Below are 64,899 nucleotides of genomic sequence, written 5' to 3'. Positions count from 1 at the left end.
CCACAACATGGGGACATCGGTGGGGACATCGATGGGGACATAGCCACAGCATGGGGACATCAATGGGGACATACAGTGCTGGCCAAAAGTATTGGCACCTCTGCAATTCTGTCAGATAATGCTCAGTTTCTTCCTGAAAATGATTGCAATCACAAATTCTTTGGTATTATTCTCTTCATTTAATTGGCTTGCAAGGAAAAAACACAAAAGAGAATAAAGCAAAAATCAAATCATTGATCATTTCACACAAAACTCCAAAAAAGGACCGGACAAAAGTATTGGCACCCTCAGCCTAATACTTGGTTGCACTACCTTTAGCCAAAATAACTGCGAACAACCGCTTCCGGTAACCATCAATGAGTTTCTTACAATGCTCTGCTGGAATTGTAGACCATTCTTCTTTGGCAAACTGCTCCAGGTCCCTGATATTTGAAGGGTGCCTTCTCCAAACTGCCATTTTGAGATCTCTCCACAGGTGTTCTATGGGATTTAGGTCTGGACTCATTGCTGGCCACCTTAGAAGTCTCCAGTGCTTTCTCTAAAACCATTTTATAGTGCTTTTGGAAGTGTGTTTTGGGTCATTGTCCTGCTAGAAGACCCATGACCTCTGAGGGAGACCCAGCTTACTAACACTGGGCCCTACATTATGCTGCAAAATTTGTTGGTAGTCTTCAGACTTCATAATGCCATGCACACGGTCAAGCAGTCCAGTGCCAGAGGCTGCAAAGCAACTCCAAAACATCAGGGAACCTCCGCCATGTTTGACTGTAGGGACCGTGTTCTTTTCTTTGAATGCCTCTTTTTTTCCTGTACACTCTATGTTGATGCTTTTTCCCAAAAAGCTCTACTTTTGTCTCATCTGACCAGAGAACATTCTTCCAAAACGTTTTAGGCTTTCTCAGGTAAGTTTTGACAAACTCCAGCCTGGCTTTTTTATGTCTCGGGGTAAGAAGTGGGGTCTTCATGGGTATCCTATCATACAGTCCCTTTTCATTCAGATGTCGACGGATAGTATGGGTTGACACTGTTGTACCCTCGGACTGCAGGGCAGCTTGAACTTGTTTGGATGTTAGTCAAGGTTCTTTATCCACCATCCGCACAATCTTGCATTGAAATCTCTCGTCAATTTTTCTTTTCCGTCCACATCTAGGGAGGTTAGCCACAGTGCCATGGGCTTTAAACTTCTTGATGACACTGCGCACGGAAGACACAGGAACATTCAGATCTTTGGAGATGGACTTGTAGCCTTGAGATTGCTCATGCTTCCTCACAATTTGGTTTCTCAAGTCCTCAGACAGTTCTTTAGTCTTCTTTCTTTTCTCCATGCTCAATGTGGTACACACAAGGACACAGGACAGAGGTTGAGTCAACTTTAATCCATGTTAACTGGCTGCAAGTGTGATTTAGTTATTGCCAACACCTGTTAGGTGCCACAGGTAAGTTACAGGTGCTGTTAATTACACGAATTAGAGAAGCATCACATGATTTTTCAAAGGGTGCCAATACTTTTGTCCACCCCCTTTTTTAGGTTTAGTGTGGAATTATATACAATTTGGCTTTAGGACAATTCTTTTTGTGTTTTTTTCATTGAAGACAAATTAAATGAAGAGAATAATACCAAAGAATTTGTGATTGCAATCATTTTCAGGAAGAAACTGAGTATTATCTGACAGAATTGCAGGGGTGCCAATACTTTTGGCCAGCACTGTAGCCACAGCATAGGGACATCGATGGGTACATCCATGGAGACATAGCCACAGCATGGCAACATCCATGGGGACATAGCCACAGCATGGGCACATCGATGGGGACATCCATGGGGACATAGCCACAGCATGGCGACATCGATGGGAACATAGCTACAGCATGGCGACATTGATGGGGACATAGCCACAGTATGGCGACATTGATGGGGACATAGCCACAATATGGGGAGATTGATGGGGACATAGGCACAATATGGGGACCTGGATGGTGGCATAGCCACAATATGGGGACGTGGATGGGGTCATAGCCACAATATGGGGACCTGGATGGGGACATATCTACAGTATGGGGACATATGTCACCATCTAGGTCCCCATATTGTAGGTATGTCACCATCCAGATCCCCATATTGTAGGTATGTACCCATCCAGATCCCCATATTGTAGGTATGTCCCCATCCAGGTCCCCATATTGTAGATATTGTAGATGGGGACAATTGATGGGGGACATAGCCACAGCATGAGGACATCACTGGGGACACAGCCACAGTATGGGGACCTAGATGGGGGACACAGCCACAGTATGGGGACAAGGATGGGGGACACAGCCACAGTATGGGGACCTGGATAGGGGACACAGCCACAGTATGGGGACCTGGATGGGGGACACAACCTAAGTTTGGGGACCTGGATGGGGGACACAACCTAAGTTTGGGGACCTGGATGGGGGACACAGCCTAAGTATGGGGACCTGGATGGGGGATACATTACTGCAAGATGTTTGCCAGAATTACTATATGGTGCAAATTGTAAGACGATATTAATGTATGCGACCAATTGGGGGAAACAAAATTGTAAAAGTTAAAAAAATAAATAAAAATAAAGCATGAAAAATATTTTGGCACTAAAAATGCTGTTTTATATATATAAACTAAACACAAAAAAGTGCACGTTTATTATCGCCACATGCATTATGACTAGTGATGAGTGAGCACTAAATTGCTCGGGTACTCGTTGCTCGGGTGAAACAAATTGGAATACTCGGGTGCTCGACCCGAGCAACGAGCGCAATGTAAGTCTATGGGAAACTCGAGCATTTTTCAGGCAGCTCCCCCCGACGGTCTGCAGAGGTCCTAAAAATTGCCCAAATTGATGGGAACAGTGCTCAAATGACATGGGAACAGCATGGGGAAGACCCCTAAAAGCATTTCTGAATCCCAGGTCACTGCTGCAACAAAGTTGTCAGAGTATTACGCCACTTTTACGGACTCACAATAAAACATACAAAAACAAAACCAAAATGGATTTTCCTGGGAAATATATTAAGGAACATCCTTTCCAGGGTAATGACTTGTATATAAGGCAAAATAAATAACCAAAAACAAAAATACTCTTCCACACCTTGGGCTATGTTCACACGTAGCGTTTTTGATGCGTTTTTGCACTTTTGCATTGCTTTCAACAAAGACAAATACATTCACTGTGAAACGTCATTTTAACATTTTACAACCTTATCTCGCCATGTGGTGTGTGACACATCATCAGACACATGCATACAGTGCTGAAAAGACATGGGAACAGCATGGGGAAGACCTCTGGAAGCATTTCTGACTCCCAGGTCACTGCCTAAAAGTGTGCCCATCATAAGTGATCCTTGGCGCATGCGAAGATGCCTCCCGCCAGGCACCTGTCATGGCAGACTTGCAACAATTACCGTCCACGTCCTTGTCCCACTACAGCGTTCAGTTGTCCCTACCCCATTCCTTAGAATGCAAGTGCAAGTATGCAGCCAGCTACCCACCCACAGGCTGCAATACTATACTGCCAATTTTTTGACAGCTGCTTGCACTTAAAATGTGGCCTTTTAGGCTCATGGAGGCGGAAGCTTTTCACAAGCTCATGCTGGCGGCAGCCGGGTGTCCATACTGGGTCCCCAGCCGCCACTATTTCTCCCGGTGTCATCTCCGCCTTCCACAAGCACGGGTCCCACAAAATTACCCGTGCCCTCCCCACTGCACTTACTGGGAAGGACCACCTAACCACAAACATGTGGACAGGTGAATTTTGACAGGGACGGTACGGAGCCAGTCCACAGCTTTTTTTGCTGAGTTGTATTTCACCACAGCCATATTCTTTAGCTCGCTGAAAGGACTGGCATAGAGGGAAACGGTATCTACTCTGGGTGTCATTTCTCAGTCACCAGGTACCACCCATTGTCACACACGACCATGCCTGGCTGTATGTTCAGCGGTGAGAGCCACAGATCAGGCTGCTGTGTTACAGCTTTCAACAACTCTGCAGCGCTGGGCAGTTTGTCAATTAAGCATTAAGCATGTTATCTTTAGCACAGCCTGTTGCCGCTTGGTCAAGGCAGTGCTGCAGTGCTGTCAGATTGTGACTGATGTGTTCATTTCGGAGATGGAGGAGGAGGTGCAGGAGCTGAACAATGTGATTACATTGAGGTTAAAATGGTGACGCTGTTTTTTATACTAAAGAAAGATCCTATTGTTTTGTTTTTTTTACGTTATTTTTAAAGACAAATGCATTCACAGGGAAATGTCATTTTAACATTTTACAACCTTATCTGGCAATGTGGTGTGTGACACACAAAATTTGAACTCAACCCAATACCCCTTTGAAGAGACATAGAGGAGAGTCTCAGTAAAAAAAAAATGTTCCCATTATAAAGGAGCGGGTCTCCTATAGTGGTAATGCCCATACTGTGACTGCAAGGGCTGTCAAAATTTGGGAAAAGCCCCACTAAGAATTTAAAGACACATAGAGCAGAGCCACAGTAACGACAAATTCACATTAGAAAGGAGAGAGTCTGCTATACAGTTATAGGGTATGCAGTGAGTCCAACGGCTGACCAATTTTAGGAAAAACCCCACTAAGCTTTTAAAGACACATAGTGCAGGGCCACAGTAACGACAAATTGCCATTAGAAAGGAGAGTTTCTGCTATACAGTTATAGGGTATGCAGTGAGTCCAACTGCTGACCAATTTTAGGAAAAACCTCACTAATAATTTAAAGACACATAGAGCAGGGCCACAGTAACAAGTACGACATGTTCCCATTAGAAAGGAGAGGGTCTGCTATACAGTTATAGGGGAAGCAGTGAGTCCAACGGCTGAACAATTTTAGGAAAAGCCCCACTAAGAATTTAAAGACACATAGAGCAGGGCCACAGTAACAAGTACGACATGTTCCCATTAGAAAGGATAGGGTCTGCTATACAGTTATAGGGTATGCAGTGAGTCCAACGGCTGACCAATTTTAGGAAAAACCCCACTAATAATTTAAAGACACATAGAGCAGGGCCACAGTAACGACAAATTCCCATTAGAAAGGAGAGAGTCTGCTATACAGTTATAGGGTATGCAGTGAGTCCAACGGCTGACCAATTTTAGGAAAAACCCCACTAACAATTTAAAGACACATAGAGCAGGGCCACAGCAACGACAAATTCCCATTAGAAAGGAGAGAGTCTCCCATAGTGTTGGCCTATGTAGTGAATGCAAGGGCTGCCAAAAATTTGGAGGCACTCCATTGCCCCTTGGAAGAGACGTGGAGGAGGGCCTCATAAAAAAATGTTCCCATTAGAAAGCAGCGGGCATCCTATACTTGTAATGCTCATGCACAAGTGTATAGGCTGACAAACATTTATCCCTGGGGGGTATACTTGAACATACTGTATAAGAAATTTTTTTTAAAGGCATCATAAACACCCTTTAAAAAAATTATGTGGGTGTTGCATCACGGACCACGGTCACCCTGCTGATCTGCAGGTGGAGCATGAGGAGAAGGAGGAGGACAAGAGCAAATAGCCAAAATCAGGAAGCGTATACCCATGTGTGGGTGTGAAAAGATGCATGGGAATATACCTCCCACTGGATTTGAGTTTATGTAACGCTGCTATCATTCAGTGGTGTTGAGAAGTCTGGCCCAATCCAGCCCTTGTTCATTTTTATAAGAGTCAGCAATTCAGCATTTTCAGTTGACTGGCGGATGCGCTTGTCAGTTATAATTCCACAAGTGGCACTAAAAACCCGCTCTTATAAAACGCTGGCGGCAGGGCAGGCCAGGATCTCCAAGGCATAGAGAGCCAGTTCATTCCATGTATCCAGCTTGGATACCCAATAATTATAAGGCACAGAGGAATCATGGAGGACGTTGGTACGGTCGGCAAGGTACTCCCTCAGCATCTTCCAAAACTTTGCACTCCTTGTGAGAGTACCCCGAGCCTCAAGGCCTGTGCGATAGGAAGGTCTGAGAAAACTCTCCCAGAACTTTGACAGTGTTCCCCTGCCTCTGCTGGATTGAAGTTGTGTCTCTCTCGCCTGTACTCCTTGTTTGTCATACAAAGTGTGCCCTCTGCCTCCAGCGTTTTCAGATGGGAATTTTTTTAATAGTTCCGCAACAAGGGCCTTTTGGTACAGCCCCACATTTGTAGACCTGTCGGCCTCAGGAATAAGAGATGTAAAGTTCTCCTTGTAGAGTGGGTCTAGAAGTGTCACCAACCAGTAATGACTGTCACCCAAAATTTTGAGAACGTGACGGTCATGGGAAAGGCAGCGTAACATAAACTCAGCCATGCGTGCCAGACAACTAACAGCCAGACAATGTGAACTGAGGTCTAAGATGGCAGACATACAAGAAACAGAGGCATGTTCACACTAGCAAAAAAGAAGCAAGACAAAAATATATCTCATACCCTACCATAATTATATATAAATGTAAAGCAAAATTGCATAATAAATATAGGGTACTTAGTGAACTATTTTTGATCAAAAAAAGTATACAAGCTGTCCCACCAGCGGCAAGGTGACCCTAAATTGGGACGGTACCTATACTGCCTATATTAAAAACCTTACTGTATATCAAAGTTGAAGTAATGCATATAAAAGGGTAGACAAATAGGACCGGGTCCCAACTCCAGACCACCTAGGCCCGTGGTAAGCTACATATATACCAATCAGCTCAACAAAGGGCATGCCACACCCTTAAATTGCACAGAATGCAAACAAGTCAAAAAAACAGACAATGTGAACTGAGGTCTAAGATGGCAGACATACAAGAAACAGAGGCATGTTCACACTAGCAAAAAAGAAGCAAGACAAAAATATATCTCATACCCTACCATACTTATATATAAATGTAAAGCAAAATTGCATAATAAATATAGGGTACTTAGTGAACTATTTTTGATCAAAAAAAGTATACAAGCCGTCCCACCAGCGGCAAGGTGACCCTAAATTGGGACGGTACCTATACTGCCTATATTAAAAACCTTACTGTATATCAAAGTTGAAGTAATGCATATAAAAGGGTAGACAAATAGGACCGGGTCCCAACTCCAGACCACCTAGGCCCGTGGTAAGCTACATATATACCAATCAGCTCAACAAAGGGCATGCCACACCCTTAAATTGCACAGAATGCAAACAAGTCAAAAAACCAGACAATGTGAACTGAGGTCTAAGATGGCAGACATACAAGAAACAGAGGCATGTTCACACTAGCAAAAAAGAAGCAAGACAAAAATATATCTCATACCCTACCATAATTATATATAAATGTAAAGCAAAATTGCATTTTGTCTTGCTTCTTTTTTGCTAGTGTGAACATGCCTCTGTTTCTTGTATGTCTGCCATCTTAGACCTCAGTTCACATTGTCTGGTTTTTTTGACTTGTTTGCATTCTGTGCAATTTAAGGGTGTGGCATGCCCTTTGTTGAGCTGATTGGTATATATGTAGCTTACCACGGGCCTAGGTGGTCTGGAGTTGGGACCCGGTCCTATTTGTCTACCCTTTTATATGCATTACTTCAACTTTGATATACAGTAAGGTTTTTAATATAGGCAGTATAGGTACCGTCCCAATTTAGGGTCACCTTGCCGCTGGTGGGACGGCTTGTATACTTTTTTTGATCAAAAATAGTTCACTAAGTACCCTATATTTATTATGCAATTTTGCTTTACATTTATATATAATTATGGTAGGGTATGAGATATATTTTTGTCTTGCTTCTTTTTTGCTAGTGTGAACATGCCTCTGTTTCTTGTATGTCTGCCATCTTAGACCTCAGTTCACATTGTCTGGTTTTTTGACTTGTTTGCATTCTGTGCAATTTAAGGGTGTGGCATGCCCTTTGTTGAGCTGATTGGTATATATGTAGCTTACCACGGGCCTAGGTGGTCTGGAGTTGGGACCCGGTCCTATTTGTCTACCCTTTTATATGCATTACTTCAACTTTGATATACAGTAAGGTTTTTAATATAGGCAGTATAGGTACCGTCCCAATTTAGGGTCACCTTGCCGCTGGTGGGACGGCTTGTATACTTTTTTTGATCAAAAATAGTTCACTAAGTACCCTATATTTATTATGCAAGTTTGCTTTACATTTATATATAATTATGGTAGGGTATGAGATATATTTTTGTCTTGCTTCTTTTTTGCTAGTGTGAACATGCCTCTGTTTCTTGTATGTCTGCCATCTTAGACCTCAGTTCACATTGTCTGGTTTTTTGACTTGTTTGCATTCTGTGCAATTTAAGGGTGTGGCATGCCCTTTGTTGAGCTGATTGGTATATATGTAGCTTACCACGGGCCTAGGTGGTCTGGAGTTGGGACCCGGTCCTATTTGTCTACCCTTTTATATGCATTACTTCAACTTTGATATACAGTAAGGTTTTTAATATAGGCAGTATAGGTACCGTCCCAATTTAGGGTCACCTTGCCGCTGGTGGGACGGCTTGTATACTTTTTTTGATCAAAAATAGTTCACTAAGTACCCTATATTTATTATGCAATTTTGCTTTACATTTATATATAATTATGGTAGGGTATGAGATATATTTTTGTCTTGCTTCTTTTTTGCTAGTGTGAACATGCCTCTGTTTCTTGTATGTCTGCCATCTTAGACCTCAGTTCACATTGTCTGGTTTTTTGACTTGTTTGCATTCTGTGCAATTTAAGGGTGTGGCATGCCCTTTGTTGAGCTGATTGGTATATATGTAGCTTACCACGGGCCTAGGTGGTCTGGAGTTGGGACCCGGTCCTATTTGTCTACCCTTTTATATGCATTACTTCAACTTTGATATACAGTAAGGTTTTTAATATAGGCAGTATAGGTACCGTCCCAATTTAGGGTCACCTTGCCGCTGGTGGGACGGCTTGTATACTTTTTTTGATCAAAAATAGTTCACTAAGTACCCTATATTTATTATGCAATTTTGCTTTACATTTATATATAATTATGGTAGGGTATGAGATATATTTTTGTCTTGCTTCTTTTTTGCTAGTGTGAACATGCCTCTGTTTCTTGTATGTCTGCCATCTTAGACCTCAGTTCACATTGTCTGGTTTTTTGACTTGTTTGCATTCTGTGCAATTTAAGGGTGTGGCATGCCCTTTGTTGAGCTGATTGGTATATATGTAGCTTACCACGGGCCTAGGTGGTCTGGAGTTGGGACCCGGTCCTATTTGTCTACCCTTTTATATGCATTACTTCAACTTTGATATACAGTAAGGTTTTTAATATAGGCAGTATAGGTACCGTCCCAATTTAGGGTCACCTTGCCGCTGGTGGGACGGCTTGTATACTTTTTTTGATCAAAAATAGTTCACTAAGTACCCTATATTTATTATGCAATTTTGCTTTACATTTATATATAATTATGGTAGGGTATGAGATATATTTTTGTCTTGCTTCTTTTTTGCTAGTGTGAACATGCCTCTGTTTCTTGTATGTCTGCCATCTTAGACCTCAGTTCACATTGTCTGGTTTTTTGACTTGTTTGCATTCTGTGCAATTTAAGGGTGTGGCATGCCCTTTGTTGAGCTGATTGGTATATATGTAGTTTACCACGGGCCTAGGTGGTCTGGAGTTGGGACCCGGTCCTATTTGTCTACCCTTTTATATGCATTACTTCAACTTTGATATACAGTAAGGTTTTTAATATAGGCAGTATAGGTACCGTCCCAATTTAGGGTCACCTTGCCGCTGGTGGGACGGCTTGTATACTTTTTTTGATCAAAAATAGTTCACTAAGTACCCTATATTTATTATGCAATTTTGCTTTACATTTATATATAATTATGGTAGGGTATGAGATATATTTTTGTCTTGCTTCTTTTTTGCTAGTGTGAACATGCCTCTGTTTCTTGTATGTCTGCCATCTTAGACCTCAGTTCACATTGTCTGGTTTTTTGACTTGTTTGCATTCTGTGCAATTTAAGGGTGTGGCATGCCCTTTGTTGAGCTGATTGGTATATATGTAGTTTACCACGGGCCTAGGTGGTCTGGAGTTGGGACCCGGTCCTATTTGTCTACCCTTTTATATGCATTACTTCAACTTTGATATACAGTAAGGTTTTTAATATAGGCAGTATAGGTACCGTCCCAATTTAGGGTCACCTTGCCGCTGGTGGGACGGCTTGTATACTTTTTTTGATCAAAAATAGTTCACTAAGTACCCTATATTTATTATGCAATTTTGCTTTACATTTATATATAATTATGGTAGGGTATGAGATATATTTTTGTCTTGCTTCTTTTTTGCTAGTGTGAACATGCCTCTGTTTCTTGTATGTCTGCCATCTTAGACCTCAGTTCACATTGTCTGGTTTTTTGACTTGTTTGCATTCTGTGCAATTTAAGGGTGTGGCATGCCCTTTGTTGAGCTGATTGGTATATATGTAGCTTACCACGGGCCTAGGTGGTCTGGAGTTGGGACCCGGTCCTATTTGTCTACCCTTTTATATGCATTACTTCAACTTTGATATACAGTAAGGTTTTTAATATAGGCAGTATAGGTACCGTCCCAATTTAGGGTCACCTTGCCGCTGGTGGGACGGCTTGTATACTTTTTTTGATCAAAAATAGTTCACTAAGTACCCTATATTTATTATGCAATTTTGCTTTACATTTATATATAATTATGGTAGGGTATGAGATATATTTTTGTCTTGCTTCTTTTTTGCTAGTGTGAACATGCCTCTGTTTCTTGTATGTCTGCCATCTTAGACCTCAGTTCACATTGTCTGGTTTTTTGACTTGTTTGCATTCTGTGCAATTTAAGGGTGTGGCATGCCCTTTGTTGAGCTGATTGGTATATATGTAGCTTACCACGGGCCTAGGTGGTCTGGAGTTGGGACCTGGTCCTATTTGTCTACCCTTTTATATGCATTACTTCAACTTTGATATACAGTAAGGTTTTTAATATAGGCAGTATAGGTACCGTCCCAATTTAGGGTCACCTTGCCGCTGGTGGGACGGCTTGTATACTTTTTTTGATCAAAAATAGTTCACTAAGTACCCTATATTTATTATGCAATTTTGCTTTACATTTATATATAATTATGGTAGGGTATGAGATATATTTTTGTCTTGCTTCTTTTTTGCTAGTGTGAACATGCCTCTGTTTCTTGTATGTCTGCCATCTTAGACCTCAGTTCACATTGTCTGGTTTTTTGACTTGTTTGCATTCTGTGCAATTTAAGGGTGTGGCATGCCCTTTGTTGAGCTGATTGGTATATATGTAGCTTACCACGGGCCTAGGTGGTCTGGAGTTGGGACCCGGTCCTATTTGTCTACCCTTTTATATGCATTACTTCAACTTTGATATACAGTAAGGTTTTTAATATAGGCAGTATAGGTACCGTCCCAATTTAGGGTCACCATGCCGCTGGTGGGACGGCTTGTATACTTTTTTTGATCAAAAATAGTTCACTAAGTACCCTATATTTATTATGCAATTTTGCTTTACATTTATATATAATTATGGTAGGGTATGAGATATATTTTTGTCTTGCTTCTTTTTTGCTAGTGTGAACATGCCTCTGTTTCTTGTATGTCTGCCATCTTAGACCTCAGTTCACATTGTCTGGTTTTTTGACTTGTTTGCATTCTGTGCAATTTAAGGGTGTGGCATGCCTTTTGTTGAGCTGATTGGTATATATGTAGCTTACCACGGGCCTAGGTGGTCTGGAGTTGGGACCCGATCCTATTTGTCTACCCTTTTATATGCATTACTTCAACTTTGATATACAGTAAGGTTTTTAATATAGACAGTGTAGGTACCGTCCCAATTTAGGGTCACCTTGCCGCTGGTGGGACGGCTTGTATACTTTTTTTGATCAAAAATAGTTCACTAAGTACCCTATATTTATTATGCAATTTTGCTTTACATTTATATATAATTATGGTAGGGTATGAGATATATTTTTGTCTTGCTTCTTTTTTGCCAGACAACTAACAGGCAAGACTTCTGTGTCCTCACCAAGAGGATGACTGACCATGCTCTCCTCCTCCTCCTCCTCTCTGTCCTCTGGCCATCCACGCTGAACAGACGGTATGACAGCTGTGCAGGTAGTACCGTCTATAGTGCATGAAACTAGCTCCTGTCCTTCCTCCTCCTCCTCCTGTTCCTCATTGTCACCCAATCCACGTTGGGATGAGATGAGGCTTGGCTGTATGTAATCACCCTGTATGGTTCCTTGCTCCATCTCATCGTGCTCCGCCTGCAATGCATCCTCTTTGATTGTGAGCAGAGAGCGTTTCAAAAGACAGAGAAGTGGGATGGTGACGCTAATTATGGTGTCATCGCCACTCACCATCTTGGTGGAGTCCTCAAAGTTTTGGAGGATGGTATATATGTCTAACATCCATGTCCACTCCTGAGGTCTTATGTGTGGAGTCTGAACTGAATACCGACGGCCTTGTTGATGCGGGTACTCAACAACTGCCCTCTTCTGCTCACAAATCCTTCCCAACATCTGCAGTGTAAAATTCCAACGCTTGGGGACATCACACACCAGTCTGTGAGCTGGAAGCTGCAAACGCTGCTGAAACACGGAAAGGGAGGCGGATGCTGTAGCTGACTTTCTAATATGGGCACACAGGCGGCGTACTTTAACAAGCAGATCTGGCAGCTCCGGGTAGGATTTGAGAAACCACTGAACCAAGAGGTTAAGCACATGGGCCAGGCATGGTACGTGTCTGAGTTTGCCTCGCCTCAGAGCTGCCACCAGGTTTCGGGCATTGTCACACACGACCATTACTGGCTGTAGGTTCAGCAGTGTGAGCCACAGATCTGCCTGCTCTTTCAGAGCTGTCCACAACTCTTCAGCATTGTGCGGTTTGTCACCTAAGCATATTAGCTTTAGCACAGCCTGTTGCAACTTGCCCAAGGCAGTGCTGCAGTGCTTCCAGCTTGTGACTGATGTGGTCATTTCGGAGATGGAGGCTGAAGAGGAGGAGGTTGAGGAGGATGAGGTGCAGGGGCTGTAGACCGCGGGGGCAACCCTGATTGACTTAGGGCCCGCAATCCTTGGGGTCGGGAGGACGTGTTCCGTCCCAAGGTCCGACTGGGTCCCAGCTTCCACTATGTTAACCCAGTGTGCCGTCAGCGACATGTACCATCCCTGCCCACAAGCACTTGTCCACGTGTCCGTGGTTAGGTGGACTTTCCCTGTAACTGCGTTGTTGAGGGCACAGCTAATGTTTTGGGACACGTGCTTGTGTAATGCGGGGACGGCACACCGGGAGAAATAGTGGCGGCTGGGAACCGAGTACCGAGGGATGGCCGCCGCCATCAGGTTGCGGAATGCTTCCGTCTCCACGAGCCTAAAAGGCAACATTTCGAACGAAAGCAATCGTGAAATGTGAGAATTCAGTAGTGTGGCCTGTGGGGCGTTGGCTGCATATTTGCGCTTGCATTCCAAAGACTGGGGTATGGACAACTGAACGCTGCGCTGGGACAAGGACATGGACGTGCTTCCTGACGCTGCTACTTGAGAGTGTGCAACGACAAGTGTAGGGCAGGAGGCAACTTCGCATGCACCATGGACAGGGGATTGGCTTCCATGCACAACAGCGTAAGAAACAATGGTGCCACCTGCAGACACTGTTCCTTGACCCTGGGGTTCGGCCCATAAAGTCGGTTGCTTTGCTGCCATGTGCCTGATCATGCTGGTGGTGGTCAGGCTGGTCGTTTTGCCACCCCTGCTGATGCTGGCCTGGCAGGTGGTGCAAATGGCCTTTTTGAGATTACCGGCAGAGTCTTTAAAAAACAACCAGACTCGGGAAGACCTAACAGTTGTACTGGCAACTTCCTTCATGTTGGTGTTACGGGGAACGGTTGCCTGCCTTCTGTCTGCGGCCACCACACTGCTTCTTCCTGCCTGCTGGGGTGCTCTGCCTCCCTCCCCCTGTGTGCTGCTGTCCTCGCTCTGCATGTCCTCCTGCCAGGTTGGGTCAGTTACTATATCATCCACCACCTCGTCTTCCACTTAAGCACCCTGGTCCTCCTCCTGACTTTCTGGCAATTGTGTCTCATCATCGTCCACCTCTTGTGACACTTTCCCACCATCGCCTTCGTGTGACCGTGGCTGCTTAAATATTTGGGCATCGCTACACGCGATCTCTTCTCGCCCCGCTTCACGTGGACGGGGCGAGAGTCCCGAATCTATAAATGGAAAAGTGAACAGTTTTTCAGAGTGTCCAAGTGTGGGATCAGTTGTCTCTGGGTACTCAGCATGGTGGGAGGAAGGAGGATCAGGATGAGGAATATGCGGTCCAGACTCACGGCTACTGACACTTTACTGTGTGGAAGACAGGGTGGTGGTGGTGGTGGTGGCTAAGTGACTGGAAGCATTATCCGCTATCCAACCAACAACCTTTTGACACTGCTCTGGGTTCAATAGTGGTGTGCTGCGGTCCCCTAGAAATTGGAACAGGAAGGTCAGGTGAGAAGATGTGGGTGTTTGTTGTGGCACAATTTCAGCTTGCCACGGCCTTGTCCTCGGCCTCTGCATGCACCATTACCATCACGTCCAGTTCCCTGTCCCTTGCCACGTGCCTTGCCCATTTTAAATGGAGGACAGTATCTTCCACACTTACTACAAATGACTGAGTTTGGAGCGAACTTATATGTGATCCGTGTGACGGAGAAAACAGAGTTTCAAATAGCTGGCCTGTAGGTAAGTAGTTTGAACAGCAAACCGGTGTGAATTGCTTCACTGACACACTAAAGGATATTTTTAATGGAGGCCAGAAATGGCAGTATTTTCTGACAACGTAAATGTGATCCGTGTGATGGAGAAAACTGAGTTTTAAATACCTGGCCTGCAGGTAAGTAGTTTGAACAGTAAACTGCTGTGAATTGCTTCACTGACACACTGAAAGAAATTTTTAATGGAGACCAGAAATGGCAGTATTTTCTGACAACGTATATGTGATCTGTTTGACAGAGAAAGCACAGTTTTAAATATCTGGATTCTAGCGCTGTAATATGGAAAGGACCTGGCTGTATTCTGCAGTGCCAACAAGCAAATGGCGCAGAAAAAATTGTGTTCTCTGGATTGCTTTTTAACCAAATAATGAGGATTAAGATCCAAAGAAAAGTATTCCTGGCCCCTGAGACCTGGGCCTTTGTATAGAAATATCTAACAGCAGCAGAAGGCAGAATTGGAATGGAGCCTCTTGTGCTAAATGCACTGCAGTCTGCTATATACCCTGCCTGCCTATGTACACTGCCTGCCTGATATCTCTGCAGATGGATTAGTTAGTCCTCAAAAGGACTGTTTGTTAAGATGGATATGTGTAATGTACGGTTTTTCTCCCTACACTACCTAAAACACAAGAAAATCTCTCCCTGACGCAGCAGCACCTCTACCTACACTGTCTGACTGTGAAGAGCATGGCGGCGCCAGGTCTGATATAGACCCGATGACGCTATGCGGCCAGCCAATCACTGTAATGTCACAAACAACATGTCTACGGCATACAGTGAGTGGCAGGCAATCCCTGCATGTTCATTGGCTCTGTAAAGCACGCCAAACATGCAGGGAGGAGACCCGAGCTCCCGCCGAGCAATCCCGGAAATACTCGGCGAGCGCCGAGCATCTCGAGCAGTGAGATGCTCGGGCGAGTACCGAGCAGTGGCGAGCACACTCGCTCACCACTAATTACGACCCAAGCTATAAAAAATAAAATAAACATGGCAAAAATGTTCAAAAGGTGTATACAAAAAAAAGGTATCACTAAAAATGTCACTTTGACCTGCAAACAATGCGGCCCCCCAAATTCTAATTTTTTCCATGTGCGGCCCATATACCCAGCCGAGTTTGAGACCCCTGACGTAAAAAAATAATAAAACCAATTCTTCACCTGCTGCTGATTTGTTCATCCTGCCTCCTAAAGATCGCAGTAAGGCTCAGCGCACTTATCTCCTGCGCTCTGCTATGAGAGCTTACACAGGGGTTTCAATCTAAATCTCTGAAATACGTGATTCAGATGGAAACCCCAGGTGGAAAATTCCCTATAGTAAAGCAGATGGAGACACTGTGGACGCATCTGGCATATTATCCGGCGGTGTCCGTCTTTTTAAATGTGCATAAAAGCGCGGTCGGACACAGTTTTGTGCACCTCTGAAAAAAGGATACCGCTTAACAGTGGCTAGACGGAGTCCAGAGTAACTCTGCTGCCTCATTATAGTGAATGGAACCCTCTGGAGTTTTATTTGAATCACGTCATTCGAAGATTTAGAAGGAAACCCCGTTGTAAGTGCTCAGCGTAGAACACAGGATAAATGTTATGTGTAGCATCGGCGTCTCTGCCGGAGGTCCTCCCATATATAAGGCACCTTCTCCAAAATGGAGGTGCCCGAGTAACAGTTGATGCACAGTGTTCTAACCTCTGCTTCAGCCCTCAGGTCCCGCTGCTAGCCTGACTACTAGTCCTGCCGTCAGCCTGACTATCAGTCCTGTCCGCCAGCCTGACTACTCTCCAGCCCAACAGTCTGTCTTCCATTCAGTCCGCCAGTCTGTCTATGGGCTTCACCCGCCTGCTTACCTGGAAGCACCTGCCTGTTACCTGTCAGTCTACCTGGAGGCTCCTGCCTGTCACTTGCCGTGACCACCTGTATGCCTACCCGGAGGCTCCTGCCCGTCACTTGCCGTGACCACCTGACAGCCTATCCAGAGGCTTCCGCCTGTCACTTGCCGTGACCACCTGTTTGCCTACCTGGAGGCTCCTGCCCGTCACTTGCCGTGACCACCTGTCTGCCTACCCGGAGGCTCCTGTCCGTCACTTGCCGTGACCACCTGTCTGCCTACCTAGAGGCTTCCATCTGTCACTTGCCGTGACCACCTGTCTGCCTACCCGGAGGCTCCTGCCCGTCACTTGCCGTGACCACCTGACAGCCTACCTAGAGACTTCTGCCTGTCGCCTGCTGTCTCTGCCAGTTAGTCTACCTGGACCTCTCATCAGCTTGCCTGCTGTGCCCATCTGCAGTATCGGTCAGTCTCAGCCTTCTGACCTGTGGGAGTCACCTGCTCCCTTACAAGGTCGTCCCCAGAGTAGCACCTGGTCCCTCTGCTCGGTCCCTCCCTCGTCACGGAGTTGTTAGCCTCCGTACGACCAGGGTCGGTCCGAATTTGTACTTAGTTACGCCCCTCTGGGCCCCTCCTTGCACCGCAGCACAGAGGTTCCACCACCCGGATCTGTAACAGTTTGCTCGGGCCATGGAACCCAGTGGCCCCCAAGCCCCTTCGCTCTCTGACCTGTACCAGGAGGTTTCTCGTCAGAGATCCCAACAGGAAACCATCCTGAACTTCCTGCGGAGTGTCAACTCCCGCCTGGACACACTGACTGTTCCACCTGTGTCCGCCTCGAGTCGTGCGACTCCCGCTCCGGCAGCGCCGCTGCCCACCAATACCACGGCATCCAACCCAGGTCCCCGGATTTCTGCACCACCTCGCTTTGGAGGCGACCCCGCTCTAGCTCGGGGTTTCATAAACCAATGCACCCTGCACTTTGAACTTTTAGCACATCAGTTTCCCTCCGACCGGGCCAAGGTGGTGTTCATCATGTCTCTCCTCATTGGAGAAGCACTGGCATGGCTAAATCCCCTGTGGGAGAGAGGGGATCCCCTGGTGTCTGATCTATCGTCTTTCCTCGCTGCTTTCCGGAATGTCTTCGATGAACCAAGACAGAAATCCTCCACTGCCTCCTCTCTGCTTCGTATCTGCCAAGGGAGTCTCATCGTGGGCCAATATGCCATACGGTTCCGTACCCTCGCTTCTGAGCTTGCCTGGGACAACGAGGCCCTGGTGTCCATCTTCTGGGAGGGCCTTTCCGGTTGGATTAAGGACGAGTTAGCCGGCCGGGATAGTCCTACCACCCTCGATGACCTGTTGTTGCTAGCTACCCGAATCGACATCCGTTTCCTGGAACGAGCTAAAGCGACTACCCGGGAGCGAAGATTTCCTCGTCTTGCTCCTACTTTCCAGAGACCTGTCTCTCAATTAGCAACTCCCCGGGGACGCTCGTCCGAACCTATGCAGGTCGACCAGACCAAGATGGTCAAATCTCGCCAAGAGTCACGCCGAGCCGAGGGGAGCTGTTTCTACTGTGGCAGTAAGGAGCACTTCATCCGTTCCTGCCCGGTGAAGCCGGGAAACGCCAGTACCTAGGCCCGCTCGGAGAGATCGTCCTAGGCAAAAGTAAACCCTCTCCTTCCCTGACTTTGTTTGTCTCCATCTCCTGGGGGGAGAACCGCTACTTTGAAATTGCACTCCTAGATTCCGGAGCTGCTGAAAACCTTATTTTCCAGTCACTGGTAGAGAAATATCACATTCCCACCAAACCTCTGGCTGAACCATTGGCAGTCGCCTCCGTGGATGGAAGACTCCTTCCGGTGACCATCCTGCTCGTCACAGAACCTATAACCCTGCAGGTGGGAATGCTGCACTCTGAGAGGATCTCCTTACATGTGCTTTCCGGTCTCTCTCACTCCTTATTGCTAGGTCTACCCTGGCTTCAGACACATGAACCCATGCTGAACTGGCAATCCTGTGAAGTTCTTTGTTGGGGGCAGGATTGCCATAAGACCTGCCTGGTCCCGATTCGCCCGGTTCGTCCGCCTCTTACCCCGGCTAATCTACCCGGTTTACTGGCACCTTAGTGGTCCTATGCAGATGTATTTGACAAAAAGGAAGCAGAGACTCTGCCACCTCATAGGCCATATGATTGCCCGATCGACCTGGTACCCGGCGCCACTCCACCCCATGGGCGTATTTACCCGTTGTCGTCGGCCGAAACCCGGGCCATGTCGGAATACATTAAGGAGAATCTGGCTAGGGGATTCATCCGGAAATCTACCTCCCCGGCTGGAGCTAGACTCTTCTTCGTCAAGAAGAAGGATGGTTCACTACGACCCTGTATAGACTATCGAGGACTTAACCAAATCAGGGTCAAAAACAAATACCCCCTGACACTCATCTCCGAGTTGTTCGACCGCCTGAAGGGCGCTAGGATCTTTTCCAAGCTGGATCTACGTGGGGCGTATAACCTGGTCCGGATCCGTCAAGTAGACGAGTGGAAAACGGCATTCAATACCCGGGACAGTCACTATGAATACCGTGTAATGCCCTTCGGTCTCTGCAATGCTCCCGCAGTCTTCCAAGAATTAGTCAATGAAATCTTCCGTGATCTTCTATATTCCTGCGTGGTGGTGTACCTGGACGACATCTTGGTCTTTTCTCCGGACCTTCCCACACACCAGAGGGATGTTCGTCAGGTCCTGCTTAGGCTCAGGCAGAATCACCTCTATGCCAAATTTGAGAAGTGCCTCTTCGAGCAGACCTCCCTTCCGTTTCTGGGTTATATTATCTCCCAGACAGGTCTACGAATGGACCCCGAGAAGCTCTCTGCTGTCTTAAAATGGCCACGCCCGGAGGGGTTGAAGGCGATTCAGCGATTCCTGGGCTTCGCCAACTACTACTGTCTCTTCATCCCGCACTTCTCTTCCCGGACTGCTCCCATCTCTGCGCTCACCCGTAAGGGAGCAAATCCCAAGGTATGGCCGCCGAAGCTGAGGAGGCCTTCCTTTCCTTAAAGCAAGCCTTCTCCTCTGCCCCAGTGCTGCACCGTCCAGACTGCAACAAACAGTTCTTCCTGGAGCTTGATGCTTCCTCCTCCGGAGCCGGAGCGGTGCTCACCCAAAAATCTTCATCCGGGAGAATGGTAACCTGCGGCTTCTTCTCCAAACTCTTCTCCTCGTCTGAGCGCAACTACTCCATAGGAGACCGAGAACTGCTAACCATCAAATTGGCGCTGGAGGAGTGGAGTTACCTGCTTGAAGGGGCTCTATACCCAGTGATCATCTATACTGATCACAAAAACCTTGCATATCTCCAGAATGCCCAAAGACTCAATCCGCGTCAGGCCCGGTGGTCTTTGTTCTTCGCTCGCTTCGACTTTATCCTACATTTCCGCCCGGTGGACAAGAATGTTAAAGCTGACGCCTTGTCCCGATCCTTCTTGTCCTCCGATCCTGAGGAGGAGCCTGCGCACATCATCGACCCCTCCAAAGTGATGAGTATGGCCCCCTTAGATCTGACTCGTCTCCCACCTGGTAAGACGTTTGTAGCAGTTCCAGACCGGGAGAAGATTCTTCACTGGGGTCATTCATCTAAACTAGCTGGCCATGCCAGTCAGAAGAAAACTTTCCTGCTCATTACCCGGCATTACTGGTGGCCCACCCTGTGCAAGGATATGGTAGACTTCGTCTCAGCCTGTTCGTCTTGTGCCCGCAACAAAGTTCCCAGACATCTTCCAGCTGGTCATCTCCTGCCTCTTCCCGTACCTGCTGCCCCTTGGCAACACATTGCTATGGACTTTATTACAGATCTCCCTGCTTCTGCCGGCTGTACAGTCATTTGGGTGGTCGCCGACCGCTTTTCTAAAATGGCCCACTTCATCACTCTGCCTGGTCTCCCATCTGCATCAGAGCTGGCTAAAGAGTTTTTCCTTCACATTTTCCGTCTCCATGGCCTACCCCTCCACATTGTGTCGGATCGAGGGGTTCAATTCACCTCACGCTTCTGGAGAGCTACCTGTAAGCTGCTGGATATCACCCTGGATTTCTCCTCCGCTTACCATCCACAGTCCAATGGCCAAGTGGAGCGTATCAACCAGATCCTTACCAGCTACCTCCGGCACTTTGTTAATGCTCACCATACCGATTGGGTGGACCTCCTACCATGGGCCAAATTCTCCTACAACAACCATGAGAGCGAATCGACTTCCAAGTTCCCGTTTTTTGTAGTCTATGGTCAACATCCCAGGATTCCGTTTCCCGTCTCCGCTTCTGTGGACAACCCTGCCGCGGAGTCTCTGGTCAGCGAATTTTCCACCATTTGGGAGAATACTCGGTCCGCTCTTCTTCAGTCCTCCGAGCGGATGAAGAGATATGCTGACAAGAGACGTCTGGATCTGCCTCAATTACGTCCGGTAGACAAGGTTTGGCTCTCCTCCAAACATGTTCGGCTCAAAATACCCTCCTACAAATTGGGTCCTTGGTTCATCGGTCCATTTAAAGTCCTCAAACAAATCAACCCAGTGGCCTACAAGTTAAAACTCCCGGCCACCTTAGGGATTCCCAACTCCTTCCACGTATCTCTCCTCAAACCAGTTGTGTTTAATTCTTTTTCCAACAATCCAGGTACTCCCCCTGCTCTGGTTTCCGCTGAGGACGTTTTTGAGGTAGAGAACATTCTGGCCACCAAGAGGGTAAGAGGAAAAACCTTTTTTCTGGTGGATTGGAAGGGGTTTGGCCCAGAGGAGAGAACTTGGGAACCCAGGGAGAACATTCATGCCCGGCTTCTTCTTGAAAAATTTCTTTCTAGCCTAAAAAAGAGGGGGCGTAAAGGGAGGGTACTGTAGCATCGGCGTCTCTGCCCCCTGCCAGGCAGAGACGCCGTCCCTCTCACCGCCGCGCTCCCTGCCCAGCGTCCTCCAGCGCTCCTCTTCCTGCTTCTGCTGCCGGCGCGCGCCGGCGGGCACTGTGCTTAGGGCGCGTGCGCTCCCTCCCTCTTAAAGGGGCTGCGCGAGCGGCCCAAAGGAGTCCCCGGCCAATTGCCGGAGGTCCTCCCATATATAAGGCACCTCCTCCAAAATGGAGGTGCCCGAGCAACAGTTGATGCACAGTGTTCTAACCTCTGCTTCAGCCCTCAGGTCCCGCTGCTAGCCTGACTACTAGTCCTGCCCGCCAGCCTGACTATCAGTCCTGTCCGCCAGCCTGACTACTCTCCAGCCCAACAGTCTGTCTTCCATTCAGTCCACCAGTCTGTCTATGAGCTTCACCCGCCTGCTTACCTGGAAGCACCTGCCTGTTGCCTGTCAGCCTACCTGGAGGCTCCTGCCTGTCACTTGCCGTGACCACCTGTCGGCCTACCCGGAGGCTCCTGCTCGTCACTTGCCGTGACCACCTGACAGCCTACCTAGAGACTTCTGCCTGTCACTTGCCGTGACCACCTGTCTGCCTACCCGGAGGCTCCTGCCCATCACTTGCCATGACCACCTGACAGCCTACCTAGAGACTTCTGCCTGTCGCCTGCTGTCTCTGCCAGTTCATCTACCCGGACCTCTCGTCAGCTAGCCTGCTGAACCCATCTGCAGTATCGGTCAGTCTCAAGCCTTCTGACCCGTGGGAGTCACCTGCTCCCTTACAAGGTCATCCCCAGAGTAGCACCTGGTCCGTCTGCTCGGTCCCTCCCTGGTCACGGAGTCGTTAGCCGCCGTACGACCAGGGTCTGTCCGAGTTGATATTTAGTTACGCCCCTCTGGGCCCCTCCTTGCACCGCAGCACAGAGGTTCCACCACCCGGATCCGTAACATTATGTAAAGTGTTCCCAATAAAAGCTTCCAGCCAATTCACAAAAAAAGCAAGTCTCTCAGATCTGTCATCTGTCAATGGAAATATAGGGGGCTTCCACAATACTAGTAGCACAAAGGCTCTGGAAAAGCACTATTGCTCCTCGACCCAAAAAATAAATCTAGCGAATTCTGCACTCCCAAATCCAAATGCCCCCCTCCCTTCTGAGCCTCACAGTGTACCTAAACCCCACTTAGCATCCATACATTTCTGTAGCGATGAGAGCCCGCTTAATTTATGGGTGCATGTCTCCAGAACTATGAGCTGGGCATAATGCTTGTGCACTACAATGCACTGGGCACTACAATGTATTGGGCACTACAGTGGCAGATTTGCAATTTTCACTCAGCAACATCCACTGCTGCTTGTTTCTGGAATACTTCCTTTTCGAGCCCTGCCGTGAGCCCAAACAGTAACTTTCCATGACATATGGGGTATAGGTGTACTCAGGAGAAATTGCACAACCATTTGAAAGGTCTATTTTCTCCTGTTCCACTTGTGAAAATGAAAAATTTAGGACTGAAGCAACATTTTGAGTGAAAAATTTATTTTTTAATTTTCATGGCTCGATATTAAAAAATTTTGTGAAACACTTAGGGCTTCAAGGTGCTCGCCGCACCTCTAGATGAGTTCCTAGAGGGGTGTAGTTTCCAAAATGGGGTCACTTCTGGGGGGTTTCTACTGTTTAGCCGCATCAGGGGTTCTGCAAATGCGACATGGCGACAGCTATTTATTCCAGTCAATTTTGCGGTCCTAAAGTCAAATGGTGCTCCTTCTCTTCTGAGCCCTGCCGTGTGCCTAAACAGTAGTTTTCCATCACATATAGGGTATCGGTGTACTCTGAAGAAATTGCACAACAAATTGTATGTTCCATTTTCTCCTGTTACCCTTGTGCAAATGAAAAATTTGGGGCTAAAGTAACATTTTCGTGGGAAAAATTAAAAATTTCATTTTGAAAAGTTTGATATTTTTTTGTAAAATGTTCACATTTTCAAAAATAAACACAAATCATATCGACTAAAATTTACCACTAACATGAAGTAGAACTTGTCACGAAAAAGCAATCTCAGAATCACTGGGATATGTTGAAGCGTTCTAGAGTTATTACTTCATAAAGTGACACTGGTCAGAATTGTAAAATTTGGCCTGGTCAGGATGGTGAAAACAGGCTTGGTGGTGAAGGGGCTACAGGTACTTAAAGACAAAAACATCAAAACCCTTATCAGTGTAAACACCCACATCTCTTGCTTCACCTTGGGTTTCACTGTGTTGGCTTCTTCTAGGGCATACTGGACATGTGAATAAAATGTCAAATTTAAATAGCACTATACAGTATCAAATGAATAACAAAAAATAATAAAAGCATAAAAAAATTATAATCATGGTTCATTTGATTCACAATTGATATACATGCATATTCAGAAATTCTTCAACTATTATTATTATTTATTATTATAGCGCCATTTATTCCATGGCGCTTTACATGTGAAAAAGGGGGTATAATACAAGAACAATTTCAATAATCTTGAACACAATGTGACAGCGACTGGTACAGGCGGAGCGAGGACCCTGCCCGCGAGGGCTCACAATCTACTAAAACATAAATACAGTCAATAGTAGAAATTCCTACTTGCCTATTAAGTTAGTGATTCTTGGATAACTAACTAGAACTTTTTATTTAATTACTTTATCTCTTTATTATTATCTCTTGAAGTAAACAGGCGTGCGTTTAGTGCTGAGCAGTCCAGCACATCTGCTGTGAGATCGCAGAGGGAAGCGCTCGGTCGGTCAGACTTTGGGTCTGCACAGGGTCATTCTAGTGCAGTGACACATAGGCAGCAGATCACTGTGTGTGCCCAAACCAACGATAGCTGCCGGGCATTTGTGTGACTTAGGAAGCAAGGAGGAAGCAGATGAGTACTAGGAGACTATAACCAGGCCTATACAGCACTAAGAACACGCCTGTCTGACTAGTCATGATATGAATATGTGGCACCACAAGATTAAGATGCTGATCTTACAATTATGCTGGCAACTTTCCCTTAACATTGGGGTTGCTGGAACTCAGCGTTACATGACGACTGCTGCAATGTAATTAGTTGATAGGGATAAATCCCACTGTCAGGTTCCCTTTAAACAAATATATCTTTAAAAATTGAAAGTCTATGCAATGTGGATAAACTTGTGAAACACGTCCCCCTCTAAGGATGAGATGTGGGGAGCGGATATCAGTTGAGATTAGAGGCATGTGATGGGTGACTTCAGCGAATGATGAGGAGAGGGTAGATCATTTTTATTGGGACTTCATTTAGTAAATTATGCCTGTCTTACTGAAGTAAAAAACCTTGGCAGCCCGAGGCAGGCCGTGTACATACAATAACTACCCTCCCTTCCAAATCTCCCCCATACATGCAAAGTCTGCATGGTTGTTTATTCATCTGTGTTCAATAGGGAGAGCGGAGAACGACGCTCGCAGACAGCTAACATGGCGACTTATCTCCAGAACAAAGGGTTGGGAGATTAAATTCAAACTGTCCAGAAGATTTGGGAAGCCTCCATACACGTCATATTTTACTCCCATTCCACCTACATTGGTGGGCAAGGTAAACTTTTATCCAAAGTATACAGTATCGGGGGCTTTATATTTTTAAAGTGGAAGATAAACAAAAGTTTTAATGTGCGTCATCACGAAACAATAAAACAACAAAACAATCATTTTTTTCTAGAAATACATTTTTATTTTAAACAACAATTTAGTAATGTCCACATCAGACTGGTAAGTTCTACAAAATGGATCAGTGTGTGGTGAGCTAAAAGAAAAAGAACTGCAACAAATTAGTGAACAAAAGAAACTGAATTTTAACAAAGGGTAAGGCAAAATTCAGATGTCCATATGTCGTGGTCCGAGTATGGACTGCGATGTATGGACTGACTGGAGGTCTTCTGTCACATTTAAGTCAGTAGACCCGCAGACAGTCCATGCATCGTGTTCCGTACTCAGACTGTAATATATGGATGTCTGTATTTGGCTTTAGGCCGGCTTTACAAGTCCATGAAACACAGATGGTGCTCAGATCACAATATTCAGCTCAATCGCCCAGTCTACGCACCTGAGCTAGCTACATCCTATGGACGGCAATTGACATCTGGATCAAGTGATAAATGCGGCTGCTCTCTCACTTCCTCTGTCTTGATTTGTTCATAGGAGAGGAGAGTGAAGCCAGCACTGATTGGCCGCAGAGATTGTGTGACATACCACCGTCACGCGATCCCCTGGAGAGCCAGTGCCGACTTCGCTGGAATAGAACAAGAGGTAAGCATAACATAGTAACATAGTGTTAGTGTTGTAAGTATAAGTGTTATTATTTGACTGGTGAGAAACATAGGAATTCAGAAGGGATTGTCCGAGTAGTGGATAACCCCTTCAAATGTCATCTCAGATATTTATGGACATTTGGCAGCATATGCTATAAATGTCTGATAGATGCAAATCCCACATTTAGGACATGCAACATTCTTGAAAAGACATTCCTCCGTGTTCCGGTAGCTGTCAGTCCTGTGAAAATACCATTAATATTTGAAATGAGAATTTTCTACTAATTTAACAAAAGGAAAGAAATGAAGACATCCGTTTTGGTGGAAGATGAAATGTTCCTACACAATAATATGGCTAGGGATGATAGTGGGGTGACAGGGTGACAGGAGATTGCTTTGCGGAGATTACTTAAAAGGGTTTTCTGGTAACAAGAAGTTATCACCTCACTATAAGATAGGGGTCCAACAGCTGAGACCTCCACCGATCGCCAGGGCATGGGCCCAGAGCATCAGTTTATATGCAATTTCAACTATTCCATGCTTTTATCAATAGACCAGTGTAGATGGCAAAATGGGGTAATGAAATAGGACTGATGTCAATGTTAGGGCTTGCTCACACAAATGTATATATCGGATGAGTGCTATTTGACATTTTATCTGCTAGCACTCAGCCCTATGTTATACTATGGGGCATTGCTGATCAGCGTTTTTCTCATACCGATTTGTCATGAGAATAAAATCACAGCATGCTGGGAGTTGTTGCGTAAATCGGATGGCACTCACCCATTCAAGTCTATGGGTTCATGGAAAACATCGGACTGCACTCGGATGACATCAGAATGCAGTCTGACTTCCGTGGACTCATACAATGGAGAATCGGATCGCACTAAGCTGATAATTGGATCAGAAGGTAGCTAGGATCTTTACAGTGAGTCATATTAATTGTATGCAGGCTGGAAATGTCTAGCGGCATTCACCATTATTAAACTGTGTGTTAGGTTAAAGGGGTAGTTCAACATAAAAAAGGGTCCGTGAAGACAAATAATGGTATAAAATAACAAATAAGGATGAACGTCACCAGATGTGGTAACATGAAACAACTAGGGTAATAACATGGAGCACTTTAATAGGGCCCTAGTATACTGTGCTATTTCTAGTGCTGTGAACGCACATGAAGAACATATATCACGTCTTGTGTATTAGGAATACAGGCATTATTTGTATCTGTGAGCTGTACCCTATCAATACAATAGTTTCAGCCTCAGTGTTAAATGTGGTTATATCGTTTTCACACATGAGATTTGTCTTTTGCAGCTCATCGCTTATAGATATCCGGTGCGTTGAACGCCCATGTCCGCTCCATGACGTGGAGCTTTCCGCTTAGACACTTCCTTCTTTCCACTGCTTAAAAATAAAAAATAGGTCAAGATTGGCGGTTTTGTAGGGGCGTTCTGCAGGTGCACAAGACCGACCCACTGTTCAGTCAACCGCCCCATGACAAAACTAGGCCGCCTTTGAAGCCTCTCTCAATTTGTCGGCCACATCCTCTTGAAAGTTGCAGATTTAGAAATACAGACTAAACAGTGAGATCTGATCAACAGGATGCACGTCATAGGCGGGCGCACGAGGCAGGTGGGCAACCACAAGGGCAGAGAAGTGTGCCATGACGTATGTGTGGTAAAGCCACACACAATGAGGTGAGAGCCTGAAACAATAATGTAATGTCACTCGTGTCACAATCACTCATGTGGAGAATAGGCTAACAATGAATGTAGACTTGTAAGTACACAGCAGAACGAGTCGGCCATCTTCATAAAGTAGGAGGCCTGTAGGAGTCATTGGTGAACGTTCGAAGGGACAAGGTGGGCTGTGGTGAAAGTGCTCAGAGCCCAGACATGGTACATGTGACAGAGCAGTGTAGTCTAAGGTTTTGTCACCTTATAAAGCTGTCTAAGGTGATGATAGAGTTAACTCTAAGGGAAGGAATATTTTTAGCTTTCTCTTACAGTCTAGCTGCGGTTTACACTTTATACTGTAGTGAAATGACACCTGCGTTACAGGTCAGAGAGAAGAAGTGGTGGACAACACTGCCACCTATGCTTCTGAAAGGGAACTGCAAGATGGAAAGTACAGTACAGGTTGGGTTTTATCAGTCCTCATAGTGCTGTATGGTAATAAAACGTGTCCAGACTGCCAGTGTGCGGGTCCTGGGCCTCAGCCAGAAATAATCAAGGGGAATTATGCTCCCATAATTAGAATGATCTTTGGAAACCATCTAGTACATGGATGGATTTCATCTCCTAAAGGTTTGTTTCACACTTAGGCCTCATTCACACGTCCGTGTTGCACGTACATGTTCTAGACATTTTTTTTTTCATGGATTCAACAGATACTCATTATAATCTATGGTGCTATTCACACCTTCATGTTTTTTAAAAGACTATGTGTCTGTGCAAAACTCACAGAAGCATGTCGGCTAACTTCCGGTATCACGGATGAAAATGTCTAATACAAGTCTAAGGGTCAGTGAAAAAAAACATCAGTGTGCTTCAGTGTGCCCCCATATTTAACATTGCAAAGGATGGGAGAAGCTTTGTAATTTATTTATGTCTTTATCCACACCAGAAAAACACTGATGACACACTGATGGTAAAAACGGACACACTGATGACACACTGATGGTAAAAACGGACACACTGATGACACACAGATAAAACACTGATGACACACAGATAACACACTGATGACACACTGATGGTAAAAACGGACACACTGATGACACACTAATGACACACAGATAAAACACTGATGACACACAGATAACACACTGATGGTAAAAACGGACACACTGATGACACACAGATAACACACTAATGACACACAGATAAAACACTGATGACACACAGATAACACACTGATGACACACTGATGGTAAAAACGGACACACTGATGACACACTAATGACACACAGATAAAACACTGATGACACACTGATGGTAAAAACGGACACACTGATGACACACTGATGGTAAAAACGGACACTGATGACACACAGATAACACACTGATGACACACTGATGAAACACTGATGGCATCGGTACCATTTTTTCATGTTTGTGTTTAAACATAGACATGGGAATGAGACCTAAGGCTTTGTGCACACGTTCAGTATTTGGTCAGTATTTCACATCAGCATTTGTAAGCCAAACCAGGAGTGGAAGAATCAGTGGACAAGTATAATAGAAACACGTCACCACTTCTGTATTTATCACCCACTCCTGGTCTTGGATTATAAATACTGATGTAAAATACTGACCAAATACTGAATGTGTGAACGTGGCCTAAGGGGGAGTCTGACTCAACAAAAAGGATCAGAATAGGACACGCACTGAGTTTTTCTTGTATTAGGAACACAGATGTGTTGAAGGGATATTCCCAGAAACCAAACTTATTCTTCATCACTGGATAGAGGACCCACATAGGCCCAATTCATTAAAGGGGTTGTCCACTACACGGACATCTGGAGGAAGTCAGAGAACAGCAGCAGTTCTCCCTGATTCCAGATGTCAGTTTTATCCCAATTAAGTAAGAGTGAAGCAGCCACTGATTGACTGCAGGGCTCACATGAAATATCAATGTCACACGAGCCCCTGGAAATCCGGGACAGGAGGTGAGTACAGGCTGTTTTTACCTTACACGAGTGAATATAGTAATCGAGGAGGGGTAGTCTGAATAGTGGATAACCCCTTTAAGACTAGCGTTGCATATGCCAGTCTTAATTATTGGGATCGCTGGAATAACAGATACCCAATTCATTAGGAGATGCATTGATTAATTTGGTGCATCCTTACAACTGGCACGCGCCTCCACCAGACATATTACTCCAACCATGGACTGGAGAACATTTCTAGCATAATTTATGCCACCAAGGTGATGTAAATTTTTCTGGATTTGCTAGGTGGGCTGTCACACTCCATCCCCGCTATGCCCATTTTGATTAACCTGGCCAGGGCTATCAAACAAAACACCAAAAGTCACGAAATTTGGGGGTAACTTGAGGTTGCCCAAAAATTTTACATTTCAAGATGTTTTTCAGCAGAATTTTAGTGTAAAAATCACAGATCTGAGTGTGAGATCTGAGTGCGACACACAGCAGGTCCTATCCCGATCCAATTTCGCAGATCAGAGTCCGACATTAAAGTCTATGGGAATCTGTGAAACTTGAATGCAAATTGGAAGCCTTCTGTGTCTCACGGATCTGTTGTTTAGTGATAAACTTGAAGAAAAACATGACTTTCATATGGCTCGGAAGTGAGCACACCTCTTCAGTGAGAAAGGGAAAAAAATCGTTCCGACACTCTCGGATGTTGACACTCACACAGCCTAAGGGCTCATTCAGATGTTGGCTTTTCGCATCCGAGTTCTATCCGTGTTTTTCCCATTATTTTCTACAGGGTTGTTCACATGACTGAGCAATCCACACAAAATCATGGAGACGTCCAATTTTCATCTGAATTAGGGAAGAAACTCACTAATGCAAGTTTATAAGTCAGTGAAAAAATCGGGCAGCACTCGGATGCCATCCATCTACTGTCCGCTTTTCAGGGACTGCTTGGTTGGAGAAGCTTGAGAAAGCTCCATCTTTTTTATTTATTTTTTCATAAGAGAGAAACTGATGAGTCTTAGACCATTTATTGCATACAAGAAAAATCACCGATGTGTGAATGAGTCCTAAGCCCGGATTCACACATCCATGTGTCACGGTCTGAGTACAGACCACGATGGGTGGACTGACCACTGCTCTGCTGACCTGACCTTAACAGCCTTATCTATGCCTATGAGGCTGTGGAGTTCGGGTTGGGAGACTCGTGAATGGTTCCACATCACAGACTGTGACCCATGGATGTGTGAATGGATTCTTACTTGTATGGGGCTGTGTACTGTCCATTTTTTAAACTAGATGAGAAAAAATGGCTGTGTTGATCAGACCTGAAGGAAATTTCACGTAAGTGCTTTTCTGAGCCCAACCGAGGGTCTGAGCACCAAACTAACAGCATTATCAAGAGCAATGACACCTTGATCTTGGGTGATTAGCTTGGTAGGACATATTTCATGCCGTACTACATTAGCAGACATGTACTTGTATTATGCTCATAAGAAATTTACTGTATTTGGAGGTCACATGTTAAATATAGCTGTATTGTATTGTACAGCTTGTGAGGTTCATGCACACAGGTGTATTTGGTATCCTTAATATACTAATCCAAATTCAACCCTTGCTTCACCTCCATTGGCAATTGATATACCTAGAAATTTTCTACGCTCATTGAATTCATAAGATCGTGTTCACACATAGAGTAAAGCCTGTATTTTTTTTCTGCTGCTTTTTTTTTGTGTTTTTGGATGAAAATACCCAATAACAATATTCCCTAATTGTCACATTTTTTATGTTTTCCCCTTTAATTGATGTGTTTTTGATGTCGATTAATAAGTATTTTTAATGAGTTTTTATTTAGGAACAAAAGCATTGACTTTGCACTTTATTCAGTTTCCCTATAGAAGCCTGCAGGAAAACAATGCACCAAAACCCACTCATTTCAACTGCGTCTATAAACACACAGGGGGCACGAGTTCTCATGAAATCCCATCCACTTTGCTTGGACAGTTAAATGCAGTGGATTTTCTGTACAAAAAGTGCAGTGGAAAAAATGCTCAGTATCAAAACAAATGCAAAGACGAAAAAAAAGGGATGTAGTTGCTTCCTGGTTTATCTTAGGGCCTCTGAAAATAAAAAGTGATACCTGGCTGTGGGTATCTACTCTACATTTCTCTGCACTGTTTGATATAATTCCCCCCGTATTCTGTAAGTCCATTTATAATGGAAGTGCACTATATAGCCGTATCCCATTCAGGGGCTGCCCCATCGCATATAATACATGGAGGCTGCAATCCTGACCCATTGGCACAGAGGGAAACCGGATCAATGCTGCAGTTTTGGTGGAGGCATCCAACTATGAAACACCGTGCAGAGACCAGCTATTCCAGGCTTAAGACGCCACCACGCAAGTCACATAGCCAAAGGTTTCTCCATACCTCTGCTACATCGCAGCATAGTGCAAGTGAATGAGAGGACATTGTGATCTGCAAGGCACAAGTTGCAAAAAAATCCAATGGTGGTGCGACTTGTCATGGAACCTTGAAGGTAATGCAACCCCAATCACTCACATTATACTGCAAAATAGCAGCATACAGCGATATTCAGCCTTGCAACCTATGTCACAGCCAGTCATTGTGTAGCCCCTGCCTGGAGGACATCTCAAGCTCTACTCACTTCCAGCAGGTAAGTTCTCTAGATATGATGTGCTTGGAAACCTTGGTGGCTACAGATCACAGTCTGACACTCAACTAGGTATTCTTGGAGCAGATTTAAAGGGGATATCCAGCACCTCTGCTTCGAGAGGTGAGAAGCGCTACTGAGGTGGCATCTACTGGCTGCTTGCCAAGTCTCATGCATGACTGGCAGGAATCATGCGCCTGGCTATCAATTAGAACAGGACGCATGCAGAAAACCTGCCAAGAATTGGGAAAGTCACATCACACGTCAGATCAGTAGCTCCATTCACACCCGGGAGGGTAGATTTATTTAGGTGGATAATTTGGCTCCCCTTCTGAGGGGTAGAGGTAGTGGGTGTATCCCCTCATCAATACACTGGCCTTAGATCTACAGTATGTGCATTGTGCTCTATGCAGCTACAAGCCTAACAGATTGATACTTTTTGTGCAGTTTTGGCTAATAAGAGTAAACCAGTCCCCATACTATGAAACCCAAACACAGGACAGCACAATCTTAGGAAAAACCTGCTTTAAGTAATAGCTCCTGCAAAGTTAAGCAAATTTTGTTTTTACATGCCATAAAAGTAGTAAAAAAAATATATATATTTTTGGGGGTGGACATAAGTCTTAAAGGGATTTTACACTTTTAGGGTTTCAGCCTCTATTAGCTAGTACAGTGTTAAAATAAAATCAGCTGCTACTCCAGAACTGCAGGTCCAGTGACAGCTCTCCGCCACTGTTCCAGGTTCTGTGTTGGCTGAAGAGGTAATATCACAACCACAGTGCAAATCATCGCTGCAGTCAATCACTGAGCTCAGCAGCTAGTACCAGCTACATTGAAGAACTGATTACAGCAGAGCTCGTCACCGCTGCAGCCAGTACACAGAGACCAGAGCAGCACTGGACCCAGGGAGGGAGATTACCATCGTATTTTAACACCGTGCTGGCCAATAGAGGCCAAAACCATAAAAGTAGAAACCCCATTAAGGCTATGTTCACACTAGGCGGTTTTTTTTTCTGAGTTTTTATGCAAATTTTCAGCTGCGTTTTACAGTACCAACAAAGTCTATGAGATTTCAGAAATCTCATGCACACACCTTGCTGTTTGTGTCCTCAGTAATTTGTGCTTTGCCTTTTTTGCATAATAAAGCATGTCACTTCTTTCAGCGTTTTTTTCACCCATTGAAAGTAATGGGTGGTGAAAACCGCTGAAAAAAATGCCTAGTGTGAACATAGCTATCAGGTTTTGCTGCGTTTTTAGTGAAAAAAATTATACAGATTTAATTTTGTGATTTTACTATTTTGTCTTGTCACCTGAGATGGCAATTTGGATTAGAAAAGTTTAATTAAATTAGTGATGTGTACAATGTAAACATTGGCTGAGCTGGTGTGAGATTGAACAATACATGTGGCCCACAAAGGTGTGAAATTGAACAATCTCTGAGCAACTCAATGGCAGACCATAGTGTTAATATAAATAGTGTCCTACAAACTCCATGCTCTGCCAATGTCTTAGAAGAACTATTCCTGAACAATTCCTCTCCCCACTGTTACATTTGTAATTCTGGTTAACATGGTTTCACATATGTCTTGCATTGGTGACCTGTGTTCATGCTTCTGTGGTGGAAGCAAAGCTGAACTTTGGGATCCTGAAAAACGCACTAAAACCTGCGTTTTTGACGCAGCTTCTTTCCAGCTAAGAGATCAGATTTTGCTGCAGAAACAAAACCCTAGTGTGAACATAGCCTAAACCTTACAAAGATAGATGTACATTTTGACTTCTGAGGGTCTACCATATTCTGCATGGAAGTGTGCATTGTCCTGTGCCTATTCTACGTGTAAAAATTGTGCTAGACCACAGTACATTGCAATAATATAGAAGTAGTAGGACACATAAGTCTACATGCGCCCGATGGGTATTTGGAAAGCTTTTGATGTTGCAGATTTTTCTGGAGCATTTCTGCACCTATTACCTAAATTTGGTTACTTGCGGGTTTTTTTGACATACGTTTTTATCGCGTGGATGCTATGGTTTTTGGCTCTTGTTGAAATGTCAGGTTTAAATAAAGCGGCTTTGTTTTTGATACTTCCTGGTATTTTGTTGTGCCAAAATTATATTGACAGTCATGTGTACATTACATGCGTTTTTAGTGCTTTTTCTCAGCGGAAACACACTAAAAGAGAAATTAACATGTTGCGGCTATCAAACACGCACCACAGATCAGTTTATGCAGTGTAAAAGAAGCATGAGAGTGGGTATGAGATTTCTATAATTCCCATCCACTTTGCTAGAACTTACCAAAACCTCTTTCTGGGAACTTAAAAAAAAAAACAAAAAAAAAAAAAACACCTTAGTATTGAAATTTAGGGTTAAGCTAAGGAATAACGAAGAGGTCCTCATTAACAGTGTCCATTTTTAGGCCTATAGTAACCTTAAGCTCATACAACAATGTTCTAGATATGGCTTTAAAGTGTTGAAAACCTACTATTCAATATACTTGCCTGACCAATTCCTCGCTGAGCGGCTGCGGCTCTCCATTAATCATAGTGAGGACATTTATCAGCTAATATTACTCGTTTTATCAGATGCCGTATATCAAACATTCCAGTAAATGTCCTTTTCTGATGATGGCGGCCACTACCCTATATACAAACTTACACCAGGCGTCGGACTATGGAAGTGTGGAAATAACAGGACAACAATGTAAGAAAGTCACAGATTTATTAACTGGCATTTTTAATCACAGACTGGGGCTCCAAGTCATGTTCTTGGGGAGGCAACGTAGTATGAGGTCACAAAAAATAATATTAATCCCGATGTCCAGCGATGTGTGAAATGCGTCCATTCCGATGAGGCAACAGTTCTAGAAACTAAAACGAAAAAGCACAATGTGTGATAGGACATTGGGTCAACAGCTTCAATGTAGACATTAGCAATAACCTGGGTCACTGCAGAAATAGACCTTCCACCCCCCACAAAAAACACTTAATTCTTTGTATATTCTCTTTAGTGAAAGTGGTCAAACATTTAATAACTAAAAAGGACAAACACATATTGGTCAACAGTTGTTTTTCCTGACCTTTCCATACACATGTATGTGGGGTCTGCAGTAGAAGCTGGTCTATTTCAATGGAAAATAAGGAATAAAGCCAACCTGCTCAGTTCCTCTATCCCTACTGATGCAATGGGGAGAGTCAGGTGGCCTCCATGTATATTAGGTCATCAGCCCATCCCTGCAGTTACAGCCATTGTCCATAGCCCCCTTAAGGGTCTAACTGCTCTGACAATTGTCCTTGAAGACTGCAGAGTGCTGGAGAAATGGAGGTTTTCTGCACTGAACTGTGCTCAGAAGCCAGATACTGACTGCAAAGTAGAGAAACGTCGCCCTCTACTGGCTCAATCTAGTACAGGAGAAAATACCAACTGGATGACCGTAAATACATTTATGCCCAAAAAAAAGACAAAAGTATTCCAAGAGTGATAACTTTATTTGCTACGTGCTCCACTCGAGTAGCGAGCATAATGGGAGTAAATGGCAAACTGGAGCATTTTTCAGGAGGAAAGAGGAAAAAAAAATTCTCTCTTGCTCCCCTCTCTGCCTGGCTCAGATAATTCAAATAAGCTTCTTATGGGGACCGGAGCACTCGAGCACCACGCAATACTCAGCACAGCTCAATACTTGATCGAACAGTGCCAAGCACGCTTGCTCACCGCTAGTCTAAGTCTACTTACAGTGGCATGTCACCCTTAGACCCCAGTCAGAAGCCTCTCATACAACCAAATTAGATCTCTTGCTTTGCACTGAGGAGGGGCAACACCTCAAATCATGTTTCTGCAAATAGAGATTCTGGTTTGGCTTTTATCCTAAGTCATATGGCAAGGCTAATTAAATGGTCGATATTGCTACTACCAATAGGTGGAACTAGGGTTCTAGTCCTGTTCCTCTCTTAAGAGGCAATTTGCATGTAAAAGGCCTCAGAGTCCATGATTTCTCTTGGTCATAAAAACATTGCCTGCTCTTAATTAGTATTTTTGATCTGATTTTCATCAGTGTGGCAGTTTTTGCTACCAGAATTTCAGCAGGGATTTTCATTACAGTGTTAATCACTGACAGCACAAGGATTACACACACTGATGCCATCCGTGATTTTCACAGACCCATAGACTTGTATTTGTAATTTTGATCAATGACCCAGACCAAATACGAACATGTCATTGTGTTTTTATGGTGGACATGCAGTCTGCAAATCCCCCCCCCCCCACAAAAAAACGTCATTTGAACAGCTCCATAGACTGCAATGGGCAAGTGTTCTGTGAAAAACATAGGTAGAACACGAATGTCTGAATAAGGAAAAAGGCCCTGTGCACACTATGCAGACCTCCTGTGGAAATAGTATGGGAAAGCCGCACATTCACCCTTTATACTGCAAAGCGTGCAATTAACATCTACAGCATATACAGCATAACCAGACATGCGACAACATCATTTGTAATAAAGTGGCAAATCTGTGCATTAAAAAAAGGGGGGGGGGGGGGAGCACAATTTTCACACTTTTTTACTATTCTTGGAAAATATCTGTATAGTAAAATGCTCACTGCACCCCTTCGATTGTCCAACTCAAAAAACATATTTCAATATGCCAAAAATAGCAATATGTAAAATGTACTAATATAGCTCTATTGTCATTTTTTATTTTTGTAATTGCAGTAAAAAAAAATATGTTTTTTTTTTGTTTTTTTTTACCATAATTGCTGTTGTATTATCTCATATCCCTGAGACAATGAAGTGGAAGCAATCAAAATGTCATTTGTACCCTAAATTGGCACCAATGAAAATAACAGCGTAAAGAAAAGATAAATACGTTGTGTTTTGAATTAAAAAAGGGGGCTGTCCAATTGAAGAGATATATACTTTATTATGCTTAAAATAGCAAGTTCAATTAGACGATAGGTCAATTATCAAAGGTATATTGAGCTGAAGATATCCCCTGTACACACATGTCCACTTCTGGCTACTGCGTTGACTTCCATGAGTGCTTGGCTACTGAAATGACCAGTCAGCCAGACCCCTTCACACAGGAAATGCTGTAATTTGTCAAGCACTAGTGGGCGCAGACCTGCTAGGACCAGGATGGATGTCCTCAAAGGGGGAGAACATTTGATTATTCAACTGTTTAGTAAATTGTATAATTTGCTATTTTAACCCCATAGTGACAGAGCCAATTATGTCCTTAATGACCAAGCCAAACTTTACAATTCAGACCAGTCACTTTATGAGGTAATTACTCTGGAACGCTTCAACGGATTCCCCTGATTCTGAGACTGTTTTTTCGTGACATATTGTACTTCATGATTGTGGTAAAATTTCTTCGATCTGACTTGTGATTATTTGTGACAAAAAAAAAGAAGGAAATTTGGCGAAAATTTTGAACATTTTGCAATTTTCAAACTTTGAATTTTCATGCCCTTAAATCAGAGAGATATGTCACACAAAATAGTTAATAAATAACATTTCCCACAAGTCTACTTTACATCAGCACAATTTTTTAAACAATTTTTTTCTAGAAATCCCATCCACTAGTGCTTGACAAATTACAGCATTTCCTGTGTGAAGGGGGCTGGCTGACTGGTCATTTCAGTAGCCAAGCACTCATGGAAGTCAACGCAGTAGCCAGAAGTGGACATATGTGTACAGGGGATATCTGGCCGCTGCGGGTTTGACGCTGCATAAAGTACACAGCATCAAACCCGCAGCAGCTCCTGATCAGGTCCACATCCTTTAACACAACCCTAACTGCAAACAATGGAAAAAATATATATATTTTTTATAATTTTTATTTAACTAAGCGGGGGGACAAAAAGGGATTTGATTTTTTTTTTCTTTGGATCACTGTGAAAGGGTTTATCACAGTGATCAAAATCAACCAATAGGGAAAATTCCTTATTGTTGCTGGGCACCGGCCAGCAGATCCCAGCGGACGCACTGTGCCCACCATTTTTTTTTCTACAGAAAGATGACGGGAGAGCCGGATCAGGAGATTCGGGGGACGGTGGAGGGACCGGGAGGGCTCGGGGGGCTTCATTTCGTTCTCCTCTGACATGTATATCAGGTCAGAGGAGAAAGAAATCATTGTAACCGCAGGCACACTTTTTTTTTTTTTTACATGATCGGGGACCGGAAAAACCGGCCCTGATCATATTCTCCAGGGTCTCAGCTACCCCCAGTAGCTAAGACCCAGGAGAATTTCCGACTCTGGGGGGCACTACAGCCTTATTCCTCAGCAACGAATTTTCACGGCGCTGAGGAATAAGTACCCTTAACTGACGCGTTACAGTGGTCATTAAGGGGTTAAGGAAATTCAAATTAATTTGTTTTTAATTGGACAAACCCTTAAAATGGATGTCATTGACCAAACAGGGTAATTTTTTAGTGGTTTCCACAGCACTGATACCTAAGGGGCTGTGCAACTGTGGGATGGTGGCCAAAAACAATACAGTAAAATCTGAGCTCCGATAGCCAAATAGTGCCCCTTACTTCTAATCGCTGTCGTGCCAAACTGCAGTGTATGCCATATAGTTATATTAGGCCCAGTTGTGTGCCCCCCTCCCTGCGTCTGCCGTGCCATTTATAATTGCTATCCGCTTATTGCAGCTGTACTCTTGTTCGGATTGTCCCGAGGGTAAGTCAGCATACAGGCAAGAATGCCCCATGTGCCAATCTGAAGCAACCCCAGCGCTGTACTGACGGATTTTAGGACTGGCTAAAACATTCAACATCGCTACATTTCACACTTACATCGATACAGAGGTTATTAGAATAGATTTAATGCAGTGAGGGAAAGAAGCAGCGCACATGTGTGAGGTCTGTATAGTGCTGGCAATGGTGACGGCGCTTGTAAGTCATGTTATCACACTCACAGGGGGGTGATAACATGCCAAGTGGGCTGACTAGTCTGGGGACACTAACGCCCCATCGAGTAGTCAAAGCCTCATTTACACCATAAATGGACTTTAGACATTCACACATAAACCAATCTTTAGAAAAAGTAATATAATACTGGGACTGTTAGGCAGGGAGATTATATATGCAGACCCAATTGCTGCTGGTTCTGGGGGCACGGGGGGCCGGACACATTCCCTTTAAACCAAAAGGTACATTGGAAAGTTGTAGGTAATCTATGAACTGGCATTGGATTAAAGGCATTGTAGTGCCCCAGTCGAAATACAGAAAATACCAACCTCAAGACACAAAGAAGAAAGGAAACTCATCCAACAAAGTTAATGACGACTAGGTGCAGGATGGTGTTGGCAAAAAGGAAGTCTGCAAAGGCCCTTTCTGGAGAGATGCCCAAGAAGTCTCCTTTATTCTGGGGGTTGATCTGGATCCTTAAGCACACTGCAGGAAGAACAAGATGTTAACACCTGAATTATACGATAAAACGTATGATGCCATCTTCATCAGGGATTTTAGGACACAAGTGTCAGAAAACTTCTGCTGAAACTTTGGCAGGAAATCAGAGACATTTTTACGTTAGATGGAGACAGCAATGTACACACACAGCAGAATCACTGCGCCCCTGCTGTTTCTTCAGTATTGATTATAAGAGTGAAAGAACATACAATAAGTATTGTGGCCACCTCATCTTCATGAATGGTAACCTGTTACATCTGCAGTCTCACAGCAGTGGTTGGTCTCCTAAGCAAGAACAGTGTCGCTGCTATATTGCTGCTTTTTCCTTTCTGCAGCAAGGCTAAACACAGTTCAGACTAGTGCTGAAACCATGCTACTGGTCCGAACTGTCAATCTACAGGAGCGCACCATCCCTGGCAACCAGGAAACAGAGGAGCCATGCGCTCCTGAGGATGAGGTGAAAACCCCTTTAAGAGAAGTATGGGAGTGTACAGGATCTCCATCCTAATACTGGGTTGTGTCCTACCAGACAGCTTGCCAGAAATAGTGTAAGCCAGAGACATACTGCACATAGGCCTGCACTCCCCTACCCCCAGCGGTCCCATGACGAATAGATGGAGCGGTGAGGAGATATAGGTGAGAACATCCCTCCAAGCATGCCCTTATCCTATGACTACACCTGCACTAGGGGTGCAGAGATCTGTTATGTCTGTGACAGGTGACATGCAGGACCCCCCACCCTCGGTATAATAGAGGGGCCTGAAGTCCCCTCCCCCAGCTTTCCCATGGAGAATAGATGGAGCAGTGGGAAGATACAGGTGGGAACATCCCTGTAAGCATGCTATTATCCTGACTATGAGATCTGTAATGTCTGTGACAGGTGACATGCAGGACCCCCCACCCTCGGGATAATAGAGGAGCCTGTACTCCCCTCCCCCAGCTTTCCCATGGAGAATAGATGGAGCAGTGAGGAGATACAGGTGGGAACATCCCTGTAAGCATGCTATTATCCTGACTATGAGATATGTAATGTCTGTGACAGGTGACATGCAGGACCCCCCACCCTCGGGATAATAGAGGGGCCTGAACTCCCCTCCCCCAGCTTTCCCATGGAGAATAGATGGAGCAGTGAGGAGATACAGGTGGGAACATCCCTGTAAGCATGCTATTATCCTGACTATGAGATATGTAATGTCTGTGACAGGTGACATGCAGGACCCCCCACCCTCGGGATAATAGAGGGGCCTGAACTCCCCTCCCCCAGCTTTCCCATGGAGAATAGATGGAGCAGTGAGGAGATACAGGTGGGAACATCCCTGTAAGCATGCTATTATCCTGACTATGAGATATGTAATGTCTGTGACAGGTGACATGCAGGACCCCCCACCCTCGGGATAATAGAGGGGCCTGAACTCCCCTCCCCCAGCTTTCCCATGGAGAATAGATGGAGCAGTGAGGAGATACAGGTGGGAACATCCCTGTAAGCATGCTATTATCCTGACTATGAGATATGTAATGTCTGTGACAGGTGACATGCAGGACCCCCCACCCTCGGGATAATAGAGGGGCCTGTACTCCCCTCCTCCTAGCATTCCCATGGAGAATAGATGGAGTAGTGAGGAGATACAGGTGGGAACATCCCTGTAAGCATGCTATTATCCTGACTATGAGATATGTAATGTCTGTGACAGGTGACATGCAGGACCCCCCACCCTCGGGATAATAGAGGGGCCTGAACTCCCCTCCCCCATCTTTCCCATGGAGAATAGATGGAGCAGTGAGGAGATACAGGTGGGAACATCCCTGTAAGCATGCTATTATCCTGACTATGAGATATGTAATGTCTGTGACAGGTGACATGCAGGACCCCCATAGGGGTAATGTATGGGGGCACACTCCCCTGCTATAAACGCCCACCCTCCCAGCACTGCTCCCTCTTACCGCCCAGGATGAAGGAGCCCACGCAGGAGGTGAAGCCGGACAGGAAGGAGTTGAATGGGAAGGTGCCCACCAGCAGGCAGTACAGGAACTGCATGGCCCCGGTCAGCAGGATGTACAGCAGGTAGGCGTCCAGCAGCTTCAGCCGCTGAGGAGTGGAGCTCACATACTCCTCCAAGAAGCGGGAAACCACGGACACCACCGACACCGACATGTCTGCAGGAACGGAGCCGGAAGCTGCAACCGGAAACCGCTCCAAAGAGACGTGGCGCTGCTTCAGTGCGGTGACGTCATCACCGCTCGCCGGAAGGGAACGTCACTGGCTGTCAGGTGGATGGTAAACATGCGTGACCCCTCGGGAGATCCACGCGATCCGGGAGATCCACGCGTGACCGTAACTGTGGGATGTACAGTTGTCATCACAGATCATGGCTTTACAATAAACTTGTCGTTCTGCGATCCTTGATGTCACGTGTCATTGTTGTTGATGACGTCATGTGGCCGATCTTGTGCTGTACACTGTAGGAGGAGTGCGGTGTGTGGGGGAGGAGATACTGGTAGTATATACACTGGCTGCATAGTGATCGCCTCCAGTACACAGTCACCTGGACCAGAAGCCTGAGCCCACAGCACTGATAGCAGCAGCTGGGCCCTTACTAACCCCTTAAGCACCAGGCAATTTTTCCAAGAGCCACAACTGTGTTATTTTTCCTTCGACGTAGCCATATGTGGGCTTGTAATTTTGCCGGACATTTTGTAGATTTGAATGGGAGTCCTAAAAAGTAATGAAGAAAAGGAATAAGAAGAATGAACATCATTTTTTTATTCAAAATATGGAGATTTCTTGTGCATCTTGGAATAAACATGAAATGTGTACATTATTATTTATTATTATTATAGCGCCATTTATTCCATGGAGCTTTACATGTGAAAAGGGGCATACATAATATAAACAAGTACAATAATCTTAAACAATACAAGTCAGTGACTGGTACAGGAGGAGCGAGGACCCTGCCCGCGAGGGCTTACAGTCTACAAGGGATGGGTGAGCATACAGTAGGTGAGGGTAGAGCTGGTCGTGCAGCGGTATGGTGGAGCGAGGGTTAGGCTGTAGGCTTGTCAGAAGAGGTGGGTCTTCAGGCTCCTTTTGAAGGTTTCCACAGTAGGAGAGTGTCTGATACGTTGGGGTAGAGAGTTCCAGAGTAGGGGAGATGCACGGGAGAAATCTTGTGTACGATTGTGGGAAGAGGAGATAAGAGGGGCGTTGAGAAGGAAATCTTGTGAGGATCGGAGGTTGCGTGCAGGTAAGTACCTGGAGACTAGGTCACAGATATATGGAGCAGACAGGTTGTGGATGGCTTTGTATGCCAAGGTTAGGGTTTTGAACTGGAGTCTCTGGGCAATGGGGAGCCAGTAAAAGGATTGACAGAGGGGGGAGGCTGGGGAATAGCGAGGGGACAGGTGGATTAGTCGGACAGCACAGTTTAAGATAGATTGGAGGGGTGTGAGACTGTTAGAAGGGAGGCCACAGAGCAGAAGGTTGCAGTAGTTGAGGCGAGAGATGATGAGGGTGTGCACGAGGGTTTTTGCAGATTCGTGGTTGAGGAATGTGCGGATCCGGGAGATATTTTTGAGTTGGAGATGGCAGGAAGTGGAAAGGGTTTGGATATGTGGTTTGAAGAAGAGATCAGAGTCCAGGGTTTCCCCAAGGCAGTGAGCTTGCAGGACTGGGGAGAGTGAGCAGCCATTGACTTTGATGGATATGTCTGTTGGGGCGGTTGAGGGAGATGGGGGAAAGATGATGAATGCTGTTTTTTCCATGTTAAGTTTTAGAAATCTAGCAGAGAAGAAAGATGAAATAGTGGACAAGCATTGTGGGATTCTGGTTTGTAAGGAGTTGATCTAGAGTCCAGAGAGGTAGATCTGTGTGTCATCAGCATAGAGATGATAATGAAAGCCATGAGACTCTATGAGCTGTCCCAGGCTGAAGGTGTAAATGGAGAAGAGCAGGGGTCCTAGAACTGAATCTTAGGGGACACCGACACATAGGTGGTGAGATGAGGAGGTGGTGTGTGAGTGGGAGACACTGAATGTCTGGTCAGTTAGGCATAAAGAGATCCAAGATAAGACCAACGCTGTGATGCCGAGAGATGAGAGAATCTGTAGAAGGCTATGTGCACACAATCAAGATTTGAAGCAGAAATTTCCTGAGCGTTTCTGCATGTCCTTGGCAGCAAAAACACTGCGTAAATTCAGATCCTCATCCCTGAGGTTGGTGATGGGGGCCTGTGCTTTAGGGCTCAGGAGGGAGTGTAGGATTTCAAAAAGTCGTTTTGGATTGTTAGATAGTGAAGTGATGAGGGTGGTGAAGTAGTATTGTTTGGCCAGATGAAGGGCAAAGTTATAAGATTTGAGCATGAACTTATAGTGGATGAAATCCTCTGCTAAAAGTGATTTTCTCCACTGACGCTCAGCACAGCTTGAGCAACGCTGAAGAAAACGTGTTTGCATCGTGTGCCAGGGCTGCCGTTGTCTGTGTCGGGTCTTTCTGCGTGTAGCCGATGCTGCTTCATCTAGGGCACGCTGCAGTGGGACAACGCTACGTCAGGACAGGAGAGGGAGGAGATGGGGGCTAAAGATGAGAGTAGATTGTCCATAAGCTGCTGGGTATTAATGGTACATGTATTCCTATAAGTGTGCTATGTAGGGGTGTCACGGGTGAGGAGACAGTTCTTCACAAAGGAGGAAAGAAGGTTGTGGTCAGAGAGTGGGAGAAAGGAGTTAGTAAAGTCGTTCACTGAGTAGAGTTGGGAGAAGACCAAGTCCAGAGAATTCTCATTCATGCATAGGAGAATTAGTAAACTGAGAGGCCGAATTAGGAGGATAGAGGAAGTAGATGAGAGGCAGATTGGGAGAAGAGATCATTGATGGGGATGTTAAAGTCTCCCATGATGAGGGTGGGGATGTCACAGGATAGAAAGTGAGGAAGCCAGGTGGCAGTGATCCAAGAACTGATGGGAGGAGCCCGGAGGGCAATACACAACTGCCACTCGCAGGGAGAAGGGTTTGAAGAGTCTAACAGTTTGGGCTTCAGAGGAAGGGAACATAAGTGAGAGAACCAGGGGGATATCCTGGAATGCACATTGTGAAGAAATGAGCAAACCTACACCTTGTTTGTTTTCAGGTCTGGCGGTATGTGTAAATTTCAGCCCACAAAACGAGAGAACAGCAGCGGCAGTGGTGTCCAACTGCTGGATCCAGGTTTCAGTGAGAGCCAGAAGGTTAAAGGAATTAGAAAGAAAAAATCATGAATGTGAGTTAGTTTGTTACACGCTGACCGTGCGTTCAAAAGGGCACAATTAAAATAGGTAGGAGAGGACATACACTGAATGATAATAAGATTAGCTGGGTTTCTATATAACTAAGAAGCATATTTGTTTGTATATCTGGTACAGCTTACCTGTCTCCTGCCCTGTCCGACTGCCATGTATAACTGCCGCTACACTTTAAAATATTGCACTTTTATATTGCACTTTCCCTAGCCAGATCAGAATATATAGGAGGAATCTGCTAGGGTCTAGCACAATTAGCACAAGACCAGAGGAGGCATTACTATGCAAGATAAACAACCCCTTCTTGAACAGAGAGACCATAACACATCAGTGAAATTGATAGCTTTGAACAATAAGTAAATACCATGCAAAAAATCTTGCAATAACAGGATGATGTTCAAAATTTTCTAAGTGGTGACTGAAGCTGCGCCTCTATGACTGAAAACCAGAGTCTGCCGGGAGGAATAAAGTTAATTTCCTCCTGCTAGCCGGTCTTTCAGTGCGGTGGCCCATGTGGCTTTAGAACGCTATCAAACTGCAGATTAACCCTATACCTGCAGGTTAATAGCTTTTCTTACATGATAGGTTTCCTTTAGGATTTTCACTATTTTAAAAATGAGGTTCCTGTGATCTTGATGCAATGGAATCAAATTTAAAGGGAATCTATCAAATAAAAAGTAAAATAAACAGCAGGACCATCCTCGGCCAGTAGGTGGTACTGTCTAACCTGCATTTTATCATTTGGTAAGAATTAGCTGAAATTCACATTTTAGGACTGAAGGACACTTATACTATATATTCAGAAAAGCTTAGCTCTGCCACATGACCAGATAGGATGACTATTTTGTAGCTTTGCACCTTTCAGACACTGACTTTTCCTATAGGTTAGTAATGCTCATGTCTCTGCCGAGTGCTGTGGCGCGCACCTGTAATCCCAGCTTCTGTGGGGGGCTTGGGCTGCTGGATCACTGGAGCTTGGTGGTTCTGGTCCATCCTGTGTTATGTGGGGCAGGGATCTTCTCTGTCCTCAGCATCAATATTGTGACTCTGAGCTGCTGCTTGGAGACCCTAAGGTGATGGAGGAGGGGTGTCCTTGGTCAAATCATGATGTATAAGCGCACTTAAGAAAAATATAGCACTTATGCATAGCCAGAATGGAGCAGACTGGGCCGCACAGTGAGACGCTGCCCTTCTTAAAGGAGCAGACGGTCAATGATAGATTTATTTTCTCTCCAATATTAGTAAAAAGCAGATTGCAGCTCCTTCCAGGGAATCTGTCACCTAATCTGAGAGCAGCATCAAATGCTGAAATGTAAGTTAAATGACACCACCTAGTGGCCACAGATGGTTCTGCAGTTCTTTATTTTCTTACAGGGAATCTGTCACCAGATTTTTGCTGCTTCATCTGAGAGGCGCTTGATGTAGAGAAAGAGACTCCAATTCCAGCAATATATCACTTACTGGGCTTCTTGCTGTAGTTTTGATAAAATCACTGTTTTACCAGCAGGAGATTATCAGTAGAGGACTAGTAAACCTGCTGCCATTTGTCCTCCATATATATAAACTGTGTATAACCTTACACCATCATTGATTTGCAGCTTTCTGCCTGTGCACAGTGTACACAGAAGCCTGCCACTCAGTGGTGTGACCGGGTTACACAGAGCTCAGCATTCACGGAACTGGTAGATCTGCAGCAGATAAAACAGTTATTTTACCAAATCAGAACAGTAAGTCTCTATCCCTACATCATGTTGGGGCAGCAATTACCTGGTGATACATTCACTTTAAAGGGAACTTGTCATGTAAAACACTATTACCCTGCAGATATGGGGTTAATCTGCAGGTTTATAGCGTTCTAATGATGTGCACCCTGAAAGCCCGGCTATCGGGAGGAAATGGTATTATTTATTATTATAATGAATTTTATTACTCCGGCAGCCTCCGGCTTTCAGGCATAGAAACACAGCCAGCGAGAGGAAGCGAGGAAAAATATTAGTTTCCTCCTGCCAGCCGGTCTTTCCGTGCGGTGGACCAAATGGCTTTAGAACGCTATCAAACTGTAGATTAACCCCATATCTGCAGGATAATAGTTTTTTACATGATAGGTTCCCTTTAAGATCAGCATTACTTTAAAAATAAGGTTCTTGGGATCATGATGCAATGGAATCAAATTTAAAGGGAATCAAACTATTACCAACTCTTTGCTACCTCATCTGAGAGCATCATGATATAGGGGCAGAAACACTGACACCATCAATGTGTCACTTACTGGGCTGCTTGCTGTCATTTTGATAAAATCACTGTTTTATCTGCTGCAGTTCCACCAGTCTTCTGAATGCTGAGCTCTTTATAACTCCGCCCCCACCACTGATTGGCTACTTTCTACCAATATACAGAGTACACAGAAGGCTGCCAATCAGTGCTGTGGGCGGAGTTATACAGAGCTGTGTCTCTGCCTTCCCAATCACTGTTTACACAGCGCTGGAGAAATGCTGTATACACAGAATGGGAAACACTAACAGTGCTTCCTCCACCGCACCCAACAGCCATGTGATCACATGGTCTAGGGAGGGAGCAGGCGCTGAGTGGTCCTAGGAGACCCAATCAGCTCTGCAGTGCAGCTAGTAGGCCACACTTTATCTGTAACTGGGGTAAATGTTGCAGCCCCAGTTACAGGGGAAAGCATATGTTAAAAAAGTATTTAAACATTGAAATACCTCACAGATGTTTCTTATGACTTTATAGGGGCAGAGTATGTGAAATAAATAAATAAACAAAATAAAAATAAAAAAAGTGGAGAAAAAATAAATAACCAAAAAAAATCTGCTGCCATTCCTAATCGTTGTTCCAACCTCCTTCCTCATAGAAAGAAACAGTATCCAATATGATGAAAAATAATTCTTACAGAAAGGGAAATACATTTAAAATGTATTTTATTGGTCCTTTCATCGAAAAATGTTACGATTGAATCAAATTTAAGAAGAAAGTAAAATAAACTGCAGAACCATCCTTGGCCAGTAGGTGGTACTGTCTAACCTGCATTTTATAATTTGGTAAGAATTAGCTGAAATTCACATTTTAGGACTGAAGGACACTTACACTATATATTCAGAAAAGCTTAGCTCTGCCACATGACCAGATAGGATGACTATATTGTGGCTTTGCACCTTTCAGACACTGACTTTTCCTATAGGTTAGTAACGCTCATGTCTCTGCCGAGTGCTGTGGCGCGCACCTGTAATCCCAGCTACTGTGGGGGGCTTGTCGTTTCTGGTCCATTCTGTGTTATGTGGATCAGGGATCTTCTCTGTCCTCAGCATCAATATGGTGACTCTGAGCTGCTACTTGGGGACAATAAGGTGATGTAGGAGGGGTGTCCTTGGTCAAAAAACAAATTGGGCAAATCATGATGTAAAAGCACACTTAAGAAAAATATAGCACTTATGCATAGCCAGAATGGAGCAGACTGGGCCGCACAGTGAGATGCTGCCCTTCTTATAGGAGCAGACGGTCAATGATAGATTTATTTTCTCTCTAATATTAGTAAAAAGCAGATTGCAGCTCCTTCCAGGGAATCTGTCACCTAATCTGAGAGCAGCATCAAATGCTTACAAAATGCTGAAATGTAAGTTAAATGACACCACCTAGTGGCCACAGATGGTTCTGCAGTTCTCTATTTTCTTAAAGGGAATTTGTCATCAGGTTTTTTCTGCTTCATCTGAGAGGCGCATGATGTAGAGAAAGAGACTCTAATTCTAGCAATATATCACTTACTGGGCATCTTGCTGTAGTTTTGATAAAATCACTGTTTTACCAGCCGGAGATTATCAGCAGAGGACTAGTAAACCTGCTACCCTTTTTCCTCCATATATATATAAACTGTGTATAACCTTGCACCTTCATTGATTGGCAGCTTTCTGCCTATGCACAGTGTACACAGAAGACTGCCACTCAGTGGTGTGGGCGGGTTACACAGAGCTCAGCATTCACGGAACTGGTAGATCTGCAGCAGATAAAACAGTTATTTTATCAAATCAGAACAGTAAGTCTCTATCCCTACATCATGTTGGGGCAGCAATTACCTGGTGATACATTCACTTTAAAGGGAACTTGTCATGTAAAACACTATTACCCTGCAGATATGGGGTTAATCTGCAGGTTTATAGCGTTCTAATGATGTGCACCCTGAAAGCCCGGCTATCGGGAGGAAATGGTATTATTTATTGATTATTATAATGAATTTTATTACTCCGGCTTTCAGGCATAGAAACACAGCCAGCGAGAGGAAGCGAGGAAAAATATTAGTTTCCTCCTGCCAGCCGGTCTTTCCGTGCGGTGGACCAAACGGCTTTAGAACGCTATCAAACTGTAGATTAACCCCATATCTGCAGGATAATAGTTTTTTACATGATAGGTTCCCTTTAAGATCAGCATTACTTTAAAAATAAGGTTCTTGGGATCATGATGCAATGGAATCAAATTTAAAGGGAATCAATCTATTACCAACTCTTTGCTACCCCATCTGAGAGCATCATGATATAGGGGCAGAAACACTGACACCATCAATGTGTCACTTCCTGGGCTCCTTCCTGTCATTTTGATAAAATCACTGTTTTATCTGCTGCAGTTCCACCAGTCTTCTGAATGCTGAGCTCTTTATAACTCCGCCCCCACCACTGATTGGCTACTTTCTACCAATATACAGAGTACACAGAAGGCTGCCAATCAGTGCTGTGGGCGGAGTTATACAGAGCTGTGTCTCTGCCTTCCCAATCACTGTTTACACAGCGCTGGAGAAATGCTGTATACACAGAATGGGAAGCACTAACAGTGCTTCCTCCACCGCACCCAACAGCCATGTGATCACATGGTCTAGGGAGGGAGCAGGCGCTGAGTGGTCCTAGGAGACCCAATCAGCTCTGCAGTGCAGCTAGTAGGCCACACTTTATCTGTAACTGGAGTAAATGTAGCAGCCCCAGTTACAGGGGAAAGCATATGTTAAAAAAGTATTTAAACATTGAAATACCTCACAGAGGTTTCTTATGACTTTATAGGGGCAGAGTATGTGAAATAAATAAATAAACAAAATAAAAATAAAAAAAGTGGAGAAAAAATAACCGAAAAAAATCTGCTGCCATTCCTAATCGTTGTTCCAACCTCGTTCCTCATAGAAAGAAACAGTATCCAATATGATGAAAAATAATTCTTACAGAAAGGGAAATACATTTAAAATGTATTTTATTGGTTCTTTGTGGTCATAAAAAAAATAAAAATGTGAAAATCAGACACATATTTCTTTATTTTCCCACCGATATCACCTGATATTGGAAAAAACAATGGAGAATGAAAATAGCGTAAAAATTAAGTCCCACGTATCATGAAAAAAAGATTTCTTTGAATATACGAACGGGAAAATTTTTTAAAGCTCTTTAAACAGCGTGTACGAAAAAAAAAAAAATGTGCCGGGCCAGAAACAGGGTTAAATTTCCCAGTCGTGAACTGGTTGACATCAACACTATTTAAAAAAATATTCTTAGAAAAATGTTACAATTTAATCAAATTTAAGAACATAAAATAAACTGCAGGACCATCCTCGGCCAGTAGGTGGTACTGTCTAACCTGCATTTTATCATTTGGTAAGAATTAGCTGAAATTCACATTTTAGGACTGAAGAACACTTACACTATATATTCAGAAAAGCTTAGCTCTGCCACATGACCAGATAGGATGACTATATTGTGGCTTTGCACCTTTCAGACACTGACTTTTCCTATAGGTTAGTAACGCTCATGTCTCTGCTGAGTGCTGTGGCGCGCACCTGTAATCCCAGCTACTGTGGGGGGCTTGTTGGTTCTGGTCCATCCTGTGTTATGTGGGTCAGGGATCGTCTCTGTCCTCAGCATCAATATGGTGACTCTGAGCTGCTGCTTGGGGACACTAAGGTGATGGAGGAGGGGTGTCCTTGGTCAAAAAACAAATCAGGCTAATCATGAAGAAAAGGAGCACTTAAGAAAAATATAGCACTTATGCATAGCCAGAATGGAGCAGACTGGGCCGCACAGTGAGACGCTGCCCTTCTTATAGGAGCAGACGGTCAATGATAGATTTATTTTCTCTCCAATATTAGTAAAAAGCAGATTGCAGCTCCTTCCAGGGAATCTGTCACCTAATCTGAGAGCAGCATCAAATGCTGAAATGTAAGTTAAATGACACCACCTAGTGGCCACAGATTGTTCTGCAGTTCTTTATTTTCTTACAGGGAATCTGTCACCAGATTTTTGCTGCTTCATCTGAGAGGCGCATGATGTAGAGAAAGAGACTCCAATTCCAGCAATATATCACTTACTGGGCTTCTTGCTGTAGTTTTGATAAAATCACTGTTTTACCAGCAGGAGATTATCAGCAGAGGACTAGTAAACCTGCTACCCTTTTTCCTCCATATATATAAACTGTGTATAACCTTGCACCTTCATTGATTGGCAGCTTTCTGCCTATGCACAGTGTACACAGAAGCCTGCCACTCAGTGGTGTGACCGGGTTACACAGAGCTCAGCATTCACAGAACTGGTAGATCTGCAGCAGATAAAACAGTTATTTTATCAAATCAGAACAGTAAGTCTCTATCCCTACATCATGTTGGGGCAGCAATTACCTGGTGATACATTCACTTTAAAGGGAACTTGTCATGTAAAACACTATTACCCTGCAGATATGGGGTTAATCTGCAGGTTTATAGCGTTCTAATGATGTGCACCCTGAAAGCCCGGCTATCGGGAGGAAATGGTATTATTTATTGATTATTATAATGAATTTTATTACTCCGGCAGCCTCCGGCTTTCAGGCATAGAAACACAGCCAGCGAGAGGAAGCGAGGAAAAATATTAGTTTCCTCCTGCCAGCCGGTCTTTCCGTGCGGTGGACCAAACGGCTTTAGAACGCTATCAAACTGTAGATTAACCCCATATCTGCAGGATAATAGTTTTTTACATGATAGGTTCCCTTTAAGATCAGCATTACTTTAAAAATAAGGTTCTTGGGATCATGATGCAATGGAATCAAATTTAAAGGGAATCAATCTATTACCAACTCTTTGCTACCCCATCTGAGAGCATCATGATATAGGGGCAGAAACACTGACACCATCAATGTGTCACTTACTGGGCTGCTTGCTGTCATTTTGATAAAATCACTGTTTTATCTGCTGCAGTTCCACCAGTCTTCTGAATGCTGAGCTCTGTATAACTCCGCCCCCACCACTGATTGGCTACTTTCTACCAATATACAGAGTACACAGAAGGCTGCCAATCAGTGCTGTGGGCGGAGTTATACAGAGCTGTGTCTCTGCCTTCCCAATCACTGTTTACACAGCGCTGGAGAAATGCTGTATACACAGAATGGGAAGCACTAACAGTGCTTCCTCCACCGCACCCAACAGCCATGTGATCACATGGTCTAGGGAGGGAGCAGGCGCTGAGTGGTCCTAGGAGACCCAATCAGCTCTGCAGTGCAGCTAGTAGGCCACACTTTATCTGTAACTGGAGTAAATGTTGCAGCCCCAGTTACAGGGGAAAGCATATGTTAAAAAAGTATTTAAACATTGAAATACCTCACAGATGTTTCTTATGACTTTATACGGGCAGAGTATGTGAAATAAATAAATAAACAAAATAAAAATAAAAAAAGTGGAGAAAATATAAATAACCGAAAAAAATCTGCTGCCATTCCAAATCGTTGTTCCAACCTCCTTCCTCATAGAAAGAAACAGTATCCAATATGATGAAAAATAATTCTTACAGAAAGGGAAATACATTTAAAATGTATTTTATTGGTTCTTTGTGGTCATAAAAAAAATAAAAATGTGAAAATCAGACACATATTTCTTTATTTTCCCACCGATATCACCTGATATTGGAAAAAACAATGGAGAATGAAAATAGCGTAAAAATTAAGTCCCACGTATCATGAAAAAAAGATTTCTTTGAATATACGAACGGGAAAATTTTTTAAAGCTCTTTAAACAGCGCGTACGAAAAAAAAAAAAATGTGCCGGGCCAGAAACAGGGTTAAATTTCCCAGTCGTGAACTGGTTGACATCAACACTATTTAAAAAACTATTCTTAGAAAAATGTTACAATTTAATCAAATTTAAGAACATAAAATAAACTGCAGGACCATCCTCGGCCAGTAGGTGGTACTGTCTAACCTGCATTTTATCATTTGGTAAGAATTAGCTGAAATTCACATTTTAGGACTGAAGGACACTTACACTATATATTCAGAAAAGCTTAGCTCTGCCACATGACCAGATAGGATGACTATATTGTGGCTTTGCACCTTTCAGACACTGACTTTTCCTATAGGTTAGTAACGCTCATGTCTCTGCTGAGTGCTGTGGCGCGCACCTGTAATCCCAGCTCCTGTGGGGGGCTTGGGCTGCTGGATCACTGGAGCTTGTTGGTTCTGGTCCATCCTGTGTAATGTGGGTCAGGGATCTTCTCTGTTCTCAGCATCAATATGGTGACTCTGAGCTGCTGCTTGGGGACACTAAGGTGATGGAGGAGGGGTGTCCTTGGTCAAAAAACAAATCTGGGTAATCATGAAGTATAAGTGCACTTGAAAAAAATATATCATTTATGCATAGCCAGAATGGAGCAGACTGGGCCGCACAGTGAAACTCTGCCCTTCTTATAGGAGCAGACGGTCAATGATAGATTTATTTTCTTTCCAATATTAGTAAAACGCAGATTGCAGCTCCTTACAGGTAGTGCTGAGCGAGTATGTTCTATTAACCCTTTCGCCGAGTATGCTCGGGCCGAGCTCCGAGTATTTACAGCTGCTCGGTGATATGTTTGAATCACTCCCGTGTGCATGATTTGCAACTGTTAGACAGCTTTAATACATGTGAGGAACGATTGTTTCTTTTGCATTCCTCACATGTAATAAAGCTGTCAAACAGTTGCAAATCATGCACACGGGAGTGATTCAATCATATCACCGAGCAGCTGTAAATACTCGGAGCTTCGCCTGAGCATACTCGGCGAAAGGGTTAATAGAACATACTCGCTCATCACTACTTGCAGGGAATCTGTCACCTAATCTGAGAGCAGCATCAAATGCTGAAATGTAAGCTAAATGCTACAACCTAGTGGCCACAGATGGTTCTGCAGTTCTTTATTTTCTTAAAAGGAACCTGTTATAGCCCAGTAAGAGATATATTGCTGGAATTGGAGTCTCTGTCTCTACATCATGTGACTCTCGAATGAAGCAGAAAAAAATCTGGTGACAGATTCCCTTTAAAGAGAACCTGTTAAAGCCTTTGTACTATCTAAGCTGCTCCCGTTGCAATGTGCATCACTAACACGCCTTTTTTAACTGAAATCAGCGCTAATATCATGAGTATATAGCACATTATATATTTATATCCTACCTGCTCGTTTAGTCATAGGGGTGTGATCCTCGCATTTAGTCAGGGCTGGTGCCGCCCATGCCATTTAAATTCTGCAGCCGCTCATCACAGAGCATGCGCGGCTCCCAGATCAACAAGCGCGGATGGCCAGTATACACACTGTGCAAGCGCGGCATACTGGTGACGTCGGCACAAACCAGGCACCACTACTTCTATGCATTTTTCTAGTAAATGGTATTTCACTCAACGTATGGCCACTATTTTCATGCATCTCTTTTCTATCTCCTATTCTTATTTGCAATATTACCATATGGGTATATCCCTATCCAACCCTCTTTTTTTCTTGTGTACCATTTATGTCATAAGTAGTGGTTCCCTGGAATATTTCGCTATACCCAGTGATTTTCCTCTTCGTGTCTGTGTCATTACCCGGGGCTTATATATTTTTATACATTGTTATTTACTGCTATACCGTGTTGGTTATTTTATTATTTATATTATACTAACATCTAAAAAGGTGGCTTTGCATATATGGGTATATGTGCCACTGGATGGGTATGTTGTCTGTTCCTTATCTTTTTTCTTTTCTCTCTTCCCTTTCCTTCCCCTTTTCTGTTATACTTATTCCTTCCTTTGTGCCATCCTTCCCCTTCTTTTCCTCTTTCCTTCCCCTCCTTTCCCCACAAGTATAGGCCCTGTTCGTTCATCTAGAATGGTCTCAGTACGTAACTCGAGAACGATCAGATACAAAGAGCCGGCTCCCCGCTGTGACTGATGGGAGCCGGCTCCCCGCTGTGACTGATGGGAGCCGGCTCCCCGCTGTGACTGATGGGAGCCGGCACCCCAGTGAGAGCCGCTAACTTCTCTGAATGGATCTCACTGGGTGTAAAATTGCAGCTGTCGGCGGCCATAACTCCGCCCACCCGAACCAAACACTGCCCACACTTCAATTTAATTGGCTAATAGCGAGTGGGCGGAGTTTCCACCATGAGTGGGTGGAGTTTCAGCATCATCTACGTCATCTTAAATATGTGTTCACCTGTGGTGAACACATATTTAATAGGGATCCATTTAGGATCCAACAAAGAAGGCTATTTTTGGTGAGCTGAGCCAGATCACCAAAAAGAACCGGACTGCCCATCACAAGTAACCAGCCCGTGTCCGCCCCTTTTGTACATGCTACTCCCTGTAACATTGAATCCCTATCGCAACCTCAGTTGTCGCGCATGCGCGAGTTGGGAGTCCCAGGGACATCCGGTCTGGCGCACCAGGAAGGCCAGGCGTTCCACACTCTGTAACCGGAAGTCCATTATTCCACTCTGAGATATCAACAAGCGCTACATGCACAGTTCTATTAAGGATCGCGATATGTGGGAATGTGTTTTCATTGGCTACCCATACTATATAATGAGCGGCTAATTTCTGCTTGTCAAACGCCCCCTTGGAAGAAGCGGGGCGAAACGGCATCGTCGGGGTGCGGCTGCGGACTTTCTAGACACCTTCCCTGCACATGTGTAAGTGGTGCTGCTCTCCCTATTTAGGTTTACATATGTGTTATGGACACAGCTGCTTGCACTTTGAAATCCTTCTCAACTTACTTCTCAGCATTTGTACTTCATTTGCATTTTCACTCTATCTGTGTCAGTGATATTTAATTGCATTGGCACTTTATCCTTTGATGATTTTTGGCTACGTATACCTTTAAAAAAAAATTTCAACCTACCTCTTTGCATTTGCACTTTATTTTTAGCCGGTGACAACTGTTTGCATTTGCACTTTATTTTCTTGATGACAAATCATATGGCATTTATCAACCATGTAACTGTGTCGGCATATTCCTCTGTATAAGCTTAGTCCAGGTGAAGAACCTTTCCTATCTTTATTAAGAACACATGTGGTAGTCATAGTAGCTCCCTTTCTGTTTTTGCACTTGTCTCTGAGACGTGAAGTGACAAAGTCAGATATTGGGGGCCGGTTACCCCTTTTGCAGCAGGAATCCCTCTGGCTAGGCCAGAGTGAAGAATACAGGTGGCGACTCCGCTCCGTCCGTATCCCCCTGGGATCCTTTCGCCTGTGGAGCCTATCTCCTCTGCTCCCCTTCAAGGCCTTCTTAGAACAGGACCCTGACCGGGCAGTGACACTTGTTAACTCTGACCCGCTCCTCATCTCAAGGCCAGAGAGCGAGGACCGCGAATCTTCAGCCAGCTACAGACTCTTGCTGGACCCTGACAGAAGACCCTCAATCAAAAGACCATGAACTAAAGATGGCCAATTATTATATATGATTCTATAATGGCTTCCTGTAAGTGTTTCCTCCACCCTCCCCCACTACTTGGTTCCCCTATCTTTGGTTCCCCCCATCTCCTCTATCCAGGGACGGGGCAGCACCCTGGTGCATTTAGGCCCCCTACAGGACAGGAGTGGTGTAGTGTTGAGTATGAAGTGGGGTCCTGAGTGATGCTCCATCCTTACCTGGGAGAGGAGATACCACACATCTATCTGAGGTGCAGTACCACTGTGGCGACTGAACCCTCAGGGGCGCCACACCTGCGCATGCGGTGACGTCAATTCCTGCGCTCCGCAGTGTCTCTGAAGGATGACAAGCTGGATGGCATTTTAGGACTGAAGGACACTTACACTAAACAGTATATTCAGTAAAGCTTAGCTCTGCCACATGACCAGATAGGATGACTATTTTGTAGCTTTGCACCTTTCAGACACTGACTTTTTCTATAGGTTAGTAATGCTCATGTCTCTGCCGAGTGCTGTGGCGCGCACCTGTAATCCCAGCTTCTGTGGGGGACTTGGGCTGCTGGATCACTGGAGCTTGTCGGTTCTGGTCCATTCTGTGTTATGTGGATCAGGGATCTTCTCTGTCTTCAGCATCAATATGGTGACTCTGAGCAGCTGCTTGGGGACAATAAGGTGATGGAGGAGGGGTGTCCTTGGTCAAAAAACAAATCTGGGTAATCATGAAGAAAAGGAGCACTTAAGAAAAATATAGCACTTATGCATAGCCAGAATGGAGCAGACTGGGCCGCACAGTGAGACGCTGCCCTTCTTATAGGAGCAGACGGTCAATGATAGATTTATTTTCTCTCCAATATTAGTAAAAAGCAGATTGCAGCTCCTTCCAGGGAATCTGTCACCTAATCTGAGAGCAGCATCAAATGCTGAAATGTAAGTTAAATGACACCACCTAGTGGCCACAGATGGTTCTGCAGTTCTTTATTTTCTTACAGGGAATCTGTCACCAGATTTTTGCTGCTTCATCTGAGAGGCGCATGATGTAGAGAAAGAGACTCCAATTCCAGCAATATATCACTTACTGGGCTTCTTGCTGTAGTTTTGATAAAATCACTGTTTTACCAGCAGGAGATTATCAGTAGAGGACTAGTAAACCTGCTGCCATTTGTCCTCCATATATATAAACTGTGTATAACCTTACACCATCATTGATTTGCAGCTTTCTGCCTATGCACAGTGTACACAGAAGCCTGCCACTCAGTGGTGTGGGCGGGTTACACAGAGCTCAGCATTCACAGAACTGGTAGATCTGCAGCAGATGAAACAGTTATTTTACCAAATCAGAACAGTAAATCTCTATCCCTACATCATGTTGGGGCAGCAATTACCTGGTGATACATTCACTTTAAAGGGAACTTGTCTTGTAAAACACTATTACCCTGCAGATATGGGGTTAATCTGCAGGTTTATAGCGTTCTAATGATGTGCACCCTGAAAGCCCGGCTATCGGGAGGAAATGGTATTATTTATTTATTATTATAATGAATTTTATTACTCCGGCAGCCTCCGGCTTTCAGGCATAGAAACACAGCCAGCGAGAGGAAGCGAGGAAAAATATTAGTTTCCTCCTGCCAGCCGGTCTTTCCGTGCGGTGGACCAAAAGGCTTTAGAACGCTATCAAACTGTAGATTAACCCCATATCTGCAGGATAATAGTTTTTTACATGATAGGTTCCCTTTAAGATCAGCATTACTTTAAAAATAAGGTTCTTGGGATCATGATGCAATGGAATCAAATTTAAAGGGAATCAAACTATTACCAACTCTTTGCTACCCCATCTGAGAGCATCATGATATAGGGGCAGAAACACTGACACCATCAATGTGTCACTTACTGGGCTGCTTGCTGTCATTTTGATAAAATCACTGTTTTATCTGCTGCAGTTCCACCAGTCTTCTGAATGCTGAGCTCTTTATAACTCCGCCCCCACCACTGATTGGCTACTTTCTACCAATATACAGAGTACACAGAAGGCTGCCAATCAGTGCTGTGGGCGGAGTTATACAGAGCTGTGTCTCTGCCTTCCCAATCACTGTTTACACAGCGCTGGAGAAATGCTGTATACACAGAATGGGAAGCACTAACAGTGCTTCCTCCACCGCACCCAACAGCCATGTGATCACATGGTCTAGGGAGGGAGCAGGCGCTGAGTGGTCCTAAGAGACCCAATCAGCTCTGCAGTGCAGCTAGTAGGCCACACTTTATCTGTAACTGGAGTAAATGTTGCAGCCCCAGTTACAGGGGAAAGCATATGTTAAAAAAGTATTTAAACATTGAAATACCTCACAGATGTTTCTTATGACTTTATAGGGGCAGAGTATGTGAAATAAATAAATAAACAAAATAAAAATAAAAAAAGTGGAGAAAAAATAAATAACCGAAACAAATCTGCTGCCATTCCAAATCGTTGTTCCAATCTTCTTCCTCATAGAAAGAAACAGTATCCAATATGATGAAAAATAATTCTTACAGAAAGGGAAATACATTTAAAATGTATTTTATTGGTCCTTTCTTCGAAAAATTTCTTCGATTGAATCAAATTTAAGAAGAAAGTAAAATAAACTGCAGAACCATCCTTGTCCAGTAGGTGGTACTGTCTAACCTGTATTTTATCATTTGGTAAGAATTAGCTGAAATTCACATTTTAGGACTGAAGGACACTTACACTAAACAGTATATTCAGAAAAGCTTAGCTCTGCCACATGACCAGATAGGATGACTATATTGTGGCTTTGCACCTTTCAGACACTGACTTTTCCTATAGGTTAGTAACGCTCATGTCTCTGCCGAGTGCTGTGGCGCGCACCTGTAATCCCAGCTTCTGTGGGGGGCTTGTTGGTTCTGGTCCATCCTGTGTTATGTGGGTCAGGGATCTTCTCTGTCCTCAGCATCAATATGGTGACTCTGAGCTGCTGCTTGGGGACACTAAGGTGATGGAGGAGGGGTGTCCTTGGGAAAAAAACAAATCTGGGTAAAAATGAAGTATAATAACACTTGAGATAAGTTTAGCACTTATGCATAGCCAGAATGGAGTAGACTGGGCCACACAGTGAGACGCTGCCCTTCTTATAGGAGCAGACGGTCAATGATAGATTTATTTTCTCTCCAATATTAGTAAAAAGCAGATTGCAGCTCCTTCCAGGGAATCTGTCACCTAATCTGAGAGCAGCATCAAATGCTGAAATGTAAGTGAAATGACACCACCTAGTGGCCACAGATGTTTCTGCAGTTCTTTATTTTCTTACAGGGAATCTGTCACCAGTTTTTTGCTGCTTCATCTGAGAGGCGCATGATGTAGAGACAGAGCCTCAAATTCCAGCGATATATCACTTACTGGGCTTCTTGCTGTAGTTTTGATCCAATCCCTTTTACCAGCAGGAGATTATCAGCAGAGGACTAGTAAACCGGCTGCCATTTGTCCTCCATATATATAAACTGTGAACAGTAAGTCTCTATCCCTACATCATGTTGGGGCAGCAATTACCTGGTGATATTCATTTTAAAGGGAACTTGTCATGTAAAAAAAACCTCTATTACCCTGGAGACATGGGTTTAATCTGCAGGTTAATGGCGTTCTAATGCTGTGCGCCCTGAAAGCCCGGCTATCGGGAGGAAATGGTATTATTTATTATTATTATGACCTTTATTACTCCAGCAGCCTCCGGCTTTCAGGTAAAGAAACACAGCCAGCGCGGCTGCAGTCACCACCCAGAACATGATGAACGGCAGCTGTAACAATGCCACGGGACTGACTGACAGCCAGCTTTACAGTGCATTGTTACTGAGACGGCTGTCAGTCAGTGGCAGGGTGCGATTACAGCCGCTGCTCACTATGTACTGAGCGGTGACTGAAGCTGCCTCTCTATGACTGAAAGTCGGAGGAATAAAGTTCATTTCCTACTGCTAGCCGGTCTTTCCGTGCGGTGCTCCATTTGGCCTTAGAACGCTATGAAACAGCAGATTAACCCCATATCTGCAGGTTAAGGGATCAAATTTAAAGGGAATTAAAGCATCATGATATAGGGGCAGAGACACTGACACCATCAATGTGTCACTTACTGGGCTGCTTGCTGTCATTTTGATAAAATCACTGTGTTATCTGCTGTAGATCCGCCAGTCTTCTCAATGCTGGGATCTGTGTAACTCCGCCCCCACCACTGATTGGCTCTTTTCTGCTCTTGTACATTGGACATAGAGAGCTGCCAATCAGTGCTGTAGGCAGGGTTATACAGAGCTCTGTCTCTGCCTTTGCACTGTTTACACAGCAGTGGAAAAATGCTGTGTACACAGAATAGGAAGCACTAACAGTGCTTCCTTCACCGCACCCAACAGCCATGTGATGGCAAGGTCTAAGCAGTAGGTGCTGGGGGGTCCTAGGAGACGCAGTCAATTCTGCTCTGCACCTAGTAGGTCGTATTTTATCTGAAAAACAGGTAATGGAGCAGCCCCAGTTACAGGGAATTCATATTTTAAAAAAAGTATTTAAAAATTGAAATGGCTCACAAAGGTCCTTTATGACCATAGTGGGTGAAATAAATGAAAAATAAAACAAAATGAAATTAATAATTAAATAAAAAGTGGAGGAATTATAAACAAATTAGAAGCTGCTGCTATTCCAAATCGTTGTTACTAGCCCCGTTCCCATATACAAAAACTTTCCAATGTAAATAAAAATAATTCTTACAGAACGGGAAATACATTTAAAATGTATTTTATTGGTCCTTTGTGGTCATAAAAAAATAAAAATGTGAAAATCAGACACATATTTCTTTATTTTCCCACCGATATCACCTGGTATTGGAAAAAACAATGGAGAATGAAAATGCCTTAAAAATTAGGCCCCATGTACCATGGAAAAAAAAGATTTATTTGAATATCCGAATGAGATAAAAAGTACAAGAAAGTAAAATAAACTGCAGAACCGTCCACGGCCAGTAGGTGGTAAAGACGCTTACACAGTATATTCAGAAAAGCTTAGGTCTGCCACATGACCAGATAGGATGACTATATTGTGGCTTTGCACCTTTCAGACACTGACTTTTCGTATAGGTTAGTAATGCTCATGTCTCTGCCAAGTGCTGTGGCGCGCACCTGTAATCCCAGCTACTGTGGGGGGCTTGGGCGGCTGGATCACTGGAGTTTGTCGGTTCTGGTCCATTCTGTGTTATGTGGATCAGGGATCTTCTCTGTCCTCAGCATCAATATGGTGACTCTGAGCTGCTGCTTGGGGACACTAAGGTGATGGAGGAGGGGTGTCCTTGGTCAAAAAACAAATCTGGGTAATCATGAAGTATAAGAACACTTGAGAAAAATATATCATTTATGCATAGCCAGAATGGAGCAGACTGGGCAGCACAGTGAGACGCTGCCCTTCTTATAGGAGCAGACGGTCAATGATAGATTTATTTTCTCTCCAATATTAGTAAAAAGCAGATTGCAGCTCCTTCCAGGGAATCTGTCACCTAATCTGAGAGCAGCATCAAATGCTGAAATGTAAGTTAAATGACACCACCTACTGGCCACAGATGGTTCTGCAGTTCTCTATTTTCTTACAGGGAATCTGTCACCAGATTTTTGCTGCTTCACCTGAGAGGCGCATGATGTAGAGAAAGAGACTCCAATTCCAGCAATATATCACTTACTGGGCTTCTTGCTGTAGTTTTGATAAAATCCATTTTACCAGCAGGAGATTATCAGCAGAGGACTAGTAAACCTGCTGCCATTTGTCCTCCATATACATAAACTGTGAACAGTAAGTCTCTATCCCTACATCATGTTGGGGCAGCAATTACCTGGTGATACATTCATTTTAAAGGGAACTTGTCATGTAAAACACTATTACCCTGCTGATATGGGGTTAATCTGCAGGTTTATAGCGTTCTGAAGTTGTGCGCCCTGAAAGCCCGGCTATCGGGAGGAAATGGTATTATTTATTTATTATTATAATGACCTTTATTACTCCCGGCAGCCTCCGGCTTTCAGGTATAGAAACACAGCCAGCGCGAGGAATAAAGTTAATATCCTACTGCCAGACGGTCTTTCCGTGCAGTGGTCTATGCTGCTTTAGACCGCTATCAAACTGCAGATTAATTTTTTATTTTCACAAAAATTATTGTGACGTTTCTCCTGAGTAAGCTGATACCCTATATATGGGGGAAAACTACTGGTTAGGCTTATTGCAGGGCTTGGAAGGAAAGGATTGACCTTTGGAATGTAGACTTTGATGGAATGGTTTGCGGGCGTCATGTTGAGTTTGAAGAGCCCTTGATGTGCCTAAACTGTGGAAACCCCTCACAAGTGACCCCATTTTGGAAACTAGACCCCCCCAAGGAATGTACCTAGATGTGTGGTGAGAACCTTGAATCCCCAGGTGCTTCACATAAATTTATAATGTTGAGCTGTGAAAATTGTAAAAATCTAATTTTTTCCACAAAAATGTAATTTCACAAGGGTAACAAGGAAGAGAAAATGAACCCTAAAAATTGTTGTGCAATTTCTCCTGAGTATGCTGATACCCCATATGTGGGGGAAAACTACTGTTTGGGAACATGGTAGGAAAGGAAAGAGTGACGTTTGGAACGCAGACTTTGATGGAATGGCCTGCGGGCGTCATGTTGCATTTGGAGAGCCCCTGATGTGGAAACTCCTAACAAGTGATCCTATATTGGACCTGATCTAGTTACATAGTTACATAGTTTATAAGGCCGAAAAAAGACAAGCGTCCATCCAGTTCAGCCTATTTCATGTGCACTGCAGCTATTCCGCAGCGTTGATCCAGGGGAAGGCAGAAAAAAACCATGCAGCATAGGCCAATTTACATCATTGAGGAAAAATTCACTTCCCGACACCAATCTGGCAGTCAGATTAAATCCCTGGATTAATTAACTAAGCATAAGATGTAATTTTATTGTTCTCAAGAAAGGCGTCCAGGCCTCTCTTGAACTCATTAAGTGAGTTGGACATCACCACTTCCTCTCCCAGAGAGTTCCAGAGTCTCACGGCTCTGACCGTAAAGAATCCCCTTCTATGCTGGTGCAGGAACCTCCTTTCCTCCAGACGCATAGTGTGCCCCCTCGTCTTTGTCACCATCCTTGGTATAAACAGGTCATGGGAGAGATCTCTGTACTGCCCCCTGATGTATTTATACATGCTTATGAGGTCTCCCCTAAGCCTTCTCTTTTCCAACGTAAATAGGCCTAATTTTGACAACCTCTCTGGGTATTCTAGTCCCTCCATTCCCTTTATTACCTTAGTCGCTCTCCTTTGTACCCTCTCTAGCTCCAATATGTCTTTCCTGAGCACCGGAGCCCAGAACTGTGCACAATATTCTAAGTGCGGCCTTACCAGCGATTTATACAGAGGAAGAACAATGTTCTCATCATATGCCCCTATTCCTCTTCTGATGCATGCCATGACTCTATTTACCTTCGCAGCTGCTGCCTGACACTGGGCACTCCAATTTAATTTGCTATTAACCAAGACGCCCAGGTCCTTCTCCATGTCAGATTTCCCCAACGGTTTCCCATTTAATATGTATGGGTGACTGCTGTTTTTCTTTCCCATGTGCATGACCTTACATTTATCGGCATTGAACCCCATTTGCCATTTTTTGGCCCAACTCCCCAATTTATCTAAATCCTCCTGTAGCTGTGCCCTATCCTCATCTGTATTAACTACTTTACAAAGTTTAGTATCATCTGCAAATATTGCTATTTTACTATGCAACCCTTCCACTAGATCATTAATAAATATATTAAATAATATAGGGCCCAACACAGACCCTTGAGGCACCCCACTAGTAACCCTGACACACCCTGAGCTGACTCCATTGATAACCACCCTCTGCTTTCTATCACTCAGCCAGCTATTTACCCACTTGCACACATTATCCCCCAGACCAAGCATTCTCATTTTATATACCAACCTTTTGTGTGGCACGGTATCAAACGCTTTGGAGAAGTCAAGGTATACAACATCCACTGACTCTCCCCGGTCCAGCTGTGAGCTCACCTCCTCGTAGAAGGCCATCAGGTTTGTTTGGCAGGAGTGATCCCTCATAAATCCATGTTGATATGGAGTTAGACAGTTATTATCATTAAGATATTCTACAATAGCATCTCTAAGAAATCCTTCAAACAGTGTTTCCTGGTATGTGAATTTTATAATGTAGATGCATATGTAAGTTGTGTAGAGTGCATCAGGTTGGCATATGTGAGTTGTGTAGTGTAGAGTGCATCAGGTTGGCATATGTCAGTTGTGTAGAGTGCATCAGGTTGGCATATGTGAGTTGTGTAGAGTTCACGTCAGGTTGGCATATGTAAATTGTGTAGAGTGCATCAGGTTGGCATATGTGAGTTGTGTAGTGTAGAGTGCATCAGGTTGGCATATGTGAGTTGTGTAGAGTGCATCAGGTTGGCATATACATG

The 64,899-nt window shown here is 44.3% G+C and overlaps 1 protein-coding gene across 1 annotated transcript; it reads right to left on the bottom strand.

Moving 5' to 3' along the window:
• Positions 1–34,783: 34,783 nt before the first annotated feature.
• On the bottom strand, positions 34,784–41,736 carry DAD1 (defender against cell death 1). The gene is made up of 3 exons (XM_073653350.1): positions 41,432–41,736; positions 39,319–39,475; positions 34,784–34,949 (listed from the first exon to the last, which is right to left on the bottom strand). Exons 1-2 carry the CDS (start codon positions 41,640–41,642, stop codon positions 39,345–39,347), a joined length of 342 nt encoding a protein of 113 aa, XP_073509451.1. The 5' UTR covers positions 41,643–41,736; the 3' UTR covers positions 34,784–34,949; positions 39,319–39,344.
• Positions 41,737–64,899: the final 23,163 nt, after the last annotated feature.

The sequence above is a fragment of the Phyllobates terribilis genome, unplaced genomic scaffold, assembly GCF_046119375.1.
Source record: "Phyllobates terribilis strain yellow unplaced genomic scaffold, ASM4611937v1 Scaffold_1__5_contigs__length_1240528914, whole genome shotgun sequence".
In the NCBI taxonomy this organism is placed as follows: Eukaryota; Metazoa; Chordata; class Amphibia; order Anura; family Dendrobatidae; genus Phyllobates; species Phyllobates terribilis.
The sequence above is the reverse complement of the archived record's forward strand: the minus strand, read 5'-3'. Positions and strand labels throughout refer to the sequence as shown.

Bases quoted from the DNA above. Each gene is read 5' to 3' on its own strand.
- DAD1 (XM_073653350.1), bottom strand. From the start codon at position 41,642: ATGTCGGTGTCGGTGGTGTCCGTGGTTTCCCGCTTCTTGGAGGAGTAT. The intron at 39,476-41,431 runs GTAAGAGGGAGC...TTCTTCCTGCAG, and splicing joins GGGCTCCTTCATCCTGGGCG to TGTGCTTAAGGATCCAGATC.